Source organism: Poeciliopsis prolifica, unplaced genomic scaffold (assembly GCF_027474105.1).
Source record: "Poeciliopsis prolifica strain line A6 unplaced genomic scaffold, Auburn_PproV2 SCAFFOLD038, whole genome shotgun sequence".
NCBI lineage: Eukaryota > Metazoa > Chordata > Actinopteri > Cyprinodontiformes > Poeciliidae > Poeciliopsis > Poeciliopsis prolifica.
Genome location: NW_026562413.1, coordinates 1,179,786 through 1,250,458, shown reverse-complemented (window position 1 = coordinate 1,250,458; position 70,673 = coordinate 1,179,786). Strand labels below are relative to the sequence as shown.

At 39.5% G+C, this 70,673-nt stretch overlaps 2 protein-coding genes across 3 annotated transcripts in view; one reads left to right on the top strand and one right to left on the bottom strand.

Moving 5' to 3' along the window:
• The first annotated feature begins 43,301 nt into the window (after positions 1-43,301).
• efna1a (ephrin-A1a) lies at positions 43,302-61,078 on the top strand. 2 transcript variants are annotated; one of them, XM_055053912.1, is made up of 5 exons: positions 43,302-43,624; positions 58,329-58,624; positions 59,661-59,726; positions 59,815-59,907; positions 60,240-61,078. In XM_055053912.1, the coding sequence occupies exons 1-5, from the start codon at positions 43,527-43,529 to the stop codon at positions 60,347-60,349; spliced, it is 663 nt and encodes a 220-aa protein (XP_054909887.1). In that variant the 5' UTR covers positions 43,302-43,526; the 3' UTR covers positions 60,350-61,078. The 2 variants fall into 2 exon arrangements, with proteins under 2 accessions (XP_054909887.1, XP_054909886.1); XM_055053911.1 differs by having other exon boundaries at positions 60,237-61,078.
• Positions 61,079-70,472: 9,394 nt separating this feature from the next.
• Positions 70,473-70,673, bottom strand: part of dpm3 (dolichyl-phosphate mannosyltransferase subunit 3, regulatory) — a 1,669-nt gene continuing 1,468 nt past the window's right edge. The window contains exon 2 of the mRNA XM_055053634.1: positions 70,473-70,673. This exon is cut by the window's right edge and continues 1,205 nt beyond it. The gene's annotated coding sequence lies outside the window, so the exon portion shown is untranslated.

The following is a 70,673-nucleotide window of genomic DNA, read 5'->3' as shown; positions in this document are numbered from 1 at the left end:
ACAAAATACTTCCACAATGTTTTCTGTTAGTTCATCAAAAACAACAAACATACTTAATAATTTTTTCTCTCATGTTTAGCAAATTGTGCATTAGTTTTTTTGATTTAGAGCAATGTAAAACAGATTTTTGGATAAACCAACATGTCTCGCAAGATATCCAAATGAGCATTACACCTAAGTGACATTAAAATACATGCAGTTTGGCTACAATTAGTACATATGTTTTTATGAACATTTTCTTCACATTTTTTCAGATCAATCCTGTTTCTGCTTGACACAAAAATCTGGTTATGAAATCTGCACCCCAGTTATTAACTGTGCATTTCTACATGTGCAAATTGCAGGAATCTTAATGACTTCTCTTTTAAACAAACTCAACTTTATTCCTCATCTACTTCACAGATTTTCTTTCAACCCAGACACATCTGTGTTTGGAGCAACTCACACACAGATGCTGCTGCGGCTGCACAAGAGTGTAAAGTCCTGGTACGAAATTAGAAACAGTTGACATTTTTATTTTATGAAAACACACTGCATGTTGTCTCTGGTGGTATCGAGTGTCTTTCTAGCAGATTACTCATACACGTCCAGTGTTTAGCAAATGTTTAGATTAAAATACACAATATTTCCATTTGCTTTTACAGTATTAAAATTTAGTTTCATAATTTTCTGAAAGACATGAAGATACTTTGTTGCCCACTTTTGTATTACTTCTGCAGTGCAATAACTAAAAATTAATCAAATTACAGTCATATAAAATGTGGTTTTTCTCTCTCTGAGTTCAGGCTTGTGCTTTATGGTATTTTTGCTATTTTTGGAAACTTACAAACTTTTATCTAAGCTTGAACCAAAAATCAGACCTGTTACACTTTAATTTACATTAATGCAATGTCTCTTAGATTTTATGTTCTTAGCTATTTTTCATCTATTATCTGCCTCTATTGATCCGATACCTCTTCCAATATTTTTGCATTTTTGTTATGTCTGTATTGTGGTTGGTCTGCTGTCTGTCCTGTTTTAACACTGTATGTCTTTATGAGAGCTGCGGTGCAGGGCAACATGAATTTCCCCTGGCAGGATAATAAAGTTTGCCTTGACCTCAAACTATTATTAGACGAGGATGTTTTTCTTGGTCTAAACTTTCACGAGTCACAAAGGTCAAAATCACGGCTGTGAATTTGAAATAAGGTCTACCTTTAATTCTACGTTAAATTCAAGCTTACTGCAGAGAAATGGTGTGACGGCGGCTTGGGTTGAAAAATAACCACTCAACTCCACATGTGAAGAAACTGAATGAGATCATGCAGCTGATGTTGCTTTAATGACACATTGTTTGAGAGTTTTCTTTCACTAAATGGATATTATTAAAGGTTTAAGGTCACCAAACCTTCACAGTACAAGTTGTGCTTTGTTGTGAGTTTATGTCAAATCCACATTTATCAAATGGCTCCTGCAGATATTGCAAAGTATGATGACTAACTTGCTTTGGGCACGTTACCCCCCCAAAAAAAAAAAAATCACCACGGCAAGCTGAACTCCAAAAAATGTTTTTCATTTCCTTCAAAGTCAGGGAAACATCCTGAGTCATTATTTTATATCACAAGGTGAAACATAACCATAAAGATGATAAGTTCAAGAAAATATTTAGAGTCTCACAGACAAATGTGTTTATAGGGTGTCATCATGATTCAGCAGCTGCTGTGTACTGGTTTTCAGCGAGCTGCTTTGTTTTATTCTGCAGCATAAATAATCTTTGAAGGCTGAAGCCAAATGTCTGTTTGGGAACAAAAAAAAAAAGGGAAAAAAGAAAAGAGTTGCGAGCGCCACATTAATCCAGCATGTTGCAACGCATTAACAGTCGCGATGATGGACGGGATGTAAACCATCAAAATCTAGACGAAGCTCAGGAATACAGCGACATTTTAAATAATCTTTTTTTTAATTGTTTATCAAGACTGGCCAATCAGCATCACCTTCGGGCGGGTCCAGCTATTGCTCTGATTTTAAACTGGCAACATCTGCATAGTGTTTTTCATATTTTCAGACCGTTGCGTGGCCTTGTTATGAGTACATGTTATTCCCTAGCTGGCAGCTCACATTTATGGTAAACCAAACATGACGTGAACGCAGCATGACGCCTGGTTGGGAGTCAGCAGAGGTCCAGCCTTTAACAAGCAACACCTGGGCCTAATCAAGCCCCTGCCTTTATATCTCAGAGGTTCAGTAAAAATTAAAAAAAAAGAATGAAAGAAAGAATGGCTCCTACTTTATGGCCCACATGCAACACTGTGGTACATGTGTTATATTTCAGCTGGTAAAACCCAACGAGAGTCTGCCACGGGGAACAAGGAGGCTCATATTTAAAATATTATCCTATAAAATCAGTGCAGACATTTACTGCTCCTTCTCTAATCTCACATGTAGGAAATATCGCTCTGCATAATCGGTCTGCTTTAAACAACGACACAAAGGGGAATTATTCATCTGGATTAAAAAGCTATCCATAAATTGAAGACTTTTTCCCCTCAGAAATGCATTTCTGGGCACTAATTCATGAGGAACGATCAGATGTGCATCTAAGAGAGATCAGAGGTCAGCTTTTTTGTCACACACTGACCATTTTGTTCAAACCTGACAATACTTTGTATTTTAACAAGGTGATCATTTAGATTAGCCTCACATCACATAGGCCACCATTAGACTCTGTTGGCAGAAAATGACTTCACTACAACCTAGAATCTCAGTATTCTTTAATCTCATTATACTGAGATTAAAGTCAGATTTTTTTTCCCCCTCTGGCCCTAATCCTCTTCTGCACTAACCTAGTATAATTGCATCTAATTTATTTTTACTTTTTTTTAAATGCAATCTCTACTAGTTAGAGCAAAAAATAAAATAAAAACATGAGAATGTGCTAAAATCAGCAATAGTTTATAAGTAAATGTACAGAATATTTCACATTTTTGCTGCTCTGCGTTTTGCACCATATTCCTGTTGGTGGGTTAGTGTTAACCAAAACATGTTTTTCTTTATAAACACTTTTCAGTTTTGTCTAATGACCAAATCAAATGACTAAATCTAGAAAATGTGGCCCAGGCTTCTTCTGAACAATATTAGTGGCAGTTTGGGCATTTGAGGAGAGGCGTGGTGTGAAACTCTAACGGTTACAGAATTGAGCCCAATCTTCTCAGTCAGTTTATTTCCATGGTGTGATGGTTGAGGTTTCTTAAGGAGGATCATGCATCACATAAGGCTCTAAAGATAAAACTTTGTTCCTGTGCCCCGTAGCTCCTTCTATGTTATTTTGTGCCATCCCACCACATTTACTTGAGCCAGGGGAACTCCTCTGGTGGATGGGACTGTTTTGTGTTAGAGCAGCACCTCCTCCAACACCGAATTCCAACATTTACTTAGTATAACTTCCTTCGTTGGTCGTGCTTCATCTCTAAAGTGTCATTTGCTTTTCTTGGATTTTGCTCCAGTTTCCACAAAGCCTACTTCAGAGACAACACATCAAATGTTAAGCTACTCCTTTTTAAACTGTAAAAATGCTAGTAAATCCGTATCAAAACATGTTTCTTCACAACAGAAACATTCAGAGATGGTAAAATCAAGATTAGATCCAGGAATCCATTATATAATATTAATTACAGTCTATCGTGCCAACATGTTGCCCAGATGTGGGTGGACTTTTTTTTTTATCAGTGTGTTTTTGTTCTGTTTTGCTCTTGTAAGTACTGGCTGTTTAATCAGCACATTCAGTCAAAAGGAACAGAACAACCCGTATTTTCTATGCGATAGGATAACGTGCGCAGACAAAAGAAAAGATAGAAACAGCAGCAAAAACCATCAATTATATAAACTTTGACTTTCAAAGGACTTTCCCTTAAACAAATTTTTAAAAAAAACAGCTTAGACCTAAACATATTAGGAATCTAGGAATGGGAAATGGTGGGAGTGGAGCCACTCATCATCAGTTTCAGCAGAAATAAGCCAATATGTTTTTGACACTTGTTTAGGATACTTTGCGAATGCCAACTTCAAAACTTCATGCGCTCTCAATAAGACTTGATGGCATGATTGTATATTAATTGTAACCTTAAATCTTCAGGACTTTCTATTCTTAAACATTATTGTTTTATTTACCAATAAAACTGTATCACCTGCAAAAAAGGTTATGAAAAGAAATACGTTTCTCTCAATACCTTGATATTTTCTCTGTAAGAACTAACAGGATTGTGGACAAAAGGCAACTTAGATGGAGTCTAAACCCACACAGAAGCTGGTCAGAAACATTTTACAGCTCAGTAAAACTTCTATGGACTGAATAATGAAAATATCATCCATCTTTGCAATCGCAGAGATCTGATCCACTCTTTCACAACCAGGATGAAGCCTCTCCTCTGGTCATGATCGAAAGAAGCGACTGCATTGAGCTCTTGGGTTATTCCTCCTAAGTATCAGGAGATTCGCTGAAGAGCTTCGTCATCTGGGTGATCTTAGAGTGAATCTGCTGCTGCTGTTGCTGTTCATCATGAAAATAAGTCAGCTGAGGAGGATCTGACATCTCAAGATGATGCCTCCATGATTCCGAGGTTTTTCCACCGGAGATTATATCCTGATGGGTCGGATTTGAACTAAATCATATTCTCTATGATATTAAAACTGGACTTGGTTCTATAATGTGATTTAAAATTACATTGGTTGCTACCCTAAAGTATAAATCAGGGTCCTGCAACTCCAGTCCTGTAGTACCACTATCCTGCAGCGTTAGGTTGAATCCCTGCTCAATCACACCTGAATCGAATAAAATGTGATTGACTGGACTTTTGTAAAAAGTCTAGTCAAAACCTGATCACATGCAAATTAGATAATTCAACCTTTTGATTCAAGTGTGTTGGGAGCAGGAAAAGTTGCAAGACAGAGGAACTTGAGATGGAGTTGCAGACCCCTGGTATGAAGAACTTGGAATGAAATTCTTAAAAAACAGGACTAGCACATGTTGCTTATTTGTATATTTTCAGTGTGATTCAGATAAAAGACTACCATCCTAGTTTATTTCCACTGAAATGACCCAGAAAGCAACCTCGCCCCTGCTGTGACGCTGAGGTCTTATAATGTGCAATGGAGGCCGTTCTGACACTGATGACTTCCAGACACCGCCTAAGTTTTCTTCTTCTTTTTTTTTTTTTATCACGCAGCTAATTCTGCTTTCCACAACTACAACTGAGCTTTAAATAGGGCAATCTTCCTTCAAAACTCTCAGGAATGATGTTCAAATTATTTCCACCTGATGTGACACACCTCAGTGTGAATTTAATTGAGAATAAATTAGCCAGAAATTAAATTTTCTTAATTGGATGAACATTTTAAAATTATAATTATAATTATGCGTATTAGAATTTTCAGTCATTATTACAATTGGCATTAAATGTCAGTAATTTTAAAAAAAACATATTCATTGTTTTGTTTTTCACATGTACATAAAAACCTCCTTCCTGACAACGATGGAGGTTAGCAGTTATAAAACGAAGCTGATCTGGGTTTGTGCTCACACTTATAAATGCACAGTCATTTGCAATGGCTCGTGGAGCCTTGCATTAAAATAATGTTGTACAAGTAGAGGACATAGAAGGATTTTTTTCAGAAAGAATGATGTGTGAGACGTGTCAGACAGTCTATAGATGAGTGGAAATGCGTGCGTGTCTGTGAACAGGAGCCCAGGGCAGAACTTACTCAACATTAACGAAGACAAGTCAGAACACGGTCACATGGTTCACCTGTCCAGACAAAGCTCTTGCACAATAACTGCTCACTAGAAGCCACGCCGGAGTGAAACAGAAAATCCCCGTCTTGTTTGTGTAGCGTTTTTATTTTATCACTGAGCGAGAGACGAGTTTCTCATTCAGGTCCAACTTTGAAGTGAATATCTGAAATCTGTTCCAGGAGGGTTTCACTCAGACTTTTACTGATACAATTTCCGTAATCAGTTTTCTTTTTGTTTGTTTGTGAAGTAAACATGAACTGAAATTAGTTATTTGCTTCCAAAGAAAACAATAAATTAGGAAAGGTTAGAAAAGTGCAGCCAAACCGTGGTTTGTCCTAACAGTCAACATCTGGTGACTCGTGATAACTAATCATTCACTGACAGTTGCTGTGTTTTCATTACTCCTCCAACACCTGGAAAAATGTTTACATAACCCAAGATCATTTCAAAAGTGGAAGCACCATGATAGCCTCAGTTATTTACAAATCTGTTTCTGGAGTGTCTTATGTATAGTATAAAAGCATACATCATAATTTTTATTCAAAGTAAGAAAAAAAAAAACATGTAAACAATCAGCCAGACATTCGTGACATTAGTTGTGAACCAAAGCTGCGGCTCAGACTGGAGGCACAAAACAACAAAACTGACTGTTAGTTGGTAAATTTGTCTAGAATTTGGTGTTTTCAAAGCCAAAATGCTCTTACATTCTGATATGTTCTTGAAAATGTTTCTATTTACATCAGAGGTGTCAAACTCATTTCCCTTTTGGGCCAAATCAAGATCATGAATGTTCTTAAAGGGCCGGTTGTACCAGAATGTGTTGACAAGACATGTTAAACTATTAAAGTTTAAATTGAATATTACTCAAAATCTTTTCAGATGTTTTATGTGTTTGTGGTAGTAATTTAGAAATATCTGCACTTATGTCTGAAGGTAAATGTGACTTTTTATGACTCGCCTTATCACTCTGGATTATAACTATTAATGATGTAGCTGTTCAGTAGAAGTAAGGAATACTGCCACCTGCAGGTGGGAGTAAACCGTCACTTAGATCCAATGTTTTTCACCATTTTTGCAAAAATCTGCCATAAGCTCTCAATTATAAATTTGGTTATTTATGTAATTTGGCAGTAAACAGATAGAAACTGTTTTGAATTGACTGATGAACTAATATATAAGCACACTGTTATCTTAACGGTTCCATTTGTGTGTCCCTTTAGAGTCTAGAGCTGTGGCGGACCGGATTTGACCCCCGGGCCTTGAGTTTGACACATGGGATTTACTTTACACAACCAGCAGACGAATAAGGTAAGTCCTGAAAGCAGTCGCTAGTACTTGATTTTATTTAGTGGCGTCAAAATAAAGCAGGCTGAATACAAATGGACACACATTTCAGATTATTATTATTATTTGTCAAAATGTGTGAACCCCCTTTCCAAAAAATTTATTGATAAATAAAAAAAACTACATTGACGATTGTAGCAAAATGTGAAAACAAGTAAATTGTGAATACCTTTCCAGGCTGTATATTTGAGTTTCCAGTCAAATCTTTTAGAGCTTCTGTCCTGCAGCGTTCCTTCTCCAACACACCTGGACTTAATGAATGTCTCGTTACCAAGTTTCTGCACAGCTGAGCGACTGAATGCTAATAATGGAATCCAACCATTCGATATGTGTGTGATGGAAGAGGGATGCAGGTAAAATTTAGTGGACAGAAGCTCTTCTGACCTGGGCACTCCTGGAAGAGCTATTTCCATCAGCTCTTCTGTTCAGGTCTTATGGTCACAATATGAGAAAATGATTATCATTCAAATAATAAATATTTACTTAAGTAGCAGGAACAAGCCATTTTAAATAATTTGAGCTCTAAGCTGTGTGGTGGATAACATACAGACTTTGTTTAGTATCTGTAGAAGAAAAAGACTTTGTCACATGACAGCTCGTCAGCTAAAAAGTGAGGCTGGAATCAATTTGCAATAAATCTAAATCGGGCGACACTGAGCACGCATCAGGATTCCACCTGGAGATCATAAGAACAGAGTATAAATCACAACTTTTCAAGATGTTTCAGCGTAAATAATAATTTCCATCTACAGTATCCCTGGCAGACATGAGGACAAAAGCAGCCCCAGGATGTAGACACTTGAAACAATTCCCTAACTTGTAAAAATTAACAAATTTGTGCCTTACTTGAGTGGCTTGTTCTCTTGTTTTTCTCATTTGGAAGCATGCCTGGGACAAATGGGCCTTGATGTTGTGTCATGTTTATTCCCCTGGGGAATGAGACGTCGCATATAAATAATGAAATGTTCTCGCTCTCTGATCAACTTAACAACAGGTGTGTCAGTAGTGATTTGCCTGCTATTTCTTAGTCTGGGACTTTTCCCTCTGAACAAGTGTTCTCAAATTAAAGGTTTGCTTTCCAGTTTCTTTTTTCATGCGTTACTACAATCAAACATGATTTAACTCCATTTTTTTCAAATATTTTTTCTGTGGACAGCAATAAATGCTGTTAAAAGCTCGGATTCAAGACTTGTATGAAATTATTGTTTTGACATCTAAGTCTTACGGAGCCCACTACGGTACATGGGGAAATTTTTTCTGTTGTGTTACTTCACAAAACCTTTGCGTTACCTCACAATAGGTTTTGTGTTCTCTCCTCAATAATGTACTGATCAGTTCATGCGGCATCATTTGATATGGTGGACACCGTACTTTCTGCTATAACATAATATTGCTGTAAGATTTTTTGCATGTTCGTTAAAATCTCGTTTGTGAGATTTTTGAAGTTTTATATCTTTCTCTTGAAGATAGAAATGCATCACAAACCTATGTGCAAAAGCAAAACAGGTCAAACATGGGGTTTCCATCTCCCATCTAGGATGTAAACTTTCTGTAAGAAGAAAAGAAAATGCATTCAAACTATCTGGAGTATTTCTGAGTCATTGTCACTCAGACAATGACTCATATCTGTTTTTTGTGCTGGTAGTCTGAATGGTTAATAAATGTGCAGTTCCATCTCTACGATTGTAGTAAGCCATATTTGTTTATTGCGAGATAACACAAAACAAAAAATTCCTATGTTCCCGAGGAGGTTCTGCAAGAACTCCATTTAGATCTCAAAAAACCTCAACCAAATTTAGGCAAATTTTTTCCAAAATTTCTATTGAGAAGTCATTTCACTACATTTTCAACCAAAAAGACTCAGAAGATCTATAGGAAGTCATTAAAATACTGATAAATCCATCAGTGATATTATATATTTCAAATATAGTTTTTGCCACTGCCTTAAAAATACAGCATGAACTGAACTTCTTGTATCGCCTCATGGTTCATGCATTAATGCAGCCTCAACCCCAATGATAAAATCCAAACTAAAGCCCCAGACAGCAACCATAAGACTCAGGACAACCTGGGGTCCAGAGAAGATTGCACACAGACAATCCAGATGTTATGCTGGTTGTATCACAGCACGGATTAAACGGGGCACTTAAATAAGACGATAATGATTTGAAATGGACCAGACTGAGATCAGACAGCACTGCTAAATGAGCAGCATGATATTTTGACAGCATTTTGTCCAGTTTTATAACTGAATGAGACCTTGAATGTAGGTCAGTAGCATCCACACCATGCAGCAAAAGGAATGTTAACAAAATGAGCACAAAAATAAGAAACTATTTAGGAAATGGACCAAATGTTGAAGAACAGATTATATCATTAAAGCTGGTTGCACATTAATGCATTCCCCATCTGTGTGATAAAACTGTAAAGTGTTTTTTTTTTAGCTTGTGCTAAAAAATTAAATGAATAAAATGTCACAAAGTACTTTAAAATATTTGCTTTGAGAAATAACAATGTACTGGATGACAAAACATGTTTTCAAAGGAAAATCTTTCACTTGATTCAGTCACTGTCACTGCACAAAACTAGATAAAATATTTATGGCTTTGAGAAACAGATATTTAAATGACAAGAGTTTATTCTACAATGTATAATAAGATCATTTTGTTAATAAATTTGATATAAAATAAGATCAAAAAACATTTTATGAGGCATAATTACCAAGATCTTGGCAATTCAAAAGCTTTCACATATGTTTTCCTTTTAAGTAATAAGAAATTGTTGGAAAAACACGATGATGGAGCTCTCTGAAAAAAAAAATCTCTACACAGTTTGAATCCTGCTGATGAGATTCGATGCCAGTAAATCAAATTGTCTCCAGCACTTTCTGTAGAAAGTATTCATCTTTCTTTTGGAGGAGAGTTAAAGATCAAATGTGACCTTTAGTGAAACAGCAGGATAAGCTCTATAATTCATTTCAGGTCATATGGGGTCTTTGGTAGCATAATGGATATTAATGAATGCTGAAATTTATGCATGTGGCCTGGTCTATTAAGGTCAACAAAGAAATGTTGACCTTAACTCCCCCTAAAATATTAAATGATGTGACAGAGTGTCAACAAGATTGAAGATATAATTATTTTGCAAATTAGATGCACTTTTTATTTAGTATATAGACATCTAAAATATCTTATTAAATTTTATATGATATGTAAAGTTTCTAACTTACGGAATTTAAATTATAAAATTCTAAAACATTTTGATTGTTTCCAATCTAAAAAAAAATCTAATTGGAAAATTGAAAGAAGAAATTTAGATTAAACAATGTAAGGAATTTCAGCAAATTCAGTGAACTTTCACACAGGGAACCAAAACAAATGCAATAATATCTGCAGAATGTGATCAGTGCAGAAACATAACGGATAACGAGAAGGAATAGTGAGAGACAAATGTACACCAAGCTAACGGCAAGACTGGATTCTTGTGTTTTAATGAGAAGGATGCAGCAGGTGGAGAAATTCATGCAGAAGGATGCAGGAAGAATGAAGCAGAATGAGGAATACAAACAACAAAACAAAAGTTGCAACTTAAAAGAACAAAGAAGGAAAATCAAAACCAAACAACAACTCAACCTGGTTTGGTTTCTAACATCAATCTTGTTTATTCTTTAGTCTTTTGGACTTAAAATGTTTTTTTATTATTATTATTTCAGGTTTGTCTGAAATATTTTTGTGTAGATGTCTTTGTCGTGGTTATTTTAGCATACAGAGAAAGATAGTCCTACTACAAATACCAGACAATTTAAATAATATTAAATGTGATTTAAGAGTTTTTTCTTTCAAAGATTTACTGCTATATGCTTCTGAAGTTTGATAGAAATATCATGTCCAGGTGTTTTTTTGACTGTCAAACCTGCTTCACTGACAAGACCGGTCTTGCGCACTCCTCACAAACGACCTTCTCCGTGCAAGCATGTTGCTCTTTAAAGCGTCTTCTTCTCCCTGGAGAACGTGTAAGTAGGCATGCAAAATCAGTGCATTTTCATGCGCTGTCATGATGATACAGGAGAACGTGTCCTCACTAACCTATCCTCAGGTGAATCGTCAACACAAACAAGCGCATAATGAGTACAGTGGCAGAGAGGCGTGAGAGGCCATGCAGAAAGATAGACTTAGACAATGATAAAATCATGCCGGCAGGAGAAACCCAGTCTGCTTGAAAAATGTAACTGCGAGCGCCGCTGTTGTCGTGTGCAGATTCATAAAGCAGAAATCCAAAAAGGGGCAGCACCTGCCATCTTATAGAGGCAGGAACCCACACAGACACACAGTTTGCAGGGCCAGCGGAGGCTGATCTAGAGGTGCAGAGTGGGGCCCCTTGAGCTGAAGGTCTTTGTTCCTCTTTCATGGGCTCTGCTTCCCTCTGATGATGGGCCCATTGTTTGGGCTTCCAGCAGACCTGCACCATTCAGGCCTGATGATAAAGCCCCCTTTCACCAAACTAAAGCAGGGGAAGAAGGAGGGAAAAAAAGGAGAAAGGGGAGAAAGGCAATGATGGAAGTGTGGAAAGGCAAAGGAGATGGGCTGGAGAACGTGTTTTTTTTTTTTTTTTTTTGACGGAAGAAAGAGTGTGAGATCTTCAAATGTGTGTCTACAGAAAGTTGGGAAAAGGAAGAAGAAAACAATAATGAGATTAAAAAGGGGGCATGAAAACAAAAAGTTTGCCTCCTTTTCCTTCAACAGACTGCTGATCAAAGATTATCCCTCAGGTGAACAGAAGATTTTAGCTTTGCAATATCTCCTAGCTTGTGAAATCCCATCAGAAGCAGCATGCACAACATGTCAGTTGCATCATTTACTCTTTTTACACGATCGCATGAGACTCAGGAAACAGGGCTTTCCCTGAACTTTGAAAATATTTAACGCCACCACTAACAGGAGCTCATGTAAGTGTGTGACTTGCAAATTTCTTGGTTGCAAAGCGGCACAAACATTGTTCATGTAACTATTTATTAATCGTGTTTCCATGTAGCTAAGCTTCACGAGCCTCTTTTTGCCCAGAATACAAAGAAGGGGAGAAAAAGTGAGGAAAATGGAGGAAATAAATACGACCACTGCAGTTGTCATGCACAACTAGAGGGGATGCTGCAGAGAATGTCACACAGCGCTCGGTCATAACAGCAGGGTTCTGCCTCGAGGCAGTCTCTGCCCTTTCTCCTCCACAGGATTATAGGGGTGAATGGTGAGCACTCATCGTGGTCATGCGTTTCTTTTCCTGGTACTCGGAGAGGAGAAAGTACAAGCAGGAAGCAGTCGAAGTGGTAAATACTGGCCAAATACCACAGGAAGACATGGATTGAGGCCACAGGCCATAGAAAGGCAAGTAAAAGGGACAAAACAGGGAGACGCTCACATCCGACAGTAAAAGATTCAGCAGCTTTTAGCTCAGATTAAAAAGCAGCAGAACGGAAATCAAACAAACCGAGCCACATTAAAGCAGATTAATCCCTGCAATTTAACAGGATCGTTTCTCACCACGAAATTGAATAATCTTGTCTGAAAGACATAAAATTAGTCACCTTTTACGTAAAACAGAGTGTGCTATTTTGGGATGAATCTTGGTGTCGTGATGTGATGCTTTGCAGCAGCGGTGGTCATCACAAAATAATCTCCACCGAACCCTTCCAGACTGTTCCATATCAAAGTGCAGCAGCAGAAAGAGATGCTGCTGTCACGCTACATTTAAAAGTACAGATTACATCAAATGCTTTGCAGAAACGGAATGAAGATCTGAAATTGAAGTTGACTTCGTCAGACCTAAAGACGGTGACAATATTTGTCAGAGAATGTAAAGAAACGTCTCTAAAAAATACAAAAAAATAGTTATGACAAGAACACACATCATGTTAACATATTGCAATACATCAAGGAAAATAATCATTAAACATGAGAATAGTGTCCTCATTCAATGTGTTCGTAGCATCAAATTCATTAAAGACGGTCCTAACAAATCAGGTAATCCAGGCAAGCAAAGATACAACTTCTTCCAACTTATGTATAATAATTTGGGAGAATTGAGAGAGTTCATTACAGCCATTAGTGCCATGAAATATGTGACGAAAATTTATTTCATTCTTAGTTGATATAACTGAAACCAGTGACACACATGTGCAATAAGCTTTAAACAGGTTTCTTTATGCGGCCATGGCTTGGCTGCTGACTGTGCTTTGACATCCATGAGAGGATGAGTAGATTATTATGATTATTCCATTTAGTACTCTGTGAAAAATCTTGCAGGAAGCACTTGATTTTTGGCTAATTCTTTCCTCTTCCAGTAGCTGGATTGCTCTGGGCTAATCAACATGTGCATCCAGAGAACATGCAAACTCCATGCTGAAAGACCTCAGGCCAGGATTTTTTGAACTCTAGATATTTTTTCCTGCAATGCAGCAAAAACTGCATCATTGTGCAGCTCATTTATCACTGATGACTAAAATAATGGAATAATTTGTTTACATGCATGTATTAAGAAAGGTTTGCCATTTTTAATACTCCCCCCCCTCTGTGCTCCACTGAGTTTCTGTATGTCTGCGCTGTGTTTTTCAGAGGGCTGAGACGGATTTAATAGGTAACAAGAAAAGTTCAAGAATTCTCGAGCCCCTTAAATGAGTGTTTCCATAAATACTCAAACAGACATTATCAGAAAAAATTTTTTTTAAAAAATGTCCGTCAGTCAGACATGGATAAAAATAACAATTTTGTGAATGGAGAGGGGGTTGCACGTCCATGGGTTATGATGTTAATTACAGGCAAAGGCAACTGTGGGAGACAGGAAGCCCTGAAACTGAGTGCAGAGCAAAGCCACAGGCAAGGACAAGTTTTTTAGAGGGGACATGGACGTGTTTGGGAGCTCCATCGGCACAGCAACGAGCAGTAGGACAAAACAACCAGACGGAAAAGACGAGAAATGCAGAGGAAAAGAAAAAGAAGGAGGTGACAGCTATGAAAGGGGAAAAGCACAGATAAATCGAGGACAAACTCTTGGAACTATATTAAAGCATTCTGCCGGACTTTGTGACGCTCTGGTGTCAAATGAAGCCGTAAAAAGAGACCCATTCAAAGTTTATTTGAGTTTAATTAGGACAACTTAGATGGCAGATTTGCTTCATTTGTTTAAGGGACGTATAGAGCGATGGAGAAAAGAGCGCAGAGGGATGGAGTAGGAGGGGCGGGTAAAGTACAAATTTGGAACCACACGAGCCAACCACATGCTGAAAGACTGTAATTTGGACTTTCCCAGAATAGCCAGAAAAGTAGGGAGAGAGAAGGGACAGAGTAAAATAAACTTTTTAGCAGCACGCAACTCTCACAACAACAACACACTCTGCCCAGGACACCCGTCAAATCGCATATACATGAATATAAAAAGGTATAAAAATAGACAGCATATACATCCTAAATTGTTTTTACAAGTCTGCTACAGCTTCACGGACGAGGATTACCAGTTTATGTTCTGAAATTCAAACCTAAGTTCTAGTATGGCGAAAAATTTGAAGGTAGAAAGCATAGAAATAAAATGAACATACTAAGTTTCAGCTGTTCAGGGCCGTGCAGAGACCTTTGGAGGGGCAGGGCCTCAAGGTTAAAAGGGGCACATTGAACAAGGTCTTAAAACACCGAACAACAACATAGCAACAACCCATATCAATCAAGAATTTAACTGGATCCTTCTATATAATTGCCACCATGCGGGGACAACGCAAAGCAAATGTAGTCCATTTTCTCCAGCAGGTATAAAGTTGCTGTTTCTGCTGCTGACAGTCCTGGAGGGCTGAGTTGATCTGAGACTATAGCTGTTAACCCTCTCAGGCTCAAATTACTTGCAAAGACTAGCTATGTAGCATTTAGCTGTTGCAAATCTGCAACATCTGCCTGGAGAGGGTAAAACAGACCAGAGGAGAGAAAGTCACTGGGGATGAAATAAGTACATTTGTTGCCATTTTACTAATTAAGCCCTAATAATATCTATTTAACCTCTAGAACAACTTGGCTGCAGACTGATTTATAGATTGAAAAAAACTCAAAGGGGTTTAGCTCTGTAGAATTTTGGATGTTAGCACCTCTGAGATCTAGAATTGTAAGACTGGAATATCAAGGCAAAGAAAACTCAGTAGCTGCTCGTAGAGGCCATTCGGGGGCCCCTAGAAATGGTTTAATTGTAACACAGACCATAGATGTAAATCTGCAGCATCCATTTATAGAAAACGACAATGTCATTTAATTTTATTTGGAATCTACCTGGAATCTACCAGGAATCTGCCTGGATCCCCCGGTGGCCCTTATGTCAGTCCACCGATGCTTCGGGGGCATTTTGATTCATTTAATTGTGGCAAATATTCTTGTCCATAATTTGATAGTTAGAGGCACAGATCCTCCTCATCACCATGCACTCGGAGTCTGAACAACATGGAGGCAGAAACTGAGAGTCATTATTGCACAGAAGGCCGCCAGACTAGTTTATTTAGCTAAATATTATTGCTGAGGGGCACCAGCAGGCCTCCTGACATACAGATTAAAAATAATAATAATAAAAAATAAAAATAAAAACTCAAAAAAGTCACTAGGGGCATGAAATGCACCCTGTCCCCTGCATGTGCCTGCAGCTGTGTTTTAGATGAGAGTCAAAACGCCTTAAACATGCATTGAGTTAGTCTGAGCAACCAGTCTGGCCACCAGTTCATCTAAATCTAACTCATGTTTGCTTAATCAGCACTAAAACCAAAGCATAAACACGCCATGTTGTGGTTTTACAAGGGACTATTTCTTGGATGGTCATAGTGACTAGACTCTGGGCAGTGTGTCACATTGAATCGTTTTGTGTGACTCCAACTGAGTTTGGACTGCAGTTGTGAATGTGCTGTTACATGTGAGTGGCGTTTAAGGAGACCGACCTACATTCAAAGCAATGCTCTGGTGAAAAGCTGACAAAAGCAGTCGCAAACTCCCAAACACCACATGAGACTACTATGATGTTGTTCACAGGTGGGAAATATGAGCCGGGAGAGAGCATACAACATGCGAATTGGACAGTTCCAGAAATTTGAGGCCTAATTGCAGCAGCTACCCCTCAAACGGTGCTAGCTGTGCATTGCTAGCATAAAGCAGAGGTTTGCACCGTTTACAATCCAAAGACCAATTATTGCCCCCAGTCTGCCCAATTAAAACTTATTTAGAGCAGCACAAGTAATTTGTGCATTAGGGGTTTGTGGGAAAGTTTTATTTTATGAAACCCCAGGAGGCATTCCTGTTGATTTTTTTTAACATGTATCTTGTAAACTTTGAATGAATTGAACCATAATTTCTGCGGTGGTTAATTTTTTTTAATATTAAATAGATGATAAAGTAGCACAGCACTGAGTGCATCACTAGTGCTTAATTTAACCAAATTTTGTGAATGACATAAGCTATAGATTTCCGACTTAATGCCAATCATGATAATTAAAAATATTTTTCCAGGTACATTTGTTTTACATTTTCGTTCCCAACTACCCTTGCAAGGAAATTTCAACTATATGATCTGTTTGTTTGTCATTAAATTGTGTGCACACATAAAACTGCGTTACTGTTTTTAGTGAAGGTCCAGGTATGTTTGACTACATGAAATGCCTAAAAATGCATTAATTCTGGAATGTCTTGCTGTGAACAGATTGGCAGCTGAGCACAACAATATGCAATTTTTTATTTTTTTTTATTCAGACAAGCATCTCACAGTCCTGCTCTGTGGGACGTTAATTAACTTAGTATTAACATTCTTCCCACGGTACCTGCCCCTGTTTTTGAAACAGACGTCATCAGAAAAGTTAAAGAGCTTTTCAACATGTCATGTATATTTGTGAGATTGAGTTTGACAAAGTAAAAAAAAAAAAAAAGTCTGCAGACGTTTTGCAGAAATCCCTTCTGTGAGGCTAACAAAGTGTTAGATTCCCCTCTTTTTGAGTTTTCTTTTTCTGCTGCGGTCACTGTTGTTCTTTACTGACACAAATCTGTCTCTGTAACGGATCGCTCCGATTCTACAAGTAACTAATACTTCTGGTTGTGCCTAAAACAGCTGAAACCAATAATCTCATCAGCAGCAGAGGTGTCATGGCTGATTTATGACTTAGCGTTTAACACTTCTACACAGGCCAGCAAGAGTGCCTCACACAGTGAGCTTGAGATATCCATCTCTGTGGAGGTTACGTCCTCATCAAGACACTCTCAGCTGCATGTCGGTTGCGGAGACAATGCACAGACATGCATGGCTTCAAGCAGCCGTCTATCAAAACCGTACCGATTTGCTCCGTGCATTCAGAGTAACTGGAAGCAGATGTTATGGAAAAGCTCTGCAGGACCTGACATTCTGTCTAAAACACAAACAGTATGGATTGCAGGGAAGTATAAACAAAGCTCCAGTCATCCCGGTGCTGAAAAAGGTTAAACATCAGCTCTAATATATCAAGCCTTCCCATATCTGGGTTGTGTTCAGTTTTACCTCATTACCCAGAGAGAGAGTGTGAGAGAAAATTCTCCAACAGAGACATACCTGGTTTCAATTCTGGCATGACTTAGAAAACCTTAACGATGAAGATAAAGAAATAACTGCTAGTTTAATTTCGATAATTGCTGCCAGGGTGCCTTTGGGTGAATGAGACAGCTGTATCTGAATCAAGGTTAAAAAAAAAAATAGAGAGCAGGAAGATTTATGTGTTTGGATTACAAGGAGGACTTTATTTTTGTTAGAGGCATTCGTTGCAAAGGTTGTTAAAAATCATGAGGGCTAAGTAGAAAACATAAACTTAAACCCTTTACCTATTCACTCATCCATTTTATAAAACTCCTAACAGCCTGGATGGTTTGCTGGGTACTCGAACATCTCTCTCTTGTTAGAGTTTATCAGAAGAGGAAGGAAAAGACTGGAAAGTTTTTTAACTTTTCAGAAAACGACCATCTTAAAAATGATGACTCTGATGTCTTTAGATGACGCTTTGCAGTGCAAATCCTTTGGAGTACATTTCAGTTAGCCCTGCACTTATAGCATAAAATGTATATTTTGGTCATTTATTTTTGCTAAAATGTTAGATTGTTTATGTCATCTTGGTTTGGACTTTGACTAGGCCATTCTAAAACAAGAACATGCTTTGATTCAAACAATTCCATTGCAGCTCTTCGTGTGTGTTTTGTAGATTCAGCTTCTTCGTTTTTCCCACCACATCGTCTAGAAAGCAGGAGTGAAAGTAGGACTGTGGGGACGGTTTGTTTAGAATGATGTGCTGTGCTGGCTTTGCTTGCACAAATGGAAAAAGTTTGAGAAAAATATGAACTTTAGCAAGGCACTACAGATAAATTTTCCATCATTTTGTTTTAATGCTACAGGCAGAAAACAGCATGCAATCTTCTTCTTGGCATCAAGTATTCTGACTTGGACTGCTTAGCTGAATGCCCATGGCAGTTCATCATCAGACATGTTTTTAAAAAGCTTCTCTTTGCATCATCTTGCAGAAAAGATTTAAATTAAAATCATGAAAATCATGCACCGAGTCCTTAGTGAGTGCCAAGTACTTTCTGACTGTGCAAGCTGCCCGGTTTCACACTTCGAGGCAAATCTACAACCACGGCCTAAGAGGTAAGCCGTGCATTTCATCTTCAGCTATTTTAATCTTGACCTTCGCGTTATCTGAGACACACGTTATGGTTTAATGTAAAAATTTAAGCAGGATAAAAATCCAGATTTGCCACAATGCTTACCCAATTAAAGTACTTTAAAGTGTAGCCAATCCTCCTCTGAAAGCATGACCCCATGTGCTTTTATATCCCAATGTGAGGTTGTACCAAGGCGTACCAACAGAAAAATTCAACTGCCTAAGAATCATTAGCATTCAGCTTCGATGCGTAACCCTTATATGTTCGTCTCAGGTCCAATAGGTTGACTTCACGTTTAGGTTCACTGCTTAAATGCGTTAATTTGTGCTGGCTGAAACATGCAGCCATTGTTACATAACCTCATGGAAATGGTCATGTTTCTAAATCTCATGTGCAGTAACGCTGATTCAGGAATTTGGGCTTCATGATGGATTTAAAGTACTTTGGCAGCAGTGCGCTGTTTCATCAGGTCAAGCAGGAGAAGTGGGTCATTTAAACGGGGTCACATCAGCCTGATGCTGACCACCCTGAAGCCAAATAAAATGAGTGTTAACAGGGTCATGTTTTGGATTAACAATACAATGATTTTGACCACAGGGTTGTAATCTTGTTTAACTGTTATACACAAGTGTGAATTCAACTGTTAAAAACTGAAAAATGGATGGAAAGAGATTAGCGTTTTTAGCTTAAAGGGATTTAAGACAGTTTGTTTTTATATTGTACTTGTCTATTCTGTACAGTCATAAAAAAAAAACATACAGTCATTAAAAAAAAACGTAATTAAATTTAATTTCCAGTAAATGAATGAAAATAGAACTTGCTGTTCATACTAGGAATCTTCCCTGAAAACCAACAGCTTGGGTTATTTCAGAGTTTGATGCCAATGCATATTGCATAAACAGACAAAAGTTGTTTCAAGTGAAAAGAGAATGATCGGGTACACAACTCCAGAATCCCTGTAAAAGTTGAGGTTCATGTTTGATTCATGTCAGATATGAATCACCTTTCTGTGGAGGAGAGCTGACAAATCTGACCTGACAAGGTAAGGCAACCAGACCCACAAAACTGTATGTCAAAACTGTCAGTAAAGAACACAGGGGGGTTTCTTCTCTTTGTCTGACTTCGACATGTGAAATAAAAAAGGACATCTCTTTCAAGTAAGGCAGATAAATGTTGATTTTCATGAGTGGCCACACATAAATGTGAAAGTTTGCAACAAGAGACAAGAGACAATCAGTGCACGACCACAAAATTCCTTCAGTGATAAGGAAAAGCATGTAGACATCTCCAGGATAAGGTAGGCAACATTCCTGACACTGAACATGAAATATTGTCAAAGTGGACAATCAAGATGCCTGCATACCTTCACTGCTTATCAGAAGGCACAAACTGGAGGGGACATGCAAGGACAAAAGAGTTAGTAAGACTTGCATCAAACCATCTAGAAAGCTACGTGAATGTGAACAAGGCGCTTTGTTGAGATAGAGATAAACTTTAACAATGAAAGAAAGAAGGGAAGAAAGAGGAGGGATACACAGAGATTGCAATCCAAAGTAATCTGAGCTCTTATATATTGTCCGCTTTTTTTCCAACAGCTTTTATCACTGTATCGCAGTTTTTCTCAGTTGCTTTGGTGCATTTTTCATCAATTTCTCCAATCATCTGCAGCAAATATAAGTTGAAATGTTTTGGAGGTTGAAACTATTCAGCAGAGATCGTTATAATGCAACTCAAAATGTAGGAAACAGAAGAAAATTGTACACAATGCAAAAAGAAAACAACATTTGCAATTAAAAAAATGCCCCACACAAGTGACACAACGATTTGTGGTTTGAACAAGTACTTTTGAGATTTCAGTTCTATAGTGAGAAATGCACCACAGCCACAGAGGAACACTGTAATCCTCTTGTTTCAGAGTCTGAAGCTAACGGCTTTCAGACCAGGACTCACAAATTGAATTCAGACTCTTTCATTCCCTCTGGTTTCTGCACATCTCTGCTGTTCCACAGTTTTCATCGTAAAGAGGTGACATGCAGGCCTACATTACGTTTCAAACATTTACATTCATTTGGCATGCAGCATGCCTTTTCTAATAATTGCACAATATTTATGTTGAAGCTTTACCCTTCCTCTACAGTGTTTTCATTTCATTGTTTGTTCTGTTTTTATATACAGTTCTGGAAGAAACTGCTCTGAATCCCATTGGAAAAACTCCACTAAATATTGATTCCTGAGCTCTTTCTGAGTTAAAACATTAGTGTTGTTGTTTTCTTTGCATTATTTGAGGCCTAAATGCACTGAATTGGTTTTATTATTTTGACCATTTCTCAGTTTCTACAAATAAATACAAATTTTTTCCTTGTGATTTCAGAGAACCACTGCTATAAAGAGTAAAGTCAGAGTAACTGATCATCTTAAGTGGTCTCTTTTCCTGAGCTGTATTCATGTTCTATCATCATGTGAACACACTTGTCTTGCTTGTCTGTCACTTTCCTGCTGTTGCACCGGACTTTCCACATTACGGGACAACAATGAGATTTATTTTCTATTCTGTCTCACAGTCATTATCCAGTTTTGATGGTATAGAGCTGGCATTGTGTGGCATGTACAAGTCCTTCATGGGTTTTGAAATCCCTCAGTGTCCCCCAATCTGCACATCCTGAATCCAAATAATAGGGGCTGTGTTTTAGGAAGGATCACATATATGTAGTGTGGTGAAGAAGTATTTGTCCCTTCACTTTTCTTTATTTTTTTTTATTTTATTTTTTTTAGAAAATATAAATATTTCAAGTTATCAAATACATTTTGATATCAGGCATGGATTACTTGTGAAAACCCAAGACTTTTAATTGATGGTTTTATTTATTTAGGGGAAAAAGCAACTCAAACCAACATGGTGGAAAAATTAACAGAGTCAAACATGGTGGCCGAGCAGAAGTTGGATGATTTTAAATGATAAATAGAACCATAAGTACTTCTATAGAAAGAGAATGTACATTCTTTCTTTTTATATGAAATCATCTACTCAAGTTATCTCTGATAAATATAGTGTTTGATTATCTAAGACGTGTAAACAAAGCAAAAAGAGGAGGAATATCTGAAGAGGCTGAGAGTTTCTGGGCAGCAGAGGAAAAAATAAAACAGAGTGAAAAATTGAGTTTGTCAGGCATCATTAGTTGCTCAGATTTATTCACTTGCAGCTGACTTTTAAGTTAATCTGTGTAAAAGACAACAAGATAACATCCAGGAATCACTGACAGCTCTAATCAAAATCTAACAAAATGTTGTCACTGGTTTTCTCAATTGTTGACTCCATGGTTATGACTTTGTATTTTTGTGTTTTTATGATGTAAAGCACATCAAACTGCCTTTTTGCTGAAATGTGCAATGCAAATAAGTCAGGTTTTTAACAATGATTGTGTTAAATTCAACCCAGCAGTAATACAATTAGCAAGTCTGTGTAGCCAAGTGGTTTATGTCAAAACTGATGAGCTCTAGAGAGTGACAGTAAACAATTTCAATGGTTGATTCTAGAAACATTTGTTGGTTTTTGCTGTAGCTTGGTAAACATATTTAAAACTGCTGCTTTCAATCTTCTTTTATCGGTAGATCTTAATATGATCGTATTTAGCACGTCATGCCTGGAGTGTGCTCAAATCTTTATATCAGTAATTACATTTCATTTGACGATGGGAATAAGCTGAACAAATAATCTGACATTCTGTTTATCTTTGCGCAGGAGAAGATGGATTCAGCCAAATGTGCTTGTCAGTAATAAACAGCAAATCTCTGCTTTTATTTATGCCTATTTATTTTATTTTGTTTATTGTTATTAATGTACCTGTAATTCTCACTTTAAATTACCTCCACTAAAAGTCCACTCTGTTGTTTTAAAGTAGAGTGGGAAGCTCAAGCTTAAGTTCGTCTTGTGAAAAGATTTGGTCCAGTTAAAGTCTCAGTAGCATTTAAACTCCACATGTCTGCATCTATCATTGTAGAGCAGAGGCAGCTTTATCCTGGCATATCATAATGGTTTCCATGAAAACTTGGTGATCCTAAGATGCCTGTTTGGTAAGTTTTGGAGATTTTCTCCTGTTTTTCATATTTTAAGGTTCGCAGAAGCTAAATAGGCCTCAGTGTCACATTATGGTTGCACTTCAGGGAAGCTAAAAATTGAAGGTCCACAATCCAACTTGGAAAAAAAAAAAACGAAGGACGAAATGAAAATACTTTATTTTTAATTCATTTTGAAGGAACAGATGAACCATTAACTGTGGAATAATTGGTTTCATTTAAAAGTTTCCAACTGAACAAACATGCTCAAATTAAAGGCTGCAAACTTTCACATAAAAATTGTGGGACTATAATGAGATATTAATTTAGTTTACGGATTTTTACACATCTCGTCCAGGGGTGTCACAGAAATACAGCGGATTTCTGTATTTGAAACGGTCTGTGGCCAACTGAGGCAGTCATCACTTCAGTACCTCCTATGCAGTTAATGTGTGATAAATCATTTCCTGTTTAGACACATCTGAGGCTTCGTAATCCCATGGAGGGCTGGCAGAGCTGCAGCAGAGCTCATCACTGCTGAGATGAATCAGCCAATCATAGAAAACAAGCATCACCACAAGCAATGTGTCATTTTACATCCTCCCAAACCTTCCTGTCACAACTCTGCAGCTGCCATCCGCGGTGTGCCCATATGCTGAAATTATCATCTTCATCTGAGTTAAAACAAATAACCTAAAGGTATGACATCAGAGCTAAACCACAGAGACCAAGCAGATACGGCGCTAGTGCAGTTTGGACAGATTTGATTTGAGGTTGGATTTCTTACCAACAGTAAATAAGCTGCAGGGCACACTTGACATCACAGGGGAACCATTGGTTGTCAAGACGAGTCAAGGAGATACGGCTTGATGGCAGTGTTTTCCCAAAATGCACTGGGTATCGTTAGCCAAAATGCCGGTGAAAGGGAAAAATATGTGGCTTCTTTTTTATTTTGTCTTCCTCTTGGTTTTGCATTTTGACTGTGATTGCGCTTTGGTTGTGATGCCAGCGCCAGAGATTGGAGGGGGAACCAGATCTGCTGCTGCACATGCAGGGAGCGTTGCATGTTTAACAGCAGAGACGTCGGCCCAGATCGGTACAGACGACGCTTTGTTTCCATGCGGGACCAGATTCTCCTGTTGTTGGTTTGACCACTCTGTTTTTCCATTTGTGGAGGGAAGCGACATTTTGTGCTAATACAAACTCCAGCATTCACAAGCAATTGTTTCAGTTCCCAGGGTCATTTTGGTTTTCAATCCAGCAGTGAAGACATATTTGGCAAACACTGATCCAGGCTTGGTTGTGAATAAATCACGCTAATACTGCGTGCTGACATTCACCATCTTTTAGTGGTTTTCTCGGGGCTTTGAGCCAAATGTCCGGGATAATTACATTTGATCCAGGGATCTCCTCATCACACGTTTCTTTGCTCTTTGAAGGGAATAATGAATGGGGCTTGATAAAAGATTGTTATCACCCAAGCTGAATTTGCTCAGGTGTGTTTGTTTTCCCTGCAGAGCTGCTGCAAGCCATCAACACACCCATCAAACATGTGCACAAGCACACAAAGTGACGCTTTATCACGGAAAAAGCACACCGATGTTCATGCACTTTAATTTAATGATATCTCTTCAGGCTAAAGGCAATAACTGAACAGATCAGTTTTAAATACCACTTTCCCCTAAAGCTTTTACACCGTAGAAAATCTTATGCCATCCTAAACGAAATTAAAAGCTATTCTCTGAAAGCTGGACTGCATCCAAAATGTGCTGGAAGGTCATGTTATTTGCATGAGATCTGATCAAGTCTGTCTGACAAGCCACTATAGGCAACAATCGTGCAAAATCAAAATTGACAATTTAATTAAATTCACTTTTTGGGACTCATTTCCATCGATTTTAATTTCAATCACTTTCTGCCTTTGGCTTCGCTAAGTGCTTTTAATCTAAGCAGTATATTCTTCGACACATCAATAAAGTTTGTATCAGTTAAACACACACATGCACACATATAGCACTGGAGGGTCTTCTGTGCAAAACTAAGATACGGTGAAGAGGGACAGAATGCTTTTAACTGGTCCCTGACCCAGACAGTTCTGCACTCTAAAGAATATGCTTTACTCTGAGCTTTTACTCACAAAAGCCGTGTTACTGCATTTTCCAACACTGCTTGAATATTATTGTAGTTTGTAATTAGTCATTAGTCAGTGCACAGCAGTCCTCCATAATGCATCTAAATACGATGTGATGCACACTCTAATTTTCTATTTTGTCATTTCTGGTGAAAAACACATTGTGGTTAATAAGTTGCTTTCATCACACTGACATCAAATACAAAATGAATGTTAACAGACCAGTTTATTTTATCACAGTGTTCAAGATGTTCAGATATAATTCTGTTTAAAAGCTTTGCTATTTTTTAGCTTCACTTTATTTTTCAAACTCCAAGCTCAGAAACTCCAGCTTCAAAGTGCAACTGGAACAATGCAGTATTTAAATTAATCACTTATGAAAATCATGGATTATCTTATAATCCTGTTAGCATGCTATAGCTACCATGAGTGACTAGTCAGAATAATCTCTATGCTCAGGTTGATTTGCTATCATTGATTTGATTGCATAATTAAATTATTCTTAGCACAATAATTTAATTGATTCTTTTTATTTAATACAGCACTTTAAGTCCGTAAAATAAACTACATTTAAACTCTCAAAAAGATCAAAAACTCTTTTTATAATGACTACCATCAAACAAAGCTTCAGTTTGTGTTTTGTCTCCTAGTGACACCCCGCAGTATTTGTTGCTTAAGATAACACAAACAATATTTTTTCATGACCCATGAAATGCGATGAGTTGGCCTGTTTTGGTGTTTTGTGGTCTTTTTTTGTTTGGTATCTGACAGCGAGTGTTTTGTTTGGGATTCTGTAATGTGGTCAGCACTCACACGAGAGACAAGCCCATCGCCGGAGAGCCAGGCGAGGGAGTTTGACGTCTCAGAGCGTGTGAATCAAGCAAATGTCCATATTTTGTGTTTAGGTTTGTCAAAAAAAAAAAAAAAAAAAAAGCGTCTTCACATTTCTAAGTGCATGTGTCCCCGCAGTTCTTGGAAGTCGTGTCTTTTTTGTTCTTTCTGTGTATGTGTTTGTACAGCGCTTTGCTATGGGAGAAGCTGGGCGAGCGCTTGAGTCTGGAGCAAATGGGCAGACAGACAGATGAACATGCCACAATGTGACCAAAAGAGAGGAAGGCGATGTCAAAAACAAGAGGAAGACAGGGCAGGGAGAACTTGGTTGGAGGAGAAAGTGGGGAGAGCCGGGGCCCCTGACCTGACCACACTGACACACTCAGGTCTCTCTGTCCTTGCCAGCTGTGCATTGTGGTCGACTAACAGAGGACACACTTACACACACATATACTTATCTACGCATGCTGGCGATGAGGACATACTTGGCCCGGGTGAATGCCTGTGAGTTTGGATGCAACAACCCATCCATGCGTGCTAAAGAGAGTGTAGAAACTACCAAAGCTCCAACTGTCTGTGTTTGTTTTCTCTCCAGCCTGTGTCTCTTTGTGTTCATGTCCCCAAACCTGTATGCACATCTGTGTGTGTCTGTGTGCGCATGTATATTTACATGGCAGCTAAAGAGTGCCGGAGCTCGTTTCCATCTGTTTTTCTAGCTCAGCCACTCGAGTGGGCAGAATATTGGTGTGTGCCGTGTCCCTCGTGTACCTCTTCATCGTCTCAGACTCACTTTAACATTTTCCCTCAGAGGTAATGTGTGACGCGTCTGCAAACCATTTGGAATGTCGAGCACAACCGGAGTAATTAGAATAAGTGCTCAAAGGTGTAACGGTTAGATGCCGCAGCCTCCCCTGCCCCCCAATACAGATCCCCTCCCACACTCCATTGCTGCCTTATTGAAGCCACCCTTCCCACCGCTACATTTTGCCTGTTTCCCAACATGTACGCCTCTGTAAATAGAAATGGTCCTGCTAACAGGCAATGTGGGCACGCTGTGTTTTTGGAGCGGGCCCTGGCTAGTGCTGACTGGCTCTGTAACTGCTTATTTTTACCATGTGTGGAGATCCAATGAACTGGTAGGGCCGAAAGGTGCAGGAAATGGTCAATGGTAAGGTTCTCTGCTTGTTTTTCTTTTGCTTCCAAGAAGCAAACATTTGTTTTAATCTTTTTAAAAGTGTTCATGATCGATACTCCTTCGTGTGAAGACTGGTGAAAAGCAGGATTAAAGAGGAAGATTCAGGCCTGAAATGTTTTTTTTTCTCAATTCTGGAGATACATCATAATTCAGTGATAAACTACTGCTGCCATGTTTGTCTAGTTTCTTTTTCAACTGAACTGATGTGAACAAATTGTGTCTTTGAGGTTTCTATCATCAAAGTGGCCAAAGATCCGACTGTTTAACCATTGTCCTCCAACTTATCTGAGCTCAGGTCATGAAGATCAGAGCTGAGGAGAAAACCCAGACTTTCCTTTTCCTCAACAACATTCTTGACTTCCCTGGACCAGAAGGAAGATATAATCCCTCCAGCAAGTGTCTGCTCCAGGGTGTCCTCAAACTAGGAGATCCAGGAAATATGTTGATGAGATGCCCTAACCACCTGGTGTGACTCTTATGGGTGTGGAGGGGCAGCAGTTCTACTCCCAGCTTTTCCCTGATGTTGGGTTTGGAGAAAGCTCAGCTCGGCCGTTTGAATCTGGATCTCATTCTTTCAGTTGCTAAACAACATCATCTCATGAGGTTCTGAAGCCGTCTGACTCAGATGTTCCTACAAATTGACGGATCTTAGCATGCACCCATATTACATCCATCTCTTGCTATTTCCTGTTGTTACTCCTGAACATCAAGTTACATCAGCACCTCATTTTGTGGAGAAGCCTCACCAAGACCTGAAAGGCTCAATGCAATCTTTTTGTGTTTGAAAGCCATTGCCACAGACTGAAAGGGGAAACACATCAAGGATACTGCAGTGCACACATTGGTCGGATGTGCACTGAAACAGAACAGATTTCTAAACTTCAGTCTGTAAGCTTGAGAAGGACGAGGAACCACACAGCATTGATGTGTTCAGATTAAAGTCTTCATTACCTTTTGCAAAACAGTTTTGAGCTTTGCACATTTCTACTTTGTGGTAATAAACCAGTGATCCACTTGGGACCAAATTATGTAAATTGAGACGTTTTTAGGACTCACTTTAACATTTTCCCTCAGAGGTAAAAGCTTGGTGACTGGGACATTTTTGGAAGTCTTATTACAGTAGAGACAAACAGAAAAATGAAGCTGCACCTTAACTTGTCTGTCACTGCTAACTTTCCTTTATTGCAAGTCTCAAACTCAAGGCCAAATCTGGCCCGATCTGCAAAATTCAGACAAAATCGACTAATCTCCACATTTCTTCTGATTTGAGTACAGATTTTCTCAAAATTGGTCAAAGGCATTGGGCGTAAGTGACTGCTGTCTCAACCTTGATGTCAAGTGACAGGCTTTGATTGATACGGCAAGTAATAAAAAAAATCATAGATCACAAAAAAACAATCACAAAAGCTTGAAGGAACAACTACTTACTGATATTTTAAAAGTTTAAGTGGTTTTATCAGTATTTTATAGCACAAGAAACTCTTTAAGAACCTTTAGATTCCAAAATGGAAATGAGTTTGATCAAATAGTTCAGCAGTCAGTGTTAAAAATACTTCTAAATTTAATTTATCCAGGTTAAAGGGAGCTGTTTTGTGCTCGTACTTCACTGCCGAAACATTGCAAACTAAGTTAATTTGAACTTATTCGCACCCCACGCTGTAGTTGAAGCATCACCACAAATTTTGTCTCGATTTGGTCTGTTGAGCAAATTTCGAATTTAAAGAGGGACACCTAAATTAATTTGCTTTATAGTTTCCCACAGTAAAAAAAACAGTCTTAAATTTCCTAACAAAATTAGTTTCAACAGATGTTTGATTGGTGATTTATGAGGGCAGCCATGAACCTTTATGACCAAACTGTTTTGTGGAAGGGTTTCATGTTCATGTGTTTGTTATACTGTAACCCAATGTTTGTAGAATTTTGCAGTCTGAATGTGCTGCATTCAGGCAACACTCTCCATGTGTTTATGGGTGTTTGTCTCCTCTTTTCTGGGAAACAGGCTTTCCTTGGTGAAGCAGACAGCCAGCCAATTCTGATGTAACCTTTGTAACCTCCACCCACCACCACCTCCTCCACCCTTCCTCGCCATGCTGGAGAGAAGCTTAAAACAGATTTTTTTCTGAGTCTGTAGGAGATAGCGTGCAAGCTTCCGTTGGCTGAGGTTCGGACAACCTCATAAATGCGTGCACGCGCACACACTGCACACATTTGTCGATGCCTGCACGACTGTGGGGACTTCCCACACCAGCTGATGACATCTCAATCCAGTGCCACCAAGTGCAGAGCTGTCCACACTCAGAGAGGAAAAGAAATGGAAAACTGTCTTGCTCCGGCTGAGGTCAGCTTTAGAGGAAAACCCAAATGTTGAGTGTGCAAAGTGGAAACCTGAAAATATGTGCTTTAATCGCTGTCCTCACTTTGCCCTCAAGCGATACGTGCTCCAACCCAAGTCAAACAAAGGACGGCGAGGGAATTCAGCACAAACATATTTGCATATGCTTGCAGTTCTCTCCCGTGTGAGCGTGAGCGCTGCACGGAAAATTGATCCAAATAATTGCATCTGCAGTCTAATTAAGATAACGCTTTTTCCACTGTATCTAATCAGTTACACATATAAACAGATCTGCTGCACTGTGCACAGATTTTGTGGCTAAACGCACCTTCTTTTGTACACATATACGTAATGGTAAACACACTGAAGCCACCATAAATTACAACCATCCCATCTGGGAGCATTAAGAAGCTGTTAATGAATAGGGTGCAGCAATAGAGGCCACAAGTGGAGCGAGCCAGCTGGAGGAGGGAGGAGTGGCGGATGGAGGTGGGTTGGAGGGGTGCGGGGAACTGGGTGGCATCTGGGCAGCAGATATGTGTGCAGTCATGTAGAAGAGGCTGCGGTAAAAGTGGATGTCTTGAGGGAGGAGAAGGATCCAGAAGTTATGGTTTGCAGCCAGCATTTTTTTTGTCGACCTACCTAGTTGGAAATCTAGTCGGTGCATGTATCGCATGCAAATATTCAAAACAATATCTACATGAGGTCAAACGTGAGTGCTCACTGTTTTAGCTCAAACTCTCGAAATGGTTTACAGAGATGGAAACCCAGATAAACTCAGTCACCCCACACAGTGTGCATCCAGACTGAGCCACAGCCTGCAGGGAAGGGCCACAGTTCAGTGTTAGACTAATGACTTTCCTCAGTGCTTTGCAAAAAAATATTCATACCCATCGACATTTGTCCTATTCAAACAAACTTTACCATAAACTTTAGTCAATTTGATTAGCAGTTGAGCAAAGAGAAACTACAAAATAGTAATTAAGTGGAAGTAAAATTACATGTTTTTGATTTCTTTTTTTTTTTTACCAATGAAATCCCCTTTTACTTTGATTATCCAAAATAAAATTGAGCACAGCCAGTTGTCTTCAAAGGCAAATAGTTATTAGCTTAATCTCAGTATAAATAAAGCTGCTCTGTGAAGCCCTCAGAGCTTTGTTAAAGTACATTAGTAAACAAAAATGAAGCACAGAAGACAGATCAGGGGGAAATATGTGACATTTAAAGCTGCGCAAGGTTATAAAACAAGATCTTAATATTTAAACATCTCATATAGCTCTATTCAGTACATCTTTTAGGAATGGAAACTGTAACTCTACCATAACAAACGCTCATCCAACTGAACTAACAGGGAGGGCAAAGGGAGCATTAATCAGAGTATCAAATAGATATCCACAGCTTAGTTGGAAGTAATGTTCAAGATATTATTCTCTTCACATTTGGCCTTTATGAAAGACAAACATAAAGAAAGACATTGTTGAAGCAAAGTTTGATGAGATGTTTTCAGTTTTCTGCAGATAATATAATGGAAACAGCAAACATGTTTAATAACAACAGATGAGAAGAAAATGAAACTTTTTAGCATTTTTTGACACTATGATCTACTGTGAGTCATAGAGTGGGGACGATTTTCTTTTGCAGGGACAGGAAAGCTGGTCGGAAATGATGGCAATATGGATGGAGCAAAATTATAGGATGATCCTGGAAAGAAATATGTAAGAGACTTAAAAACACTTGAGACTTGGGAGGAGGTTTCTGTCTCGTAGGAGAACAGCCCCAATGAAGTAACTTGGACACAATATTGTTGTGTTTGTCCCAGTGAATGTTAAGACCTAAATCCAATCAAACATCTGTGGTAACAATTAAACAAACTATTCAATTTGATTAAACTGTTTTCCAAAGAAGAAAGGGTGAAACCATAATTACAATTTTAGTTGTTTAAACTTTTGAACCATATCACATCTGTACTCTTCTTGTTGTTGATCAAATAACTCACATTAAATAGATGACGTATCTGGTTGCACTGAGACAAAATGGCGCTACAGCAGTAGGTGTCTGAGGAGGTGTGGCAACAGAAGGTTTGGTTATCTTAAGTGACCTTTTAATACCCTCAGCCCTTTCACAAAGCCTTACTGGTGGGCGTCTGAAGTGGACACATGGGCAGTATATGGAGCAGAAGTGTGCCTCCGATCAGGACAAAAGACACCACCTGTATGCTAATGTGCTGTGAGGCTTTCACTGAGGGGCCGAAGTGTGTCGCTCCTTTAGAAAAGTCCAGGGGCCGTAAAACAGACGCCAAAAAATTGATTCTGGACCTACATTTTTTTAACAAGTAGAAAGGCAAGAAATCAGAGGGGGATGAAGTAGAGGGTGCTGTAAAATAGATTCTCTTTTTCTTCCAGACTGCAAAGGAAAACAAACAATGGCTGCAGTGTCGATGAGTAACCACAGGACAGCGAGAAGAAAGAGCATGGGCAGTAAAATTCATTTCTAATCGGGGTTAAGTAATGAGAAGGAGGGAAAACGGTGGAGTGAGCCATTTTCGAAGGAGGGAGTGAGACCTCTGGGGCGACAGATAGGCTGTAAAATTCATTTTACCTTCCGCTTTTTAAGTAATGGGAAAACCAAAGTGGCAGAAGGAGGGTAAACGAGGCAATAAAAAATAAGTCCTTAAGGTTTTATATTTGTCCTAGAAAGAGACGGGCGTTTGGCTTGAGGAGCACGCTGTGGCAGAGGGCCGACTGTTCATATGGAGAAAAGGGAGTGAGGTCAGAGGTCGTAAAAGTCTTTTTTTTTTATTATTGCTTGAGGTAATAAAGTAGAGTGGCAGCATGTGCCTGTTGAATGGAGGGTGGGGTAATTGCTAATAATCAGATTTCAGAGTGGCACACTTGCACAAAGACGCTGAGTCTGTGGCGCTGCAGCCTGAGACCACACATGCAAACACTTTGCTCAGGCATACATAAACAGACTTATATAAACACATCTTTAGCATGCGCACAGGCACTCCATTCATGTCAGACGAATTTACCGCTATCTAATAGTACCTGCAGGCTTTTGGTGCAGCGATTATTTTTGTCACACTTCCATGTTTAAAAAGCGCAGGGCGCTATCAATTTACAGCAGTGTCGCTCGGTTTGTATACATCCAGCCTTCTGTCTGTGCTGCAGATTTATTTATTTATTTTAGCTTTATTGTTATCTCCTATCAGCAGTGTTCAGATATCAAATGCTATTATAGAAGACAAACAGATTCTGAAAAGTCACATTGAAGTAGAAGAGCTGGAATGATTTGATTTCCCATCTGGCAACAGGAATCTTTAACTCCACTGTAGCTGCTGATGTAAACTATCAGCTCCTATTGGAAGTGGTTTCTCTTGTAACTGTCATACGTACCATGCACTTGTTCTTGAAATGACTACTTTTGAAGTTTCTTCTCTTTCCATTTGCTTCTTAAGGTGTTTCAGTGTTGGAAAGGGTCTGTAAAGATTTTCTACTCCTTAACAAAGCATGAAGATCAAATTGTAGCTCTAGATTTGACTCTAACTCTGTTTGGTACTTGAGTCCACAGAGCCATCCTATGTTGTCGCTTTAAAACAAAATGTTTTCAATGGAACTTTTTATTCATATTTCTCTTTAATCAAAGGAAAATATGCATAATTGTCAAGTGAAATGAATGTAATACATTGATATTCAAAATTTGGTTAAAAAAAAATATAGATATTTTTAAAGTGTGGCAGGCATTTGTAATCAACTGCCTTTGACTGCTGTTTGTCTAAAAAGGCAGAGAGTACAGCTGAACTGCAGACATACCAATATATGGTTATTGTGCAATTTTGTTTTTGGATAATTTAAAATCCTATTTCCTTCTCGTCTTAGAAAATGGAAGTTGGAATTTTCGTCTTTTTCTGTTGTCCCTGAAGGAGCTTAAAGCAGATTTTAGACTATCAAGAGTTTGTAATAATTAGGTGAAATGACATTTATTTTCCTTGGCAGCGATTGGCTTTATCCCCGAGAGTGGAGATAAGAAAGCCTGTAGATTTTAGCAAGATGGTTTTCATTGTGCAATTCAATACATATTAGTATACATAATGTTTTTCAATGATTAAAGTAGGCAGCCGTAAGTGTTTTTATGGGGATCTCAAGTAATTGCAGATTTTAGCCATTCACAGGCGGCTGTGCCCTTTAACCCCCGCAAATACCAAGGGCCCTTTATAGTTCAGTTTTTAGAGACTTGAAACCTGATTTGACTTTGAGGTGAAAGACTTGAGACTTAACTTGACTTGGACTTGCCCTTCCAAGACTCAAGTCTTAACCGGGGCTTCGCAAAAATGTCTCGTAAACATCTATACCTGAGAAGAGAATGGACCAGATTTCACCCTGAGGCTTTCAGGGCTCAGGGTGAACATTGTTAGAGAAATATGAGTTGAACTTACAAGCTGTCACTGTCATGACTGGACAGTACATTTTAGATCACAAATGATTTGTTGTCAAGCTGAGGGTTGAGCAAACCTAGACTCATGATTCATCTCTCAATATGGTACTTTCCCTTTTCTGGTGGGATTTTGTCAATTTCCAAAGTCTTCAAAAGGCTTTTCAATCCCAGAATGAGTCACTTTGCAGACTTTGCTGCTTCTCATTAGAAGGCAGGACAAGTCCTTTCTAGCTCCACTTGTTTTGCTGGACTAATAAGCGAAAATGAAGACATTCTGAGCCCTTAAGATTAATGATACTAAGTGTTCCTGTGCAAATTTGGTTATGTTGACTCTGGGATAAGGTGCAGCAAGCATCCCCCATAAAAATCTGAAACTTCAAACCTTTTCATTAAGACTTAGCTTTCTCTCCTGGGGAAGAAAGAGCACAGCTGGCTCCTGTTAGACTGATAGAACCCTCGGTTAAAAGTCCTATTGTGTAAGTGAAATATGCTGCTGGGCTGTTTACAGACCGATAGGATTTCTGTTCCTCTTCCCCTTGGGTCTTGTGTGTGCTGTAATGATGTAAATTGACTTAAGTGTTCAGTTGTAGATGCTTCTTCCCTCTGAGGCCTCCGTACAGCCTCTCTGGCTGTTGTGTCAGGAAAAAGCAGGGGATGTAAACACAGACCCTGGGTGGTCTTCTTTCTCTGGACTCAGACTGCAATGACGCAAAGTAAAGTCGTCTGACAGGAGAAGAGCTCTTTCTTTTCGGCTCGACCTGCCTCGCCACTCTTCTCTCTCCTCTTTTGGTCGCTTGTTTGTGGCTGCTGTATTCTATGTAGTTGGCCTCATACATATTGAAGGGGCTTTTGAGGAATCCACCAGCGTGCACCGTTTTCAACCTCGCCTCCTATTTACATTTGAGTGTCAGGTCCGTCCTTTATTCCTCTCTGCATCTGTCTATTCCTTTCTAAGAGGTACTTTTTACATTCCAGGATTTGATTTCTGTTTTTCTCTCTCCGATAAAGGCCACCGTCCTTTCTCACACCATCCTTTTCTCTCCCTCAATGTTTTCTGGTATTTGTTTTGTGAGCACAATCTTTAATTTCCCCCTGATTCCAAAGGTTTCTTTAATCTGCTTTATCTTTTGTGCCTCTGAAATGGTTCATGGGAAATTCACTTTGTTTCCCATTTCTGTACTACATTAACTTGCTAAACTAATGCCAATTATTAAATTGTTTCACATTATTTCAGCCAAGAATTACAAACTTTGAAATATTTTAGGATTCACTGTATTACTGTGAAGTGGAAGGAAAACAAGACATAGTTATCTAACTTTTCTACTAATTAAAATCAGAAATTAGTGACAGGGATGGTTGCATGTCTTTCTCCACTCTTCAAGGATAAGCAGGTTTAGACGACGGATGGATTAAAGGTGAATTCCCCTGAATTAATAGTAAATAGAACCGCCCATTACTACAATTAAATCAAAGTTTTTTTCAGGCATGCCTCTTCCAGCTTTGCAGCTTTTCTAGCTCATTTGAACCATCTGAAAGCATCTGTTTTCAACCTCCCCACAGATTCATGGCTTGTTTAAGTCCTGGACTTTGACTAGGTCGTTTTAAAAATTACTATGATTTGGTCACGAGACTTGTGGCTTTCTTCCAAGATTAAGCTGATTTTAGATCCAGCTTCTCTGCCCCTACAAAAGAAAACCATTTCTACAGCATGATTCAGTCAATATCATGTTCCACAGTGAGGAGGTTTGTTTGGGGTGTTAGCTTTATGCTACATAATGCTCATCATTGTACATGCACACTTTCCCTGTCACCTTTCTGTTTCCCTTAAACAAAACTTCTCATGACTTTCTTCTTTCGAATCTTGCAGGATCAATCCTGCTATCAGATTCTCCCAGCTAAGCTTTGGATCCCTGCAGCTCCTCCAGAGTCAACATGGACATGTCAGCTGATTTTCTGATAAATCCTTTCCTTGTCCAAGCTGTCAGTTCATGTGAACGATCATATCTTGGTAGTTCATCCTTTCAGTTGATGGATTGAACGTTTGTCTGTGGGATGTTTATGTTTTCATGAAGCTGTAATATTCTCTAACAAACCTCTTAATCCCCCATAAATCAGATTTCACACAGATATTCTCTGTATTTGCTTGTCATGTGACATCTGAAGACAACTTCATGGTATCTCGGTGTTACCTCGCCATGTATTTCTTCCTCAGTGGCTCTAAATATCCTCATGTAATTCCAGTAATAATCTCTCCTCATAACTTTCTATATTTGCCATTTTCTTCCGTCTCTCCATCCTCAGACCTGCACTATGCTTCTCTGGCTCCTCCTGCTCTTGTATGTTGTGTCTCATTTGAGCATCTTATTACATCTCGCGCCTCTCCTTCTGTGCTTCTTATTCGTTTCCCCATCTACCTTCGTCTCTGCCAGCTGCCTAGTTTTTATTTGGCGTCCCTCCCTGCTTCCACTGCTCCTCACTCCGCCTCGGTTATATTTATGTTTACACATTAGTTTTCTCTTCACCTCGATTCCATGGCTCTCTCCTTCGTTATTAAACTTCCTCGATACATAAATTGGAGGGAGCAAACGAGACGGACTCCATCCATTCTTGCTGCTTCCCGGTCCTTTCTGCTTGCCCCCAGAGATGCCGCTGCATTGTACATTTGTTTGTCTGCAAGTCACCTGCAATATCTCACAACCCACTTACTAGAATGTGGCAGTGTTGGGGAAAAGATGTATTGCTCTCTAAAATTTCAATTTGCCCAAGGGAGCAAGCCATAATTACAGGTCAGTAAAAGCTACATGTCGACTAATTACCGGTCCAAAGGTCTTCCTGCATCATTTATTGCTGAAACATATTTATTGCCTCCTTACGTTATTTGCCTCCTTCCCTTTATTTCTCCTACATCACTTTGCTTTTCAAGTTGTCCCCCTCATACACGTCTTTTTAAAGCTCTTCTCTCACACGCCTCCTCACTTTTGCTTTCATTCTTGGTCTTGTACGCTCTTGTTATCTAACAATGTGTTTGCAAATTTTCCTCCATCCTCCTCCTCATTGTGATCCACCTCCTTCCAAGATGCTCTTTGTCTCCTACTTTTGCTCACATTGCAGATGTGCAGGCGTTCACAGTATTCTTTGTATTCTGTGTATTATTCTGAGTCGATGTTAATAAGTGCAGCTGCATATGCTTTGTGTGAATCTCATTGCAGGGATACCACAAGCTACAAGTTTCTTCAAATTTTGACTCCCAGGTATGAATACACTTTTGTGGATTAAGGAGAATCGCTTTTGCTGGTGCTTTAACAACACAAGGAAAAGTGGAGACATGATGTGAAGCTGGTGGATTTTTTAGAGAAAACAAGTAATCCTAGCTAATGCACTTGTGCCTTTTCCCTCAGCCTTGAAATATCTCAGTTAGTTAGTTTAGTTCTCACCATTTTGACAGGTGACAGGCTGAGGAAAAAGTTATTTTTTTACTTTTTTTATTCAGAAGAGGAGCTGCAGAAATCCAAAACTCAAGTGGGAAACTCTGACAACTATTAGTTGAACACTTCAAAAACTCTGAAGAAGAAAGAAACTTTTTTATATTATTACTTATGTGTGTGTGTGTGTGTGTGTGTGTGTGTGTGTGTGTGTGTGTGTGTGTGTGTGTGTGTGTGTGTGTGTGTGTGTGTGTGGGTGTGTGTGTGTGATTGTTTCTAACTCACACCCTCATGTTGTCAAGTGCCGATGAAGAGAAACCAAATTCTGAGGCAGCAAGAAGATTTGAAGACTTAATGAAAAAATAAGACCAAAGAAAACTTACAAAACAGCCATGAGAGCAAAGGGAGCCAGAGGAGAACAACAACAAACAAAAAATCCCTGTCAGAATTGAACAAAAGCACAAGGCACGTGATCGGGGAACAGGATCTAACGGGAGGAATGACAGACGACTGATTAAATACTGGGAGTGTGAATGCTGGACCAATAGACCGGGCTGATTGACAAACAGGCTGCAGGTGTGAGAGGAGACAGCAGCCGGCAGGCTGAGGAGACAGAGAGACAGACAAAGCGGCACAGGGGGTGAGGGAGCCTACACGACCGGGGAACTAGGAAAATTAATCTACCAATAAAGAATAACTAGACTTGAGAAACATAATAAAACTAGAATAACAAAGAATAACTTGATAAAAAAAAATAAACTAGAATTGCTAAGAAAGAACTGATCTAACATAAAAACAGAAACAAGACTGACCTAATGAAAATAAGACACTAAAATAAACCCCAAAAACAAACGGCCTAAGATCCTGACTCCTTTTTCCTCATGGTGTATACCTGAAGTTTGTTTTGAAGAGGCCATCTCTGCTGTTTTAACTGAAGTTGGACTAAAATATGTGATGTTTGTGAAACTTAAGTTTTACTTTGGTGGGTCATAACATTCCCCGACTGATGTTCATCGCTTGCTGCGAAACCAAGTTTTCAATCCCCCTCCTGCCACTTCAGAAGGAAACTAAGTGCTGGGAAAGAAAACCAGTTTGATGCTGTGAAATACTTAAGACTCAATAAAAGTCATGACTTTAATTGAGAATCTGTAGCAATTGCATATTAATGTTCATAGATGGTGTGACTGACTCGTCACAAAGAGGAGTGGATGAAAATGTTAGTCTGTAGATGTGGACAGCTGGTGGACAGACCAAGAAAACCTGCAGCCTTAAATGCTGGCGGTTCTACAAAGGATTGACTTAAAACAAATGCATGCCCCACTTTTCGTATCATTATTTGTAAGCACTTGTGAAAACCATTAGTCCTTTTCCTTCCTGTTCACAATTATGTGCTACTTTGTGTTGGAGTGCCACATAAAATCGCTACAATATACATTTGGTCATAATGTGACAAAATGTAAAAAGGTTTTTTAGGTGTAAATGGCTCTGTGTTGCACACATAAATCAAACATTTAGTGCATTTTGCTGTGAACTGAGTTGACACACTGCTGGAAACATTAAATGTAGGTCTGTATAATCAGCCCGATAATTAACCACAGCTAATTAGGAGGAAACGCTTAGCGATTCATCTCTTCACACTAATGTTACTGTTACTCACTGATTGCCTTTGAAATTGCTTCACCTTGTCATTAAATGACTTTTAAATTAAAGCAAGTAATTACATGTTTTTTGGAGGTTTTTATTTTATTTTATTTTTTACAGGCAACGTATCAAGAAAGCAGTGAACACGTTGCTTTTTATTGAGTCTTGATTTGAAAGGAGAAGGTAGATCTATGCAGTGCTAATTACAGGAAACACTTCACTTGCATTGTTTGCAAAGAAAGAGCTCTCAGGTTGAGGAACAACTCCAGCAGCGGGGCTGCATTGACTAACAATGGGGCTCGAAGAGGCTAATGTAAGGAGACACACTGGATGGAGCACCGCTGGGCTTCTGCATGATTCACACCAACAGGGTCCACTTATGTAAATAGACAGTGCTTTTTTCTTCTTTAGGGGAGGGGAACATGATGATAATCTGCCATTAAACCTCTCATTTGTATTCACAGCAAAAGGGACCAAGCTCTCTAATGGCTGAGCTGAACTAAATTGGTGACAGTCTTCATTTGACTGTAGATTCAGGGAAGTAAACATCAGCAAATTAGCCTGACTCATGCAGCAACATCCTCAGACCAGCCTCTGAATCTTCTGTCTGTGACAGTGGATGTTTCTCAATTTTGTCAAAATGTGTCATTTCATGTTCTGATCTTTTCAGGATCACAGAGAGTGCGTTTCTATGACATCACCTAATTACTCTGGTTAAAAGGATTGGGGGGGAAAATATGGGTCGTCATGTTCCCATGCCGACACAAAATGGCCGTCCCTGTCATTTTTCTGTGTCTCATTTTTATGCCACAGAGGAGAGCTCGGTGCAAGTTCTGCCGGGAATTGAGGTGAAAAAGGTTGCGTTTATGAGGGTGTGTTTTCATATGGCTGCTGAGGTTCATTCGCGGCGCGTTAACACACATCTGGACTCAGCAGCAGAAGCTCTCTTCAGCTACATTTGTTTAGTAATTCAGAAATTTAGGTTTTGGATGAAGTTCATTTTGAAGTTTTGACATGCTGAAATCTCCTCCCGCCCACCCACGCAGGTTTTTATTGCAATGCAAATGACAATTATCCTGGCAGTCCCTCTCAAACTCCTTCTCTTTGGATACGGAGCCAGAAAAAACAATTGGATTCTGAAAAATTGATCCAGCAGGAGGATGATGAGCGCTCTTCATGAATACAAAACACTGCCTTTCTGGATGACCTGCTTGACACAGAATGGTGCACAATTACCAAGCATGTATGCCTTTCTGTGTTTGCAGCGTTAGACCTGAAATGGTTTGTCAGCTTGGACAGAATTTTAAAATGCAGATTGCCTCCACTGGCGAGCTCTCACCGCCACTGAACGCAGAATGTATTATCTGTAGAGTGCAAAGAGCTCGAGTCGGGGACTTTTGCTACAGAAAGCGAGTAATGAAAGCAGAGAGTGGGTGGGTGGTCGGGTTTATGGAGGAGATCATTGGAAGATCAGGACAAGCAAGTGCAGTTTCAAACCGGAGTTAACAGGAGAGGCTGACAGGTATTATAAGAGATTTAAATGTGCTGGAAACTCCAGTTTGGTTGATGTAACCACAGTGAGACAATTAAACTGTCTGACTAATAACTGATTCGTATCAACAGCTAAGCTGACAGTTTAATTATCTTCTGAAACTGCCAGCTGAAGCCTTCTCGACTGGTCAAGGTATGAGATTTGTTTGAGACAAACTTGAAATGTTCAACTCAAGGCTGATTTATTTTTAGGACTCTGTGGAGAGGCCAACATAATCACTGTAAATTTCTGAAGAGAAGGAAAAATGTCCTTCCTTTGTTCCAAATAAAATCTACAGAAATGGGGTTTTCTTCAGTATCCAGCCACCTGTAATGTTTTACCCTTAAATAAAAGGTTTTCCGTTGTAAAACATTTGAGTCGCATTTAGCTGTATCTGTCTTCTACTCTTTTAGATTTTGAACTTAAATGTGCGAGTTGATGAAAGACAAACTTACAGTGAGTTGCGTTAACTTTTTGTTAAGTTTGTCAAACCTCCGAGAGTTGAATAAACTAGAGTTTTCAGGCTCGCACTTAAAAAACTGAAAGAAGTTAAAGATAGAAAGTGCGAACTGTTTCCCAGAATGCTTAGCGGAATGCTTTTGTATCCCCAGATGTAAATGCGTTACACTGATCTGACTCTTGCATGTTATTAAGACAAATGCTTATTGTAATGCAATCGATAGTTTGCAAAGCTTGAGGGTAATGTTTTGTTCAATGTTTTGAGGCCTTAGCTGAATTTTTACTGACGTTAAATCACACACACAGGGAGCCTGTTTACTTATTAGGTGAATTTTGGTCACAGTGGATTTTATTTAGAGGTATCAGAGTAAAGAGGTTGTATATAAATGAACACCTTTAAGATTTTTACCTAAAGAAATGTTGAAATCTGCCCCACAGCATACCTTTTGGGTTGGTTTAACATATAAAACACAAATAAATACACAAATAAATACTAATAAGTTTGTTGTTTTGACTTGACAACATCTAAAAAAATAAATAAATCATCAGTGCAAGTCACTATATTTAATGTTTTCCATTTTTAAATGCTAAATTTACAGTACCATATAATCTACCTTATATAAAGAGATGTTTATAGAATCTTTTTTAAATATCATCCTTCAGACCTTCCTGCAAAATGGTGTAAAACTGTGTTTTCAGCTCTACTTGTTTACTGTGATACCTTTAAAAGTTGGGCTGCTGCTGAACAGGCTGCAAATAGAATGTTATGCCAAGCAGAAGTAGGCTTGAAAACGCCCCATGGGCAAAGGAGTGCACTTCACTGAACAAGCAGCTCCCTGTTCAGATTATTTATTCAATGATACAGAAAATTAGGGTTGATCCAATTATCTCTAAAAGCTGAACTCCACCAGGACTGAACATTTGATCTACTTTAAGTAAAGGAGGAACTTTAATAGTAAATGAGGTGCCACTGATGTCTGTTGTTACTCTGACGCTTCATTAAAAACACTGTTGGAAGACGTACACCTTGAGTTAATGAAGTCGCTGAGCAACACCCTGGATGTTGCCCAACCGCTGTTTTAGCATCGGGGGTGCACCTCAGTGACTGACATAGGTTTGGGGGGAAAACATAATCTGAATGTGTTCAAGTTTAATTAATTGGCTGTGTTTACTGTGAACAGTGTAATAAAGTGTAAAAGTACAGCTTTGACACTCACTGTGCACATCTTTCTAACGTGAGCAGGGAAGACAGTAATCAACTATTATAGAGATACAGTTGAAATTGTTCTGGAAAACAGGTCTTGATAAAGATTCTCTACAGGAGAAACTTCATCATTAAAGTGGATGTAAACAAAAGCTTCAGTGTGTTGCACCTCAGAAAAAAATTACGTTCAATGTAATTTTTTTAGCCCTATGGAGCCCAAAATGGTATTCAGGTAAAAGTAGGATAACTCCAGCATTTCTTTAATTCTAGTAAAAGTGGAAGGCATCCAACAACTACTTGGATGTCTGCCTTTAACTTTCCTGGCAAGAAATGAGGCAAGTACAAACTGATTATAACAACTGAGATAACATTTAAAAATGATGTACTCAGACAGAAAAGATATGTCAATTTATATGCAAATTCTGGTGTTTGAAGGACTAACACAGCAGCAAAGTCACAACAAAAAAAATTACGTAATTCCAAAGTAACACATTTAGGGAAAAAGAAACGCTTTTTGTTTTTGGTTTTTTTTCTTTTAAATAAAACTTATGAAACCAGTGACTACCTGTTCTCATCTGAATTAGAACAGAATAAAGTTTTTCAACTGACACTACATACATTACTGTAAATGAACTTGACCTTCAAATCACTCTGGAGGTTTGAACATTAAAACATTAAAAGCTTGTGCACAGACCAGAAGTCTCACTTTTACATATACTGCAAGTGAGTGCCTGTGACTTGTGCATTTATGGTGAAAGCATTCTTGTTCTTTATTTGATGTTTACCCAAGCATGCGTATTGCTACTTCATAATAACAAGTTGAAGTAAAAAGTTTGGAGCAGTGAAGCTTCTCCTGGAGGTACATTGTTTTCAAAAAGTTACTTAAAATTTATTACAGCCCGCCTGCAGAAAGAGCTAGTTGACACAGATGCTTTACAAGACATTGTGGTTCATTTCATCCTCTTCATCAGCCATCCATTTTCTAACACCCTTGTCCTTAATCTGGTCGGCAGGTGATGGTGTCTATCTCCAGTGAACGTGGAGTTACCCTGGACAGGAAACACACACACACACACACACACACACACACACACACACACACACACACACACACACACACCCTCCACCACTGCTGGCTCAAACCCTCAAAGCGCACCATTTCTCGGACAGGTCTCTGATTGGTCCCCTGCCCCACGGAGGGCGTGTCTTCCTGCACTGGGCGTTTCACAAAACCATCTTCCACGCCGCTCGCCCTCTCATTCACTCCGGCTTTGCTGAGTTCACTTGTTTACTCAGAGTTTTTTCCCACTTCTTTGCTACTCTTCTGTCAGATTTACAGAAAGCGTTTATCATTTTTGAGCGTGCAGCCTCCAGGTGCGTGGGCGTGCACTTTATTATCAGTGGTAGTCAGCTTTTTCTCCCCCTTTTTTGCTCTTTAGTTTTTGCGCAATCAGTCAGTTTTACTTCTGCGAGCCTCTGCGCGCCTCCGACTCTTCTCTCCAGCATGGATTTAATTTGGATTGCGGGCTTCGTTGCGACCTTCTGCGCCTGGTTTGCCTCGGCGGAGCGGCACAGCGTCTACTGGAACAGCACCAACCCAAAGTAAGCATCTCCTCTCATTTCACCCCTCGGATCAGATGCATGCTCAAAAGTGAAGAAAACGAGAAGTTTTCATCTTTAATTGTTTGCCAGCAATCCTTCACGATCAGTGCTCGAGTGCATGCATGGGTAATTGCAGCAAGCTTCCTGTGGTTGTTGTTTTGATGAGTTTGGGATGGAGGCAACTGGATGCTGTTGACATGATAATGCCAGACAGTTGGGAGTGTTTCTGCTCCCTCCCTCTCTCCCCCCACTTTACGACACTTTCCTTCGTGCCTTGTTATTATTATAAGGTTGTTTATCTGCAGGTCATGGCTCAACCTGTTCTCATTTAGTCCGGGTTTTTTTTATTTTCTTGTTTTGTTTTCGCAATCTCGGTGCGCATGTGGCGCAGAATTATTTGTGTATTTATCGTTTTAACTTGAAAGCGAAGTTGTTAAACATTTCCTGCTATTAGATGGATATAAAGCTGAGTTAAATGGAGGGATTTAATGAAAGCAGCGGGGATTTAAAGCCATTATCCGGACTTTTCGGTAAAGTCACTCACTATTGGTTTTCATCTATTCAACAACATAGAAAGTTCGGATTTCCTGTTTGCACTTCTAATTTGTTATAAGTCGTAATATATCAATATATAATCTGTCCGACCAGACACATGTGTACTTAAATGACATCACAAAAGGCATAAAGTAGCTTATTGTTGTTGTTTTTTTGTATGTATGTATTTTGGTGATTTTTTTCAGTTTTTCATCAATTTCTTCTTATGTTTACTACTCTTCTGCAAAGTTGTGGCACAATATTTCAGCTATTTGACAGAATGATACATAGATTATAGGCTTGTTCTGCTTGATACAGAATCCTGGCTTTTTCTGACATTCCAGTTTGTACCAATTCAGATATTTTCTCCCCGATAGCATCTGAGTGAAACGAGCAATGTGCTGCGAGGAATAGAAAGAAAATGTGGATTTTCAGTATTTGTCCCACCGATCAAGGGGAATTATCCAATTCTGTCTCTTGCCAAATTTTTGGTGCCTTTCTAAATATCGTACATGGATGTCGCCTCTAGGCTGACTGAAAATAGATATGAGAATGAAGAATCTTCAGCAAAGATTTTGAGCCAAGTCATTAAATGAAACCAAAATGGCCTGGTTGATGTGTTCTGGTAAGATACTTTTCAAGCTCCAGTATTTTTTCTGCATCAGTCACTCCCTCCTCTAATAGTTTATAATTGACCCAATCCCTCCAGTTTGCTCTCCAATGAGTGCATTTGTCCAACCAACCATTCTTGGCAACACCAGGGCAAAGAAGTGAGAAAAAGAAGAAAACATCTTTCAGCAGTCAGAAAGGGAAAAGTTGTTAAGCTTAGATAAGTACTGTGAGGTCAGACTCCTTTCAGTGCCACAGAACTGGCCAGAATTTTTAAAGTTAAAGACGATATTTGATGTTTTTTTCAGTCTTTTTTTTTTTCTTTTTTTTAGTTTTGGTGGCCATCAGAGTCTAACCCTGGTTAAAGCTCAATCTTATCTGATCCAAACAAAGTTCAAGTTTTGAGTGTTTTTGTGACTTTTTATCATTCATGAAAGACATGAATATTGATTATTCAATTGGCCACAATTTGCCAAATTTCCCTTAATTGCATAAAACAGTTAAGTTTCAGTTTAAATACTAAAACATTTGTTTCCTCTTATTTGTAAAATAAATCAAAACTAAGAACTCCCTCCTTTTTGAGTCTTGAAGGCATCAAAGAGCATATACTTTAATTGTGTGTTTGCATATGGAGATGCAAAAACAGAAACATTTGTCAGTTTTCTAATTGTTCTAGTTGAAGAACGTGCAGCTAATTTATTGCATGTGTTCTAGTCGGAACTGGTCAAAATCAGAATTGGCCAATTGGTGGTCCAAAAGCACTGGAAAATTCTGATATCTTCATCTTTAGAAAAACATAAAATAAAAATCAACCCAGAGAAAGCTAAACGGTTGGCTTAAGAGCATGGTTCAAAACTTAATGGATATGAAATTGGGTGTTGTTCCTCTTGTGGTGTCATCAAAGCAGATCTAGCATATAGTTTTTTTCTTCTTCTTTAATTTGCCTTTTAAAAACGTAGTATTTTTGCTGTGAAAAGCCTTATTTAATCACCCAGATGTGTTTTATTGCCCGTTTACGTTCATATTTGAATAAAAAAAATACACCACTGGACGGCATCCTTAAGGCAAACGCAACAAAAAAAGCATCTGTTCCACACATTTATTTCATTCATGGGCTAACATCCTTTCAGCTCATAAACGTTTCTGGGATTTTTACAGGCTTGACTCACAGCAGTGTGTTGAAATATCTGTTGCAATATCCTCCCCATCTAACACAGAGCCCTAACCACTGCGTGGAGTCATGAGGTTACTGCATCTCCTAAATCAGGGGACGTCTTTCACGCTGCGTTCTGCGCGGGCCGTCAGGGAGACAGGAGGGCGTTTATGTTTCAGGTGGCAGGACGCGCAATAATGCTGCACGACAGAGACAGAGGAAGTAACATGAAGCCTGCCCAGTAGGTCACACTACGTGGGAGAGAGATGGATTGTTCGGGGAGAAGAAATTGGAGCTCAAATCGTCGGGGTTAGGAACCGGCCGTTTGGAATAAGCGATGGGGGTCAATCCGAATCATAGTTGATGATGTCTGGGGTGAAACGGCCCAAAGAAGGTCAGGTTCAAGAAAGCACAGGCAAAGTTCTGCACACAGAGACACACATAGCGACACACATGAGCAGGCAAGTGCAAACAGAGACTTCTGGGAGACAATCACTCAATCACACCAACGGCGTCTCGATCAATCATCCTCTCATCTCTCTCTGCAAACACCAAAAGTTCTCCCACAACCAACTTTCTCCCCATGAGGGATAAAACTGCACCATGTAATGTTCTTAGAAAGTCCATAATTACAGCAGCAAATCTTTTCTCTGGAAATCAGAGGAAAGTCAAAGTCCCAGACAGAGAGGGGTTTTATTTTAATGTTGGCGTGCCCCTGCTGTGCAACAACAGTTGCAGTGCCTGTGTACAAACTGGTAATCCGTCTTGTTTGCATTTGTTGATTTTCTCCAAATGACTCTCTCTCTCTCTCTCTCTCTCTCTCTCTCTCTCTCTCTCTCTCTTTTATCTTAAGCAGAGTTTCAGAATTTGTTTCATTCAGTAGATTTTCATCTTTTAATCTCCACACTGCCTCCCCTGTGACCCGTCTCTTGATCCAATGTGTTGACGTCCATCATTTCTCCCTTGTGGTGCTCTCCGACCGTAAAAAAAAGCTGTGATTAATCAAATCGATCTGAGATTGATCACTTCGGTCCGCACGGCCAGCCTCATTTCCTTTTTCACAGCTTGTTTGTTCAGCAGCACACACTCATGCATATCCACTTCTTCCCCTGTAGTGCCATCGCGCCTTGGGCCCTGCTGACTTCCAAGGTCGAGCCTGCTTGAACTTTTAATGACTACTTTGTTTCAGCGTGACTAAAAACTGTTTGCATTTCAACACTTCTGCTGTGTTTTCCAACTTTTCTTTCAGATTAGCCACGACTTAATCAGCTTTAATTCCCAGAAAAAGGAGGACAGGTTCTCCCTGCCAACACGCCGACTTGTTTTTTTGTGAAAGGGAGTGTCTCCGTGCAGAAGCTTACTCACACCGTGACTCATGCTCTCTACACATTAACCCAACCATGCACACACATGTGCCACGCGGTTGTGAAGGTTAACATGCTCCCAGGAGCCCTCTAAACCCTGGAACTCCAAATCTGAAGCCATGATTTCCTTTTTCACACCTTCCTTTTTCCACTTTTTCCCCGTCTTTTCGCTGCTGGCAGAGCATGAGAAGACCACAAATCCCACTCCCCTTCTTTTCCTTTTCTGCTTTGTACCTGTCGACTCCTCTCACTACCGCTTCCCCCTTCATCCTGTTTGGCACAGTTTCTTTCTCAGCTTGGCTCTGTGACTTTTTCTTAACTGTTTCTTTACTCAGTCATGGTCTCATACACTTTTTTCATCAAACCCTGCATTTTAAGTCAATCTGATTCTGAATGTTTATGGGCCTTCCTGTACTTCCTGACAGTCGTATTTACTGATAGGATTACCCTGGCTCAGCTGCCAATATCAAAGTATTCAAAGATAAAAACAAAACATTTGAGATGCTCTAATCTGAATCTCATTGCTAGTATTTGATCTCTGCCAAAGAGTAGCATTGTCTTTGGATGATCTAAGAACTACAAAATATGGTTTATGTTTGAAGCAGAGGCGATGCTCCACTGTGTGTGAGAGCAGTTATCATTTTAAAGCATGGATTACAGATTTCTCTTTTCAAACTGCCTTTACCATCTTATGCTGACAAACAACACAGTTAATGAGGTCAACTCCAGTTGTCTCCCAGAACATTTACAAAAGGCTGCCAACAATTCCAAACCTGACATGCTCCATGCCAGACATAGATGAAAATCCCTGAAGGATGAAATTGAGATAAGTTGTCTGTATTTCATTCAACCTTCCTGTTACCCCCGAAAAGTCCAGCTCTCTCTTGCAACTTTAATGATTCACAGAAATGTTTTCTTACTTCCTCTGACATTATAGAGCATAAAATTAAACAGTGACACCTCTCAACTCCTCAGTGTTTACTGCCAGTAGCTGGCTGGGAGAGGGCATCTTCGCTTTTCCCTCATTTAGTTGAGAGACAAATTTAATTCATAGAAAATCCAGTGATATGTGGCCAGCTGATATTAGCATGTTACATTTGAATTAATCTGTAAACAGCAGACAGGGAAGAAGATATATTTTTCTGTGCAATTACCAAACTTGAAAGCTGTTTCAAGTTGTAATTAATTTGCATTCGCTTTTTTTTTTTTTTTTTTTTTTTTTTGCAGAAGTAGAATTATTTGCTTCTTTCTTGTTTTTTTTAAAAAAGCAATTATGCTTCTTTGTTTTAAACTCTTCTGCGGTATGTAAAACGGTGGCATTTGTGGTTAAGCTAATTAAACCCTGAGCATCTCACACACCCCATGCCTGGATTCAATGTGTGCAGTTATTTCTGGTATGAAGGATTTTCTTGCTATTTAACCAGACAATGTGGCTGTTTTGTGATGCGCCCCATACAAATTGGGGGGAATGGTCTTCACAGTGGGCCACAGAAAGAGAATAGTAACTGGTGTGACCGATCGCGGGTCAGAGTTCACGGTGTGATGAAGTGGCACAGCCTCTATCAGTCTGTCAGTCATTCTGTCGCGCCGGTGGTCCCTGAATGCCACTCTGCCACTCAGGACGGCGCTCTGCCTCTGGGAAACTCTCACTCTTCCCCCTTTTCGTGTTTTTTCGCTCCTTTTTTGCCAGCTTTTATCTCAACTTTACAAGCTGTCCCTTTTCAGTCTATTATTTCCTCACCTCCAACTCTGGTTGTCAGAGAAGGGAATGGGTAAGAGGGACGCACACTAAGAGGTGTGGTATATATTTTTTTTAATCCTTCTTGGCACTGAGGTACTTTGCCCTTTTTCTTCACACTTTTTTCCCCCTCTCAGCCGTTTCCCTTATAGCTTCCTTCTTCTATCTTCTTATCAAAACGCCACTTGAGTCTCTTTCTAAGACTCTCCCTTAGAAATAGGGAGAGTCTTTTTACCTCCCTGTCTGCATGTAGGTTACTCTGAAGATTTGGAACAAGAAATCCCATGAATATAGTCATAATGCTAAACCTTGGTTCTGCTTCTATATCTGTATTCACATGTGGGACTCGGAGATCGCAGATAAAACTGGGTTTTCCCATTTGGCAAAGAAAGATGAAGTTTTGAATTCCGAGTAACCTGACCCAGAGTCGTTTCCCTGGAAAAAAAAAAAAACATCCAGGTTTTCCACTTAAGTTGCTGATCCGGCCCCTCACCCTTCCCCCATTGCTGGTCAGCATTCTCCTTAGAAAATTCCTAAGTCGATCCATCTTTGTCTGCCCCTTTCTCCCCCTCCTTCTGCTCTTAATCTGGCATTGTAATCTGTCTGGTAAATTCAATCTGGAGAAAATGCTCAGTGAAATGGTCAAATGGACGGTAATCACGTCTTGTGTTGTTCTTCCCAATCCCATTTCATCTCTTTCTCGTTGTGTCACAGGTAGGAGGGATATGTTTTATTGACTGCGCCATATAATGAATCGGGCCAAAGTTCTTTACACTTCCTGCAGGCGAGCCACTGCCAAAGTCTGCACGCTGTCTCCTCCGTAGTGCTGAGCATCCTGTTAACATGTTTTCCCGGGAAAACTACGTATCCTGTCTGCACAATAAACAATACATTTCTCACACAGCAACACACGCAACCTTGAGAAGTCTGAATGCAGGAGTTGATTAAACTTCCCAGGCTTTTATGTGGGAAATGTTTGAAGGGTGAGAATATTATGATTAGCAGAGGTTTAATTGTTTTATGAGCCATATTTTAACCAGGATTAATTGCGTGAATATGTCTTGCTCTGGGTTCACCTCTGATCCAGTTTTACCCCCCATAAACTCCTCAGATTGTTTAATTGGCCCCTTTCCCATCTTGATTACTCTTCCTTATCTGTGCTCCAGACTTTCCTTAACCTCTCTGCAGTGATTTACAAAAGTCATGGAGGAAGAAAAATCTCAGTTACAGCTGCAATTCTTTATTATGACTCATTTTCAATGAGGAGCAATTTGCCAAAAAAAAGTTGGATATCATCAGAAAAACATAACATTGTGTTTTTTCTTGTTAGGTAAGTACAGACTGTTTTGTAACTTAAGGCCTGCCTTATATTTAATCCTATAAAAGATTAATCACTAGAAATGAGTAATCACAGCTGAAATAAGATCTGACTATGTTTGGAAGGTAGTTCCCTAAAATTCAGAAAGCATCAATGGAATTATCTATTTTGATGGCATTTTATAGGTTAAATATGGGAAAAATTTAGTTTTCCACCAAATCATTACATATATCAAAGCTAAAACCTCATACTTATAAACATCTGTAAAACCCTGAGAAATAACATGCTAAGCTCCAGGTCAATTTGCCTCATTTTGAACAAATCACATATAAATATGCGTAATACTTTCATATCAGTTTGTTTCTAATCTGGGTGAATTCACCCCTTTGGCATTTTGATCCTCCATTTCCGTACCAACATATCCAATATACTTTGCTGTCATTCATTTTAAAGTGTTGCGTTTATTGTAAATAATTGGCTAGATGTTGCAGAAAGCTTTTAAATGTAGAAACATACATACATAAATATAGTTTTTATGGTAGATAATAGACTAAATGTGAAGATTTAGTTTATCATATATATCAATACAAGACTCTTCAATATGTCTCAACTATAAGAGCATAAGAAATTATAAATTTTTTGTACTAAATTTTCGGTGGGAAACTAATTATTTACCTAAAGCTTTTGGTTCAAAACAAATAAATCAAACATGTACCAAGTCTCAGGAATCATTGAGACGGTTATAAAAATCTCACCTATAATTTAACTTAATCTTTCCTGAATATTTACACCATGCAGGACGCTTTGCTTCTATTTATATTGCTTTGGATGCTCATGCAGCCATTAAACACTTAGAAGACAAGACGACCTCCATCCGTCTGAAGCATCGCTGAACAACCTCCTGCTGGTAAAACTCATTTATAACCACATTTATTTGCAGGGCATAAAGGCTAGGTTTTAGAGAATCACTTTAAATCACCTGTTGAGAAAACAAATTCATGTATTGTCTGTTTGAAACACTCAAACTACAACCCAACAAAATGTCAAAGGTGTGAAGGAACCGCATGTTTTGAGTTTAGTAAAAATCACTTCAAGAGAAGAATGTACATTTGGGCATCAATGGGAATAAACAAGCGATAATTTCTTTTTCTTCTGCTCGATTCAAAGCTGCACCCTCTGTTCAGCATCCTGTCGAGCATTCAATTTCCCCATGGAGTAAACATTTACACAAATCAGAGTCTGTGGGTCGAACTTTGAGGGCCAGTGATGGTTTGATTGGTCCTTTTCTAATAAAGGTTTGAAGCTGTTTTGAAGGGTGAAAATGTAAAGGAAAAAAGAAAAAGATTTAAATTGAAGACATCAATCCAGCAATTTGGTTTTGTAGCCATTCGGCTCCTGAGAGATGTGATGCCAATGCTGACCTTTCTGCTATGGCCTTTTTATGAAGTACAAATGGTTCTGGGACTAGTTTGAGACAGTTGGAAAGAGCATGTGCATTTATCTGAGCCGCTTCGGTACCAGAGAAGAAGTCAGTCTCTTCCGAGCTTTGTCATTTTGTTGGGTGGCAAAAGCAGCTCGGCTTGTTCCTCCAGAAATGCAGCTGGAGTGACCAATGATGCAGTCAGGAGGCAGGTTGAGTGGCAGGCAGGGGAAAGCAGATTGAGACGGATGACAAAAAGCCACGCGGGGCCGCAAAGAGTGAAATAGATGGAATATTATGTTAAGAGGGGGGAGTCGAGAGAGCTCACTGGACATTTAGGCTCGGCACAAACTCTCTTCACGCTGCAAATGGCGGACCGCAGAGAGCCGCATATTTGGAATACCACCAGGTCAGGTTGTGATTGGCTCAGTGAGTTTGAGGTGGGTTTGGGGGGGCGACGGGGCTGACATGAGGATCTGGTTTGCTTATTGAGTGATGAAAGACGGACAGAGTGTGGGAGGGGACGGCCGGCAGTGATGGATGAATGGATAGACAAAAGTTACAAGAGGAATTCGAGCCGAAACACTGAACCGTCGGATTTTAAGGCTTAATCATGTTATTAGGCAACATGTGGTTCTGATTGGAATATCTTGAAGCAAACTGCTCCCCTGTGTCCATTTTTTATTACTCTGTTTTCACTTTTCAATCACGGTTTTGTAACACTTAAATAACCAGTAAATTACCAGTAATGTTTTCTTTGAACTCCAAAACTGTTGCGTACAGGAGTAATGCCTGCACTTGATGTGAGGACAATAGAAGTAGGTGGAAAAAAAGCTCCAGCCTGCCTGTCTCACACATTACTTTGTCCCTGATTTGGGCCTCGCTGTGTCCACTCTAAGCCCTGCATTAAACAGAGTCTGGCGCTGATGAATGGGCTGCAGCAAAGACTCTGCTCCACCCAATAATCCAGGCCTGGATGAGCCGATTAGATGGTCCCACACATTTTGGTTCACACTTCCCTAGCTTTGTTGAGGGAAATTACCAGGAGACGTAACCCACACAAAACGCAGCCCAGGACACGATAGTTTAATATTGTCTTGTTGAGACAAAAGGCAGTTTTGGAGTCTTTCTTTACAACTTTATATGTCAAAGATCCTCAGGTGCTGATTTGACAACCTTTGATCCACATCGTGGCCTCCTCACCTCAGAGGTCCGGCATTCCAGAGGGTGATAGAGCAAAGAGATGGGAGGGTGATGCACGGATAAAAGGAGGGGATAGAGGTTGAGTATAAAGGAAAAAGGCAGACCTGGGAGATTAAAGAAGAGCGATTAGACTCCTGCTCCCAAAGAACGCTCCAATAAATCAAAGATTCTTTAGCATGTGAGGAGCAAGAGAGGCCGGATATGGTCTGTAGTGGATTTTTCACCAAATTCTTGACCACTTGACATTCTCTCTCTGAGTTATCATAGCTGTTCCTTATTGGCATTCATCCTCCACCTTATCGTGGCTAAAACCCACTCCCGGATTCCTCAGAGCTGGAGCGAGGCAAAACACACTCGCACACACACACCCCTTCTCAGACATAAACAATCACACACTTAAATGTATCAGGCCGAGACAGACACGCATGCAAACAATACTCGCTGCATGCCTCAGTTCCACAAATCATCTGAAAAGAGGGGAAACAGCCGCTCCTCCACGCTGTGACATTTACAGAAGCACTGACATGATTAATAGGAAGCATCCTGGCTTAAGCAATATGAATAAATCAATACATCCCATTTACAAACTGAAAGAAAAAGTCTGGAAGAGGAAAGTGACAAGGGACCACCAAATTGGGTGTGAAAGAAAGATTTGTCGGGGCGTTGGATGTAAAGATGACGGCTTTGACATTGTTAGCTTAATTTCTAAACTCAGGAGCCAACGCTGTCTTTGAAGGGAGTTACTCCAATCAGTTAATTAAGCTGATGATGCGGAACGTTTCAATGCCTAGGCACTGGACGGGAACAAAAGGCAATGGGATAATTAAAACTGTTTGCCATTAATAAAAGGCATTAGCCAGTCTCCCCTGGTGTGCATTCAGACACCATTCTGCCTGCTAAGTGAGCCGCGCCCGTCTGAAATGTGAATGGAGACCCTGCAGTATAAAACTGCAGCATTGATAAAGCTACTGATGGGGGAACTTCAAAAGCCATCCCCAACCAGAGCCCTTTGACCCCGCCTCGCCCACTCCTATTCATGTCTCCAGTCTCCCCTGCTCAGACTCTCACCCTAAACTGGTTGGAAGTGGGGGGCAGGAGGGCATAATTACCCCCTCCAGGGTGACTTTAATACCTCTTTTTGTGTTTTTAATTGCGCCCCCCCTTCAACCGTCTTTTGATGAACACATCGCAACCATACCACGACCAGTTGGTAATCGAGGTGTAAGCAGATAGTTTGCTGGGGGGATGATAGCTCTGTCATGGATAACGCATACAAACCTCGCTTGTTTGACTGTGTTATCGATTTAGCTGCAATTCAAAGTAACAGCAGGGGGGGAAAAAAAAACATTTTAGCGCCGATCTGGTAAACAGAGTGCGGCAGGCAGGCGGGAGATAAGCGCTGAGCTTTTTGGACCGTGGCAAAATGATAATTATTGTTCTCCCTCTCCACAAGTTGGCTGTCGCACACTGTTATCAGCACAGTTTGCTGGAAGTTTCAGAACTGTACGAAAGAAGCCTTGTATTCAAATGGTGGTTTATCTGGCCATCAGCAGCAAGGGAATGCATGCAGTCAGGCGGAGATTGGTAAACTGATTCAGGGGGACGGGGGAGTCGGGGCCTAGAGCTTGGAGCCATAACGTCTATCCTGTTACCAGGGGGTAACAGGACGACCTATGGCAACAAACAACCTCGCTGACTAATGAGCGACTGGTGCCTGTGCATGGGTCTGAGCACTTTGATCGTTAGTCACACATATGGAGCCTGTCACTAAAACCTCACCAAATGCTACTTGTTACATCCAAAGGAGTTTATGAGAAATGGCAGAATTCACAGAGAAATATATTCTTCAGCTTAGCGGCCCCGAAGGCTTTTGAGAAGTCATAACATGTAAGATTTATGGAGAAGATAGCTAGCTCTCATTTTTTCTCTTCCAAGCTCTTGAAAGCTTGACCCTGCATTCATTCACCAGCCACTTTAATAGGTGGTAGTTGAAGCTAACTCACTGAACTTTAGACTGAGCTTCGGGAAGAGGAAGGAAGGGGATTAAAGTGACTTTGAATGGGTTGTTGATGCAAGATGAGCTGGTCTGAGTGTTTCGGTGACTGTAATGTTCCGATTTACAAAGAATAGTTCAAAAGAGAGTATGTCTAGTGAGATGTAGTTTTGTGGAGAAAATGGTTGATCTCAGGAGTCAGAGGAGATAAGACGATAGAAAAGCAGCAGTAGCTCAAATAGCCACTTATGCACAATATCATCTCTGAATGCACAAGTTGGATCTTGAAGGAAGAATTTGCCTTGTCTGATAAATCATCCTATATTGGATTGACAACTCAGGCTTCTGGTGATGTAAAGATGGAGGATGTTTTAACTACAACTGAACTGCATTCACTGGTGTATTTCAATAAATTAGAATATAACTGAAAAGTTATTTTTCAGTAACTCAATTCACTAAGCAAAACATATAATATGGTTTGCTTACAAAAATAAGGATGTTTCGAGACTGCTTATGATTTTCTGCTTAAACGTAATTAAAACCACATTTAATTCTTTAAAGTGAGAATGCTAGATCAAATAAATGAGACGTTTTGAATACAAATCTATGTGATTAATCTGTTGTAATTTTCAAAAGGTACTTTTAATCTGACAGAATGCATAGTCTGATTTACTAAGATACACCTGTAAACACCACCTTTTACCTCAGGATGACCTCAGTGTTTCTGTTTTCTGATGACTACTTTGCAGGATAGCACGCTATGTCAGAAAGTTTAAATAATCTCAAAGTGGTTTCCTGAGTTAACGGTGCTCCAGTTTCCTCAACAGTTGCCTAATCTCAGTGCACCAGGAATCCTCTGGGATGAGGTGAAACGGGAGATTTGCATCAGATACGTGCAGCCAAAACAATCTGCAGGAATTGCTTGATGCTGCCACCTTAATATGAAACAAAACATTTCAGGAATGTTTCAGACACCTTGTTGTATCTACGCCTTAAACCAGAAGGGGTTAAATTATTGCTAGAAAGCTGAACCTAAAGAAGCGGATTATGATTCGCAGATATATTGATGCAACAGTTGGTTGTCTGTTTTTTCAGCTTTCGAAAACCAAACCCAAACCCAACTCATCGCAAAAACAACAGAACTCTATACTGTGCTTGAAAGCTGTTAAAATATTTAGGGCTGTCAAATCTCATCCCTCCTTCGGGATTCCCTTGATACCTCAGAACAGTAAGAGACGGTAAACTGATCCAAATTTCATGGGGGCTGGGGTGGTAATCTACCAGGGGAGGAAAAGTAGCTCTGTGGGGTTTGGTGGGTGTAAATAGTAGGTAGCTACAGCTTGAGGTTGTTGATAGATGGGAATTAGTGTAAAGTCTGTGCGACAGTGTGTTACGAGCGGCCAGCTACTGCTCCTGCCTGGTGATAAATGACTTCAACAGAGAACAGAGCGCTTTAGCTGTGAGCCACCCTTGGAGCGCTCACTCCGTCAGGAGACAAAAGTGAAATACCTTTGGTGGCAATTCCCTGGAGATAGACTCATATCTACAAAGGATGAACTCAGGAGGGAGAATCATAGATTGCTCAGATGTATTGGAGTCAAACTCTTGTACTCAGCTTAACTTTTCTGTGTTTTTTCCAGAGTGCATCAGGCTAAAATCCATCTTTTTCTGCAAGGAAAAAAAAGGGGTTTTGATGAAAACTATCGTAAAGAGGGTGGAGGACTGAAGGGAGGGATTCATGGAGCAAAGAGAGACAGTCTGACTGTCTCTGTGTTGGTAATGAGAGGGAATGTGATGGAAGACAGTAAAAGCCTATCGCCATGTTGCATGTTTGTTCAACTTGCCTAATGAATGGGTTAAAACATATGTTTCTATGCCCCATATAGCTTAGTGTGACTCAGTTGTGTTCTGTAGGTTATCTGATTATATCATATCCTATTTAAAGAGGGGAAAGTACCAAGCTTTAATGCCTTAGATGCCCTTTGAGGATTCTTAATTTTGTGTTGCATAGTCATCAGCAGGATTGCCGAGAATGTGCCACAAAATTTGTGATGAACAGCATGATCTAACTCTTGTCTCGATTACGTTTTCTCTATGCATGTCTCTTAAAATGCGTATTATGACTCAAAACAAAGTTTTAATCGTTAGAATCCTTTTTCATTTTACTGGATTCACTCTCACAAGCATCAACTGCATCACACCCACAACACTGAATGAGAAATATTTAACGTTTTTATTCAAATTTGACAAAGTTTATTAAAAAAAAGAGAATGTTTATTGTGCTTGGGTATTTTAAAATTGTTCTAAAAATCACTCTTCTTAGCTGTGGCATTGACTGACGCTGTGACCATGTTGCAATTTTTATTAAAAATTATGAATGGGAGGCAATTAAATACACTCTAAATATGTGTTGTTGTTTTTTTTTTTGTCTTTTTATAATTTTAGGTTAATTAATTAAGCAGTGGATACTTGGTTTAATTGTAGCTTAAGTTTTATATTACAACTTACACTGCAGCTCTGTCATTCTTTTACATGTTTTAATTTGTTAAATGAACATGCATGCTTATCCCAGCTGTGATCTATTGCCCTGATCCCTGCTGGGATCAGGGCAATAGATTTGCTTTGGCATATTCAACAAATCTGAAATTTTACAATTAACTTTTGTTTAACTTTACTGCTATTGCAGCATTGAGATGCTCATGTCGGCATTGTAATTTTACTGTATAATGAAACAAATAGATGGCAAATTATAGAAAAGGGGAAAAGTTTAAAAAAAAAAACTTTTGAAAGATTAAACAATACATTTCGGCTGCTATTTAGAGAATAAGTGGTTTGAATAAAGTTATTTTTGTCTGTTTGAGGGCATTTTTCCATTATGCATTCTGATGCTCCATCCCTGAGGTGTTTGTGTGTAGCCTTGCTGCTGTCAATACTCATCTTTTGTCTTGACTGGCTAACTGACTGCTAATGTTTCTTTGTAAACATCATTCAATTCCTGGGGGACGCGGGATCGATGCGCACTCTGTGCCAGCTCTTAGCCCAGCAGAGCTCAGCAGCTACCTCACGTTCATCCATATTTATGCGCAGGGTCTCAGCAGATTGCTGTTTCTCCCTGTTTTCCCTTTTAATTCCACCTGAACATACTCATCTTTTCGGCACAACATCCCCTCTTTGTCCCACTCTCCGTCTCTCATTTGTAGGCTGCTCAGTCTTTCCTCTGATTTCCCTGTCGTACATTTGACGTTGAGCCGATCAATATATAATTACAGGTTCTGAGGCTTACATTTATCACCCCTCCAGAGCTATAACTACGGTTATCAGTCTCCTGCCACGGGCGTAACCTTCCTCACCCTTCCTCCCCCCCCTCTGCAGGTTTCAACGGGACGACTATGCCGTGGAGGTGAAGCTCAATGACTACCTGGACATTGTTTGCCCTCACTACCCTCTGGGCGAGGTGCCGCAGGTGGACGCCGAGCGGTATGTGCTGTACATGGTGGAGCGTGAAGATTACGAGTCCTGCAAGCCCCAGTCCTACGACCAGATGCGCTGGGAGTGCAGCCATCCATTTGCCCCTCACGCTCCAGAGAAGTTCTCCGAAAAGTTCCAGCGTTTTACTCCATTCACCTTTGGGAAGGAGTTCCGCCAGGGAGAAAGCTACTATTATATCTGTAAGTGCTGTTTTGCGTTTGTCTTGTTTTGTGCAGAAATAAGTTTTTGACTTTAGGCATGAGTTACGGGTCTTTAATCTACAGCAACAATGTAGTGGAAATGTTGGATTTTTTTTGAGTCCCCTTAATGCCATGTCATTTGGCATGTTAGGTCTAAACACAAAGCTTCAGAAGTTCAAAATGTTGTCAGTTTTTAAGGACTTGATCATAAAATGTTGGGTTTTTTTCCCCCCATGAAACATTTTAAATTCCTGCATTGCTTTTATAAGGTTTGAAAAACCCTGGAATTTGATTTAAACTTTCTATGTGTCTGGATATGTTTGGAAAGTGTTAAAGTAAAAAAAATAAAACTGAGTACATAAAAAACAATCTGAAAAAAAAAACAGATCTTCTCCAGTCCTTGACTTACCGTCTAAAAGTCTGTGATTTGTAAGTCTGATTAGAAAACTACATGTCACAAAATAATTTAAGTCTGCTCTCAGTAAGCCACTGTAAAAACAGATGATAAATTATTGTAAAGTGCTCTAGTTCATATTGTAAATAGTTGTAATGTAAGCCTAAGGAGACATTAAAATCCTTATCTTAAAAGGTTAACACGAACTCTAATCTCAAGGTGGTCCCGAAACAGGGTGAAATTAAAGTTAATGCAATTATTCTCGAGCTGAAATCTTGGTCTGATAAGAAAGCGTGACTACAACAATCTCCGTGCACCAGCTGGAGCGTAGTGTTCAGCTCTTTGAAGCTTATCGTGTGCAGGCTGTTGGCATGGCATGTGCCGTGTTTGTCCTGCTAGACCGTGCACAGAGCTAGTGCAATTTTGTCACCCTTACCATGGTTGTAATTAGAGGAACGGCGGGACGAAACTCACTTTGCCCAGTCGCAGATGGCCTCCCAAGGCTTTGTTGCCAAGAATTTAAACGTGTGTGTGCGTGTTTGCACGCTTGCAAGCATGAAGGTGGATTAAAGGGGAGGATAAGTGCATTAGCCTGGATGTTAATGCCTGTGTCGTTGTTTCCCCATCTTGCCTTCTCTGCAGCCAAACCTTTGCACCACCACGGCAGAGAGTGTCTCAAGCTGCGGGTGGACGTCATTGCAGCTGATGGTGAGTTCACCTACATCTCTGACGAAAGGAGTAGAGCTGGGGACAGACCAAAGCAGGAGATCTAATCGTGTTTCTGTTTCTTACTTAGGCTCCCAGGAGGCCAGAGTCGCCAACAAAGGTACAGGCGGGGGTGGAGTTGGAGCAGGGGGTGGTGTTCACAACCCTTCCAACAGACCTGCAGGTACGCTCACCAGTCCTCTGTGATGCAGTTTTTCAAATTAAAAAATAAAAAATAACATATATATGTCTCAGATTTTTTTTTTTTTTTGCAAATACATTTAGAAAAACTATATCTTCTTACTTCCGCTTCAAAATTATGCACCCCACAATGTTCGTCTGTCACATAAAATCCCAGGAGATTGCATTGAAGTTTTGAGGTTGAAACTTTGGCAAAATGTAACAAAGTACAAGGAGTATGAAAACTTTTCAGAGGCATTGGAATTCAGGCTTAGTTTGAGGAAGATACTGGTGTGTAATCTTAATGTCTTTTCTTTGCTCTCCTTCTTCCAGCAGATGACCCAGTTGCAGTCCTTCCAGATGTCCAAAGTGTCCACTCTGCGGCTGCGTCTACATCACTCTCGGTCGTCTCATTGCTAGTCCCTTTACTACTTTTGTTACACTGAAAAGAAGCGAAAAGACTTACTTTTTTCAGGGACTGGAGTGAAGACAGTCTGTCGGGTTGGAAACCACGGACTTAAAATAAAAATATTACCCAATGCTGGCCGCTGGGAGAGACTTTCAGAACTTGTAAAGTAGAGATGGACCCTCATTGAACATTTAAGACAAAGTTTTTGTGCTTTGTCTTTAGTTTCCAGAAGATCAAAGTATTTTTTTTTTTGAAAGCCAAGCCCTATTTGAGTTGTATTTGTCTGGAGGGCTGTGCAACAAAATGTTTGCAGGACACATGGCTTCTAAAACTATGAAGAAGAAGAAGATCTCAAGATGGATGAAGAACAACCAAGAGCACAAACACTAACTTGACCGTCTAGGATTTGGATATCTGAACTCGAGCCAAAGATCAGCCCTCTTTCTAACTTGTACACTATTCCACCTTTGAATTTTGTGTACTGATTTGTCGTGTTATTGTGACTGAGTGCTGTTGATGTCTCAAGTGATTACTTTTCTCTAAATGTAGCATTCATTCACACGGGAGCTGTTCTCAACACCGCCATCACTTTGTGGACCATGTGCTTACACACTGTAGCACTAACGAACTCGCATGCAGCGGCTTTTAGAAGGCTTCACACACTGGTTACGACGACAAGCTTTTAAAATAAATCACTTTTCAGATCCTTTTCTGTAGAACATGTAACATTTAGCCTGCACAATTCGACTGAAAAACAAAGCAATCGCAGGAATGTTTGAGCATATTCTGAATCAAAGTGCCTTTAATTCAATCATTTCTTTGCTCTCTTCATATGGCCTGTCCAGATTTTCTGTAAAGCTTAGTTATCTACTAATCTAAAGCCACATTATGTTCCAAACACATAAAGGTGTTTGGAACCATTGTGCCACAAAAGCTTAAGTTTAGTATTGTTTTTATTTTTTATTAAAGCACATTTTTTCAAAAACTTCTGGATGTTTTTTGTCACATGTGGAAGCCAACAGGTCTTTCAGTGTTGTTGCATCCTTTCCTGATCAGATTATGTCTGCCTTGTTTTATTCATTTAGGTGAAATTTAATTTTTTTTTGTAATCTTCCTGCATTTAAACACTCACTCAAATGACTAGTGTCTGCTGTCACTGTTGCAGAATGCATATAAAATGCTCTTAATTGATATCTTGTTTTGTAAACCTCTCTGCAAACTATAACTTTATCTAAGGGATGCAAATGTCCTTTAGATATTTGCAGAGATAACTTTATAATGGATAATAAAAATCCATTATTTTTTAAATAAAAGCCAACGTTTTTCTGTTTAGTCTCAAAAATAGACATAGTTTCACTTGAATTGTGCAAGAAAAATGTCAGACTGTGTGTGGAAAAAGTTTTCAATCTCATTGTCATTTCAACAGAGGTGTGTGTAGTCTTTCCAGAAGCCGCTGTAGTTCGAACACTGACACACACCGCCACCTGATGCTGTGTGAACACACACTACATCCTTTTACGTGTACATTCTGTGAAGATAATTTATGAAATTTTTTGCAGCTCAGAAGTTTTACTGTACATACCTTGTGCTCACTAAATGTAATGTTTACTGATGGCGATGAGTGCAGGGGGCGCGGTATTTGTGTGAAAGGAAATGGATATGTGTGTGTGCGTGTTGAACTGAAAATAGGAGAATGTACTAGAGCTGTGGGGAGTTCTGATTTGAAAGAGTGTCGAGACAAAATGTTCTGCAAATAGCAAAAACACTGAGATGATGACGTGTATCGAGGAGAGGCTGGTCTTCTCCGTTAGCTGGGTGAAGCCACTGTAACGGTTAAACTCTCTGACATGAAGGGCTGGTTGGAAATCTTTCTTTGTGTTTAGTTTTTGATCTCTCACATAAAATAAAAAAATAAAAAAAATAGTCACCAGTTCGCAGCAGAACAGGACACAGCATCGAACGGAGTTGCTAAGCTCATCTTCAAATGACCAGAAACGATGAAGCACAACAGTGTATGACTACCATCTTTTCTCTTTTTATTTTTTACCTGAACTCTCGTTGCCTAATTTTGTACATGTGTAAGTAAGAGAATATGTCCATATGTGTATATAAATATAGATTATATAAAAAAAACTGTTTCATAAATGTGAAAAATTTTCATGTGAATAAAAAAAAATGATATTTTTGGAAAATCAGACCAGCTTTCTTGTGTTTACTGTTTCAGAGATATTTTAAATAAATGAATACATTTATAGCTATTATTTTAAAAGTACAAAAACTGTCAAAAAACAAATCCCTAAAATGTTTGATTCTCAGACAGTTACTTAATCCAAGTGGATCTGATTATATTAGAATATTTAATATTTAAATCATGTCACGAAAAAGTAAATTAGCTTACAGTGGCTACCAGCTAATGTAAACCCAAAATTTAGTTTGACATTAGAAAATAACACAGATCGAAAAAGTATTTATAATGTCTGGGTTTCAAACTCGTCATTTTGGGCCACATCAAAAATCTGAATGTCCCTAAAGGGCTGGTTGTGCCAGAATATATTGATAAAACCAATTAAGCTGTTGAAACAGCAATAAATATTTGTTCCTCCAGGATTAAAACAACAGATTTTGAGGTGCCAATTTAGAAATGTTTGTAACACATTTTTAGATTTGCGCTAATCTATAATGGTAAATGTGACTTTGTGTTAATTCCTGAATTGATCAGGAAGTAAGTGACCCCCTAAAGGGTCACTTAAACACTTTTTTTTTTTACCAATTTTGAGAAAACTAGCAGTGAAATCAGAAAAAAATGTGGAGATTTGTAGATTTTGTGTGAATTTTGCAGATTTGTGAAAAACTGGAAGAACTTGATGTAATTTGGAGTCTGGAGGGCCACATAAAAAGCTACAGCGGGCCAGATTTGGCCTTGTGTTTTACACATGTGGTATAATCCATATATATATACAGATAAAAATAGATTTGGGACATTCAAACTGAATAAGTTAAACACGTTTCACAGTCAGAGAAATAAGTGAGGCACAGCTGTGCATGCGTTGAGCAGCTGGGGACAGCATATCAATATAACTGCTGCAAGACAAGCTTTAAAACACTCATGACCGAAAGACCAGAGGGGTCAAAGTGTTGGTGCGATCAATTAATTACAGCAAGGTGCAAAAAGGAGAGCGACCAAGTGTGTGGGAACTGCTCAGACTGAAGTTATATCTTCCATCTGTGCACGAGGACCGGCTGAAATGATGTAATGCGAGCTTTGGCGTTTATCTCAAAGCACAGCCTTCCTATTGCCGAGAACACGGCTTTAGACTCCAAGAGCAACACTTGAAAACACGGGAATAAATCTGAGAAAGCAGTAGTGACACTTCGTTTTCTCCTTGGCTGAGCTCCTCTCGCAGTGTTAGTGGAGCACTCGACCTTTTCCGATAACTTTACAAAACGGCGAGGAGCAAACGGATTACCATGCTTCCGAAGCGTTGGTATAATTGGGCCATGCAGGATTACTGCGCCACGTAGAGCACATATTTATCAGCATCCAGCCATGGCACATCGCCCTTGGTTTGACTCCTTATGGGTCACAGGGTAAATATTCATGACAAAGAAGCAACATTGAAACTTCTCCACTTTGTCCTAAATTAAATAAAAGCCCTGTTTCTTTGGAACTGATGTGATTTTGGGTTAAAAAGCTCTCAGGAAGCCAAACCCATTCTTCCTTCTGATTAGAGCGGAAAGATTTCCAGAGGAGCCAATATCAGAGATAATGGCTCCAACAACCTGAGGTGACAGGAGGCAAATAGGATCAAGTTTGAGGCTGGCTGAGACTAGGAAAGCTACAAAAATGGGATAAAACATGGAGATCCAAGCAGTGTTTACCATGACCTGCACTTACTCTCTACGTCTCTCCTGCTCAAACACTCCAGTTTTGTAATTTATTTATTTGTTTTTTGGTTTTTTATCTGAGCTACATGACAAGTCATTGTTCTCCTCCCATTTCCAGGGGAGTTTTACGGCCATGACAGTAAAACCAGCTGCAGCACCAAAAAAACCCCAAAAAACACTCCGGTGCCACAGTTTAACGACTCCCCCGTGTTTTCAAAGAGGTGCTCATAAATTGTGACAGTCGGACAGGCCCTCTTAACCGACCCCTGGAGGAGGCGCAGTTCAGTGGACGATCATCAGGAGGGAACCGTTCGTTTTATTTACGCATTCTTCAGAATACTGACCTGTGTGAATGTGGACAGCAAGTGTGAAATCTTTTTACACCGCAGTAAATGCTAGGAGGCTGTCAGGCTGAGAACATGAGCAATGTCTTACAGTCATACAAGACGAAACCCTATATCGTTTAAAATGTGGGAGCGTGACTTTTTTCTCTCTCTTTTTTTTTTAAAGGGTTTGGGAATTGTTGATAGAAAGAAAGTTCACTCTTTCCAGCTTTTTTTGTAACTATTTATGGAAATAAGAATGTAGAAAAACAAATACCAAAATATTTGTGGCCCTGTTCATAAACGAAGATGCTATTATAGGAAAACGCTATTATAGAAAAAAATGAAGTAAACTGTATTATATCTAAGTAAAATTTGATTTTACTTTTTTTGTGTGTGTGACTGACTAAAGCAATTGCACCTTGTAGGAGAATCTCTCTATCTTGGACAATGACATGTCAACCTCTTGAGAAATGTCCTTCACGCAGCCAGATGCTCAGAAGGTGTTATATTTTGCATTGGACTGGATCCTGCAATTATCCACCGCCAGTCGTCTGCTGTGGACGTTCAGGACTTTATTTGGTCCTTTTGTTCCCATGAAAAATCTGTTGGTTTGGCTTCTTTAGCTGTACTCCAGTGTAACACTTCACTCATTCTTATTCCCACAGAGCCTAGTGGAGTCTAAAATGCGTTTTGAACATTTTTATTGTTCCTATTCAGTGTATTGAAATGTTGTGATGCAATCTGTAAGCATTCAGTCTGTAGAAAAATGTAGTTGCAATTACAGCTACAGTCTGCAGAGTATTTTATTGTGTTTTTTGTGATAACCCAGCACAAAGTAAAGCATAGTAGAAGAGCCTCTTGTAACTTTAAAGCAAAATCAGCCAACACAAGTGTACGGTTCACCAAACGTTTTATTACAAAAATGATGGTGTCAAAGGGGCTCCATAGGGTGTGGTCACACTGGTAGGTCAGGAATGGGGGATCCACAGGGGTTGGGAATCCAGCCTCAGGAGCGTGGTGTGAATGGACAGTGGGAGCCCTTAGGGGCTCTGGGGACAAACCGATGACAGGGACTAAATCCATCAACCAGAGGCTGAGTTGTTGAAACGATCCGGGGTCATGCACGGGAGGGACTCAGGTAATGGAAATCCAGTAATCAGAAGACTGGAGGCAGGGTCAGAGACAGGCAGGGTTTAGCAACAGGAAGAGGTCAGATCTGTTCCTACAGAAGAAGGACCAGGCAGAAATCTGTAGTCAAAAAACAGGCAGGATCAGAAAAACAGAAAACTCTTTAGAGCATGAAACAAGGCTTGAAAGCTGTGAATGAGGCAACAGACGATTTCACACTAAGCTGGTAACGAATAGCTGTTTAAATAAGGAGCAGCACAGTGCTGTAATGAGTAATCAGTACAGTCAAGGTGGAGCTGAAGGGCTGGAATCATGACGCCTCTATTTGGAACAAGTATGTGGGAGAAGCTGCTCTGGTCAAATGAGGAATGAATGAAAACTACGAGTCCCACTGAAAACAGATTCCTTGTGGTGGAACAAAGTGGTGGTAGCATCATACTTGGGGATGGTGACTGAGCTTGTGGTATTTTACTAAAAAGCAATTAGCGAAAGTTTCAGTTTCTAGATTCTTAAATCTACATTCTTAAATCTAGAAACTGGACGAGGTTGAAAGATTTTCAGATTCTTACTGCTGAAAATATACATACCATGTATCCTTTTTTTTCTTCCATTTTGCAATTATAGACCACTTTGTAGGTCAATGGCATCAGATGAAATAAAATTCGTAAAAGTTGGTGATGAAATGTGAAGAAGTTCCAGTCGTATTAATAACTTTGCAGGTATGGTCTGTCACTGTAACAATTTTTACTTTACTGGACGATAAATTGACCCAGAAATTATTGCCACAATATTATTGTCTTGAGGCCATTTTCAAGTAATATACTGTAATGGTAATGACATTTTCAAAGATCAATAAACTTTAAATTCTAATCAGGATTTAACACAGGAAGTGGAAAACATTTTAAATTCCCAAAGTCAATAAATAACAGAAACAAAAGATAAAATCAATTGTCTCAGCAAAGAAAAACAAGGAATAGCTGATAAAGAACCAGGCTGAAGACTTTTGTCATCCAGTTTTTGCTGAACAGAGAGGAGGAAAAGATAAAAATGTTTAATTATGCAAATTTAAATTGTTGAGCTTGTTTTTATTCATCATGCAATTAATTGCTTTATTCCTTATTGCAACAGGCCAACTTTGTAAGTAACAGAGAGGGTTGAGAAGAAATTAAACATCCTGTAGCAGCAGATAAAGGTTTTTGCCTGAGCGTACAGCCTCAGTGCAACAACTGAGAGAGATAACGTTGACCTGATGTCTCTGTGTATCATTTAGGTTGTAACAGAGCCAGAGTTGTGAGCCACTGGCGTGTGTGAGACTGAACCCAGGGAGGCAGCCATGGAAGTTACGTTTTCCAAAAGCTGCTGGTCCATCGCTGTGCTCAGTCAAACCTCCTATCAGCAGGACGCATGATGACCGGTCCCTGTCCGCCTGCCAAAGGATGGCTGATCTCACAACAGCCAGGATGGACTGACTCAGAGGAGCTCTGACAGTTCACCCAGTGCCTTTGTGGCGCTTTGGAGCGTTTATAAGCAGCCATGCTGGACTGAAAAGAAAACCCCGCATCCTGTAAGCATCACAGCAGCTGCTCCACAATAGCCTGACCCAGAGGTGACTTTTTTCCAGCTTTGTTTGTGTTGTTTTATGTGCTGATGATATTCTGCCGGTTTGGATAAAAAACTGTAAAACTGCCTTTTCTTCCCTTTTTGTCGAAGCGTGTTAAAGCTTCAGATGACGGAAAGATCAGATGAGGCTGCTGGGAAACTGAGAGTACTGGTTTTGCAGAATAAGCTGGAACCTTTGTGCTAGTGAGGGCAAACTTTGGCCCGCTGCCACGGTCGGGGTGTGGTCTCCCCTTCCCGAAAAAAGTCTCGTCACACTTTGTCCCCACGATGAAGGTCATCTGTGCCACTTCGGCTCATGGTTTGGTTTCCTTTCTGTCTTAGTCACTTACGCTGCTTTTCTAAATACTTTTCCCTTGAGCACTCACCTCTCTAAATATCTTTGACATGGCAACATTAAATAAATCAAAATCTCAATCTTTCAGCTCATGGCTCTGATTACGGACTCTTTCTGCCATCCTGTCCGTCTCGAGATGGGCTTGAGGTTTTGCTGTGAAACGTGTGGGTGGGGAAAAGGCGTCTTTTCAGCGGACAAAAACGATAACCCATCATTTTTCAGTCATGTTGAGATGAATTTCCTCCCGGCACTGTCACTGAGTGTCTCTAGGAATGTTTTTTAAGGTCTCAGAGGGGCCATGCAGCGGGCATGAACCGAAGTGCTGCTGCACTCACCATCAAAATCCCCTTTGGGTTGGAGCAGAGGGCAACAACCAGCCTGTGATTGTTTTTTTCTCCTGGCTTTACAGCCTCCAAACTGAATCTAGCTGCAGAGTGATGAACCATTTTATCACCTCCATAAATACATGAACAGGAGGAGTTTCACTTTATCACACAAGCACATTACATCTGACAGATCTCAAATATTTTTGCATCTTTCTTAGCTAAATTTATTTTAGTTTTTCTTCTTTGTAATTTTACGTTTCTTTTACCTGTGTTGACTTAGAACAAATTCTCTTTGAGTACATCTCTACAACCCGTTTTTCTGTCATTTTTTTCTTCTCTCCGGGTGGATAAAAGATCCAAAATATTGTTCTAATGTCAGTGAAGCACTATCTCAAAAATATTTTACTCAAGTAAAAGTAAAAAGTATTTGGTAAAGAATTCAGGCTGACTAAAATATGAATTAAAAAATAATATCCAAATCATAAAGTTGTGGAAGTTTTGGTATTTTAGAGACTAACAGGAAAATAATTTATATAAATAACATAATTACAAAATAACTCAAATGTAAACTTTCAAAATAAAACTTGTGAAACTTTAACATAAACTGTATAGTCGGTGAGTGTCTGACTGGTGAAATTTTGGTTCGAACAAGCTTGTTCTTCATTCAATAAAGTTATTCACAGTGGGTAGAGAATCCACAAATTTTACCCAAGTAAAAGTAGCAATATGTCATAATAAGATTACTCAAGTTAGAGTAAAAATACTGCTAAAAGTAGAGTTTTTTCACTACCCAACTTCTATCTCAGTCCATTTTGATTCACAACTGAAATTGAACTGATGTTCCACAAATTTCTTCTCATGTTCACTCAAATATAAAAGTTTGTCTATTACTGTGTCAGAATACATTTCTATGGAGAAATCAAAATGTCAGCTGCTTTAATGGAAAATTAAACTACAGGTAAAAGGTGTTTCCTCTTTTTCAAATGTTGTGGCTTGTGGGTGAAGGAGTTCACTTCATTATGGCTACAGATCAAACAGACTCAATTTTATGGAAAAAGGCAGCAACATCTGAGGTCATACCTCCATGTGTCTGATTGCATTCGCTTTGACCTGCTATTAAGTAAATGCAATCTGATTTATGTGCTGTGTGTTTCTAGTCATGCAATGAAAGGGAAAAACATCAAACTGTCACTTTTAAGCTGCATGCTCTGTAAAATGTTTAGCCTAAAATAACAAAACATTTTGTTTGTGGAAATAAAATGTGTTTAAGGGCAGGACGAGGACGGAGACAAGTCCTTATATGTGGCTCTAGTGAGAACATATCTGACTAACAAGAGAAAGCTTCAGTACGTTTGCCAGATTCGAAGATTTTCCAGTAAGTAACTGGTTGCCTTTCATCCAGTCTGCTCAAGCAACAGCTTGCACAGATTCATGGGGGGATGAGAGAACGTTACGAGGCTTGATGGGGCTGCAGCCAAACAGCACAACAGGCGGAGCTGGCAATTCCTCTGCATTTGTTCAGAAGTTATTGGATCTTTTGAAGCCGCATAATGATGCCTTTGGACAGGCGAAGCTTTGTTTTTAACGCAGCAGGGACTCAGTAAAACTGAGCAAGGGCAGCCTGTTAGGGCTCACACCAAAGACATGAAACTGCCAACATCGATTACTTCATGAGTCTCATAGTCGGATTCATTCTCATTCCCTAAACATAAAGTGGCTTGCAGAAGGACTGATGCCTATTGAACTACTCCACATTTCGCCACGTTGGAACAAGAAATGTCAACGTACATCGCTGAGAATTTGTGATAAATCGACACAACAACCAGCACAGAATTGTAAAGTGGAGGGCTGTGGAACAAAAAGTGTTCAGAAGGCAGCAAGAGGCAGCGCCCTATACTTCCACAAAACTGAGACTGTAGCCTAAACTACGAAACATGGAGGTGGTAGTGTTACGCTGAGGGGTTACCTTTCTCCAACAGAGACAGGAAAGCTGGTTAAGTTGATGGAAACATGGATGGCGCTAAATACAGAGTAATCATTGAATAACCAAACACAGCCAGGGCTACAATAAAGATATAAAAGACATGCTTCTGTAAATAATTTAGTTAGGAAAACTGAATAAAAACACATCCTGCACCTTTCAGTTTGATCCTTTTATTTCTCTTACTTTCACGCCACTTGGATTTGGTCTTAAACATAAAAAAAACCCTAACTAAACTCACTGAAGTTTGTGGTTGTAACATAAAAAGAGGAAAAGTTTAGGAAGGCTTCATGCTTTGGCAAAACACCAAATTACCAGAACTTGCAAACCCACAAGGGGACACCAACTGAGAAAACAAAGTCCTGTTTAATTAATTCACAGTAACGCCTCAGGACCTCAGGTCAGACACTCAGAGGAATGTGCACTTCTTTACAGGTGAAATCTAAATTTATCTGCTCTGACAAGAATTCACCTTTGAATTGGAGAAATGCAGAACAACTACCAAGTTTCACATTTAAATTGGATGATTTCAGAGCTGACAAAAACAAGAATCCAGGACATTCCTAAAAGATCCTGTGTTTATTTGTAACCCTTGGTTTCCATTGATCAGGTTTTCAATAACATACTGCAAATGTTAGATTATGTATTTAGCATGTGAGCAACACAATCTAACCAAAAATATTGAGGAAAAGCACAATAATACACACAACATTGCAATAGAAACACAAAATTATTGGTCCCTATTCATTAAATCTGTCAAA

Bases quoted from the DNA above. Each gene is read 5' to 3' on its own strand.
- efna1a (XM_055053911.1), top strand. From the start codon at position 43,527: ATGGATTTAATTTGGATTGCGGGCTTCGTTGCGACCTTCTGCGCCTGG. The intron at 43,625-58,328 runs GTAAGCATCTCC...CCCCCTCTGCAG, and splicing joins TGGAACAGCACCAACCCAAA to GTTTCAACGGGACGACTATG. The intron at 58,625-59,660 runs GTAAGTGCTGTT...CCTTCTCTGCAG, and splicing joins AGAAAGCTACTATTATATCT to CCAAACCTTTGCACCACCAC.